Source organism: Culicoides brevitarsis, chromosome 1 (genome assembly GCF_036172545.1).
Source record: "Culicoides brevitarsis isolate CSIRO-B50_1 chromosome 1, AGI_CSIRO_Cbre_v1, whole genome shotgun sequence".
Taxonomy (NCBI): Eukaryota; Metazoa; Arthropoda; class Insecta; order Diptera; family Ceratopogonidae; genus Culicoides; species Culicoides brevitarsis.
In genome coordinates, this window is record NC_087085.1 from 6,045,084 (window position 1) to 6,117,172 (window position 72,089).

The following is a 72,089-nucleotide window of genomic DNA, read 5'->3' on the forward strand; positions in this document are numbered from 1 at the left end:
ATAACAATATGTGTTGATTGTGTGTACATTGCATAATGAATAAGCTAAATACGAATAATAACAATGACGGAATGAATTGGAGATAAACGTATTTTTTTTTCCTTTTGTAATGTTATTACACAACGATAAATCAGGAAAAATGATGAAAATGTGTCGTTTCCCGTGGCAAAGAGCGCGCTCGGATTGAAATTGAATCTACTTTCGGTATGTATTGTCGCTTCCATTATTAAGAGAACGCTGAATTCGAAAATGTTCACGCAATTTTGATCACATTACAATTTCAAGTATCCGCATGATACGTTGCGTGGCGATGAAAAATGTGCCGTCAGTAAATCATTTTTTGAATTGAAAACTGCGGTGAATAGCGTGTGATTAAGTGTCAAATTCCAACACGTGTCGATTGCTCTTTTTTTTCTTTGTTTTTTCATTGAATGGAAATTAACATTTTTTAAATTCATAAAATAATTTTCAGGATATGATTTTTTTTTGAGAAATTTTTTTATTGTTACAAAATATTTGAAAATGAATTTATATTAAGTTTTTATTTATTTATAGTTAAGAAATTCAGAATTTTTTTTTTTGCGAGAATTTAATTTTTAATTTTTTCGTTTTTGCGTTATTTATAATATTATAAAATTTTCATTTTAAATACAAAATGTTTTATAAAGATAATATTCGTAAATAATTTTTTAAGCTGTATTGATGAAAAACAAAATTTAAAAAAAAAATTAAATCTTTATTTTTTGAAATATTTTTTTTTTGTTCTTTGTCAATAAAAGCAAAAAAAATAAAAAATAAAAAATTTAAATTAAAAGAAAAATAAAAAAAAATTAAAAATAAATGAAACAAATAATTAAAGAATCTTGTAAAAATTAAAATTTAATTTTTTTTAATCATTTTTAATTTTTAAAATTTTAAAACTAAAACTATACCAAAGTTACCAAAGAAATTTAAATAATTTTTTAAGATAATTAATTTTTTAGTATAATTTAGTACAATTTTCATTTAACAAAATTTCTTATAACTAAAATATTCATGGATATTTTTTAGCCTGAATATTGAAAAATAAGAAATTATTATCATTTTTATGATATTTTTTATGTTATTCTATTTTAATAAAAAAAATAAAATGAATAATTAAAAATTAAATAACTATAATTATAATCAAAATTTAATTAAAAATTAAAATAATTAATTTAAAAATTAAATTAATTAAATTAAAAAATAAATTAATTAAATTAAATTAAAAATTAAAATTAATTATAATTTAAATAAAAATTTACTAAATCAACAAAAAATAAAAAAAAAAAAAAATAAATAATTTTAATTTTTATAAGTTAAAATAATTTTTAAAAATATTATTATATTAAATTTTTATTTAAAAAATTATTTTAAATGAATTTGAATAAAAAAAAAATAAATTAAAATTAATTATAAAAATTAAAAAAATGTGAAACAAATAGTTAAAAAATCTTCTAAATTATTTGTTTTAATTTTTTTTATCATTTTTGATTTCGAACAATTTTAAAAATAAAATACACAAAATTTTGTTCTTAAAATTTTCCTGAAAAAAATTAACTTATAAAATTTTTTTAATAAGTTAAATCTAATAAGCAACACGTTTTTGTTCATTTATTTAGAAAATCCAATGCAAAAAAAAATGTAATTACTCGTGTAAAACACATAAAACCCATTAGATTTGGTAATATTTGGAAATCCAGCAAATTAATTGTGTTTGCTCAGTCTAACGAGAAGTTATTTCCATTGGAATTCGCCGGAAAGTCCATTAATACGTGTTTTTGCTGCATGCTAATTAATGAGTCAATTCTCGGGAAAGAAACATAAATCACACACGTTTGTTCTTAAACGCTTCGATTTCGTTGACAATCGTCGGTGTGTCGGAATTTCCAATGCAAATAGAACAAAAAAAGGCAGAACCGATATTTAATGCATGATAATTTAATTTCCATGTATTGCAATTTACATTGTTTCCAATGCCGCCGTCAGGTGTGAATTTCCTCTCTTTCTCTTTCTCGACAAAAATTCACTTGACAATATTTTAGCTGGTGCCGTAGATCGTGCCGCGTGTGCAAGAGTATTGGTTAATGAAGCGTTTGTGTTGGTGTGCCGTTTGCCTGGCTGAAAGCGAACAGGTACTTTTTTGATGACGAAACCTCTCTTGTATTTCCTCTTGTGTTAGGTCCGTCACGAAATTCAGCGTACGACGACGACGACGAAAATCGGCAACAACCCCTGAGTACGTGCTCGATACGTGTGCGCAGGTCCTTTTTTCGCACACACACACACACAGCAGCTGTGCTCGGGACGAAGAACAAGAAACATATTCATGAATGAAAAACAAAAAAAAAGCAACCAGACATACTTTTGCAGCAGTTGAGCCTTGTCGCTGTGTGTTTGTGTGCGTTTGTGAGACACGACGACATCGAAATCGTGAGACGACGACGACGACAAGTTTAAATTTCAATGTGTTCCCAAGTTAGTTGGATTTTTGTGTTCATTCGCGTTTCATCCCCCTAACGAGACACATAGATTATAAAACGGAGTAGAAACCACGTCATGGCCAAATCGGCCTCTCAGGGTGGTAAAAGTGCACCCATGTATATGGTGTAGATTTGTTGAAAGAGTTACAAAAAAATAAATAAAAATTTAAAAGAAAAAATTTTCGAAAAAATTTCTATGTGAAAAAAATTCATTAAAAAACGACCTAAAATTGTTGATAAAAAAAAATAAAAAAATTAATTCCTTGTTAAAAGAAAAAAATTAAATAAAAAAAAATAACGAGTGAAATTCCGCTACTTTTATACTTCTGTAGTGCATCCCGAAAAACAAAACCAAATTGTAGCCTGAAGACACACAAATCTTCTGTTGTTGCACCTACACGGAAAAATATATCATTAGTCGCCTTCTCGAGTGGAAAATTCAAATAAAAAAATTACCCAACAAAGGAAAATTACTCAAAAAAATTTGTGAAAATTGTGTGGAAAATTTCCTGAAAAAAAAACTAAAAAAAAATTAACAAAAAACTGTGGAAAAAAAATTAAATCAAAAATAAAATTGGTTCTAATCGCTGGAAAATTTATAAATTAGCATAAATTTAATGGTAAGATTTTTTTTTTAAATTTTAATTAAAAAATTTTCATATTTTTTTCATATCCTGCTAATTTATAGTTTCATAACATGTTAAAAGTTGGTTATTAATACATTTTATATTTAATAATAAAATGAAAATTCAGCTAAAAATAAACTCCGTGTGTGTGTTGCGAGGTTATTTGTTTGTTTGTCGGTTAGTTAATTTAAAACTAAATACAACAAGCAAGAGGCGGCAACGCAACAAAAACTTCGTTCTATGGGGAGAACTTTTTTTTTATAAATATTCAAATTTAACCAAAATTTATGTGAATTTAGTGACGTCACATCGGCGGCACTCAGTTATGCATAAATAAAATATTTTCTGTCACAAAACACACACTAACCGATGCGATTACCGAAAATAAACTGTGTTACATCATCATAGTCGGCGGTGTCGATAACGCATGGAAGTTATCAATAAATAATTTTTTTCTTTAATTTTTAATTATTTTAGTAACTACTGATTTATTTTTTTGCGTGTCTGCGCAAATATTTACGGTCCGGGGTGCTTTCGTTGAGCAACAGGGTACTGAAAGAGAACAAAAAATTGATCCTTTGAGAACGGTTAGCGTGCAGGGAAATTTATTGTCTTGTTCTGAGATGTTTTTTTTGTTCGAAAACAGGCCTCAATAATTTTTTTTTACTTTTGCTTTTATCCTCGCAAAAGAAAAATAATAATTAAAAAAATATAAAAATTTTAATTAATTTTTTTTACAATTTAATAAATTAATTTATTTTTTTATTTTTTTTTTAAATAATAAAAAAAAAATATTCTGCTTTTATTTTTAAAAAAAAAAAAAAAAAAAAAAAAAAAAAAAAAAAAAAAAAAAAAAAAAAAAAAAATATTTTTCAAGAAAAAAGCTTGAATTTTATTTTTTAATAAATTATTTGTAATTTTATTTTTTAAAATAAATTTTAATTAATTTATTTTCTATTTTAAAATTTAAAAAATAAATTCAAAATATTTTTTTCTTAAAAAAAGGAAAAAAAATTATTTAAGATTCGATCAAAAGATTGAAAAACTACCTGTCGTTTCCATTTTCATCACATTGTCATGTCACCTACTCGTCAGATAATCTCTAAACGTTCATTTTGTCGCGCTTTCGAAATTAATGATAAAAATAATAATTGTTATCGCCCCAAAAAAATCATTTGTTGATGCACACACGCGTCATATTAAGGTAATGTTAGTTCTAATTAATTATGTACGAACGACGACGACGACGTACTTTACTTTTTTTTCATTATTATCATAAAAAAAACTTTTTTCCATCAAAGTATCCAATCAGATATTATAAACACGTACTCAAACGCAGCACTAACGACGAATTCTCCTGTGTTTCTGACATGCCATAATATATCATCAATTTCAATATAATCAATATTTGGCCTCTATTTATAGAGTATCAAGTAGCAGCAATTTATGAAATCATGTTTAATAGAAACATTTTTGTGTTGTTCGCGTTATTTTTAGATAGATTATCTATTTAAGGCATATTGTGTTTCCTCAGTAATAATTTAGATTTTTTTCTTGTACGCGACGCGACGTTAATTTTTTTTTCTTCCTATTATAGAAGTTTTTTTTATAGAAGAAGAAAAAAAACATGACAATTAAGTGTAATTAAGTGATTTTCTTCAAGTAGAAAAAAATAAACTTAAAAAGACGTTTATGAAATTTTAATGCGAGAGAACGCAGTTAATAGATGGAAACCACAAATGGATTGTCCTGATTATTAAAAAGTTATTTCGAGCTTCCTTTTTTTCACGAAGACAAGCAGATAAAGCGCAATCTGCTTGTTAATCCGTTCATTTCTTTCCTTTTTCCTCCCATTTCCACGTTTTTATGGTAATAGTTGATTTTTTTCGCATATCTCTGTCTGAACATTGCGGGAAATCTACGAAATAAATAAAAAAATTAAAAAAAATAAATTTATAAATTAAAATAAAAAATAAAGCTCAAAAAATAATAAAAAAAAAAAAAATTAATTAAAAATTAAAAATAAAATTTAAAAATAAAATTAAAAAAAATAAAAATTATTAAAAATAGATTTTAAATTTTTAAAAAAAATTATTTTAAATTATTATTTAATTTATTTTTTATTTAAACCTACAATTTCTATTTTTAAAAAATTAATTTTTTTTAAAATTTTTTTTTTATATATAATTAATTGAAAATAAAATTTATAACTTAAAAAAAAAATTATATAATAAAAAATAAATTTTATAAAATTATCTCAACAACGTTTTCAACTAAAATATAAAAAATATCAAAATTTTTATAATTTTAAATAAAAATAAATTTTTGTCTTTAATTTTTTAATTTAATTTAATTTTTTTCCATAATTATTTTTTTATTTTATTTTTAATTTTTATTAATTAATTTCAATTTTTTTTTATTATTTTTCATTTTAATTTAATTTTAAAAAATTTTTAAAAAATTATAAAAAAAATAATAAAATTAAAAAAAAAATTAAAAAAAAAAATTCGAAATTTAATGTAAAAAATTTAAATTTTTTAAAAATTTTTTCATTGTTAAAATTAAAAACTTAATATCAACTAATTTTTTCTCATATTTTTTTTATTCGCTTATTCCCGCAAGTCTTATATGTACTTAAACCTTCTCACACAAAAAATAATAGAAATAAAATCGCAACAGGTAGTTTTCATTTTTCCTTTTTCTGCTTTGATATTTCAGTTTTATACACTCGCTATCTTTTATTTTTATCGGTTTTCATTTACTTACTATACTTCTTTGTCGACGTTGCGTACGTTTTGTACATTAAAAGTATTTAGTTTGCTTTTTTTTTGTTTCGCTCGAACAAGTGGTAGGTTACTTTCGTTCATTTGCCGAACACAATACTCCTTTTTTTCCACATTTTACGTGACTATGAGTGTGACTACGGATAAACGTTTTAAAATTCGAAGCAGTTATTTGCCAATAAATGTAACAAAAGCGAGTCATAAAATCAATTTTTTATTTGTTTGACGTGAAATGCATGGCAGATTGCAAAGTAATTGAGTCTTTGTTTGCGATAACAGGTCACGTGACTCAATTTTTGCGAAAGGAGGAATTTTAGCAATTTTTTTTTGGTATTCAACAATCAAATCTGTTGAAAAGGAAGAAATTTTCTCTTTTATTCATCAAACATTCCAAAAAAATGAGAGATTTGTCCTTTGACCTTTTCAACTTGAATACCTCAGTCTGAACATTGAGGGAATCTACAAAAAAAAAATTAAAAAAAATTTAAATGAAAATAAAATGAAAAAATAAAGCTTAAAAAATTTAATTTTAAAAAATAAAAAATTTAAAAAATAATTAAAATAAAAACAAATAAAAATTAAATTTAAAAAAAAAAATTAAATCAAAAATTTAAATTAAAAAAAAAAAATAAATTTAAATTTTTAAATAAAAATTTATTTTTTAATAAAAATTTAAGAAATAATGTCAAATATTCGAAAATTCAGATTTTTGTAAAAATTTGTCCATTGTTAAATTAATTTTTCATTAATTTTCTCTTTTATTCATCAACTGAAAGAATTTCCTTCCAAACATTCCAAAAATGAGAGATTTGTCCTTTGACCTTTTCAACTTTTTACCTTCTCAAGAACATGTTACCAAGATACAAAATTTTATTGTCGCAAAAAGGATACACAAAAGACGTGCATCTCATCTAATTTAATTGCAATTTTGACAAAAGTTTCAAGTTTTAAAATTGCAAGACACGTAAATTTTTCACAAATTGCTCTCCTTATGCTTCGGTACGAGAGATAACCACAAAACTTGTCATAAAATATCCTTCAATGTTGCTAACACACAACAGATACATGATTTTGAAGCAAGTTCGCCACACAAAATCACGTCTCACATCGTTTAATTTAGACAATTTTTCGGATGCACACAACATCCGAACGAGAAACGAGACATTCAAATGTTCAAAAGACGTAAAATATTCAAACAAAATAATCCTTTTTGCATTTTTGTGTCTTGATTTTCAACATTTTTCGGCATAATTTTCCGGAGCAAGTAGTTTTGTGTTGTAGTACTTAGTTTATTAAAATATTCATGAGTCGCCCGACAAAAAGCAAAATTAAAATTCATCAACGAGAAAACGATCCATAACCATCGCAACTTGTGCAATGTTGTCTGTTCATGTCTTCTCGAGAAATGCCAAAAATTGCTTCATCCAAGGTGCGAAATATTTTTAATGTGAATTTTAATTTTTCTAATGGGAAAAGTTGGTAATGCCAAAAATTTCATACATGTTCCTCGTCATTGAGGTAGGACGAGAAATGCTCCAAGTAACGACAGAAAAAATCCAATTTTTATGCTGTCAACGAAAAAACAATGAATTGAAAAAAAACGATCACCCACGTAAGGAACATTAAATTTTTCACATAAAATGGGTCGTTTTAGCACCTTGTCGTATATTATTATTATTATTTTTTTTTATTTTTTATTCCCCAACGAGAAAAACACTTTTTTTTGTTATTTAATTACTGCGAGAAAAAACGAGAGGAGTTCCGACAACAACAAAATCTTATTTTTTTACACATTCTACAAGTTACAAGGGGACCCATAATGTAAAAGTAAATAGAAATTTATGTTTCTCGACGTTTTTTTCTACGTCTTTCTTCGCCGTCTTGTTATATACTTTTCTTCTCGCTCACTATAAATCCTTATTATTTACCCAGAAGCATTCACACTTTTTTTTTTCTTTTTTGTTCTTATTACTATAGACATCCTCAAACGTCATATACAGGTAGAAATTCAACACAAACGAGATTGAAAAGAATTTGTTTTGAATGAAATTCTCACTAAAAGCGTATTTTAGAACTTTTTTTTCGTACAAAAATTCAAATTTTCACATTTTTGTACTCCTCAGGTAAAAATTTTATATTTTTTATGTCTCAGAAAATTTTTGTATTATCTCATTTTTAAATTTTTAAAGTTCTAAAATAAAAAATCTTCATGTTTTTTTAAATAAAAAACAAAAATTCACACTTTAGTACTCCTCATTTTACAATTTCTTACTCCTCATGACTCAAAATTCAAATTTTCACATTTTTGTACTCCTCAGATAAAAATTTTAAATTTTTATGTCTTCTTATATTCCCTCATTTTTAAATTTTTGAAGTTCTAAAATAAAAAATCTTTATGATTTTTCCCATTAATAACGAAAATTCACAATTTAGTACTCCTCACATTTTTGTACTCCTCAAATTAAAATTTTATAATTTTATGTCTCACATAATTTTTGTATAGTCTCAAATTAAAGTTTTTGAAGTTCTAAAATAAAAAATCTTTATGATTTTTCCTATAAATAACAAAAATTCACAATTTAATACTCCTCATTTCACAATTTCTTACTCCTCATGAGCTAAAAAATCAAAAAAAGACAAATTTTCCTTCAAAAAAACATTTTTTTTATTATCAAAACGCAGAAACAAAACCCAACAAAAACGAAACAGACCTTGTTATAATGATCAAGGAACGTTGTAAAAGTTAAAAAGATACAAACATTCACCACACCATCAAAAATTGTTTGTACGAAACTGAGGACGACGTGTTGTTACCTTTTTATGGGCTTTCGTTTTACGGCACATTTTGTGTCTAAAAATAGAATGAAGCCATCTGTATTTTTTTTGTGTGTGTCTCGTTTCGTGCAGGTATCTCCGCTTGGGTGTGATTGTAACACTGTAACTTGACAAGTTTGAAAGAAAAAAAAAATTCTATTAAAATTCAAGTTGTGATTTTTTTTTGTTGGCGTAAAAACGAGCAAAAAAAATTATAATTACTCTCAAAAATTATGAATAAAAATCGTAATAATAATTATTGCGATACAAAAATAGACTTCCTTTTTTTTTTTTTTTTGAACATAATGAGGCGAAGGCACGTGCGTTGAAGCCAAATATATATAAAAGTCAAATATTTGAGTGCGTCATGTGTGTATCCGTACATGAAATAGTTTTACGTAACGAATTCCGGGAAAAGGAAAAAAATTACGACCACACCTTTGAAAAAAAAAAGTTTTTCGGTTATCTCTCTTTTATTTGCTCGGAAAGCACTTGTTGAGGGACGATATCTGTTATGAAAGGCATTAATGGGTAACCACACTTGATTTGACGACATTTGATGATGGGAGATAGTTAAACAAGTGAAACACACAAAAAAGGGGATAAAAGGTTAAGGCAATAATGAAAAGGGAGCAATTTTTGGAATGTTTGTCAAATTAACTTCCACGAAACGAATCGAATTTGTTTGAAGGTTTTCCCTTGAGGGAATTTTTTCGAGAAAGACGAGTTAAAAATAAGAAAATTCGCGAAATGTACTTCATTTCCTGTCACTTTTAACTCGAATTCATTCACAAAATATCCTTTTAACTCAAATTTACGTCAAAATTGAAAGAACAATGAAAAAAGTTATTTTTATTTTCCTTTTTTTATCTCTTTATGTAGTTTTCTTTGCTCAACGCTTAAAAGACATCCACGATGAGAGTAATAAATTTACGATAAAACCCGTGTTTCTTCGTAAATGCACAAAAAATGAGGATATTTTTAGCTAAACCTCCATCTTGTTGTTTACTCTTCTCCATTTTTCGTTCAATTTCATGTATCTTCCGTGTGTACATGTGAAACTTGTATCGCTTTTTAAACAACAAACAAACAATAATAAACCGCCGCAAAATATTGTGTGTTTACCTAAACCTTAACAAAATATAATAATAATATTATTTGCGATAAAAGCAAACTTATTTTTTTTCGTACCCACACGCAGCAGGCTCATATATATGGCAAAAGAGACGAGACTTGAGAAGGTTGTTGTGCCAAAGCGTGGTTGGCAAAAGTACATTCGGGCGAAAAGTTTGTTCATTGTCTCGTATCTAAAGTATCGGGAAAAAGAAGATGAAGCTCATGGCAAAGTGATTGAGACATTTTGTGTGAAAAATTTTTTTTTTTTGTGAAATTCAAATCTAAACGAAAACACATTATAACGCCCATACAGTTTTTGGAGCAATTTTTGCATGGAGAAAAGTTGAAATTCGATTCTTTGGAGCGAATTTTATTTTCGAATATCAAATTTAAGCAAAAAAAAATTAATATCTCATAAATAATTTTATATAAATAATTTTTGTATCTCAAATTTTGAAAAAAAAAAACATTTTGAAATTTTTAGTTGAGTATTTACATATTTTTCAATTTTCAAGCTTTACAACCATCAAAAAAATTTTTACGTATTTTTTTTTACGTATTTTCATATACATTAATTAATTTTTAAGCTTCAGAACTATCAAACAGAAATTCATGAAAATCATGCAGAATCTAAAATTTCACTCGATTCAATTGTTATTTTCTCTCCAGATGTCAAAATTAACAAAATAAAAAAAATTAAAAAAAAAATTAAAAAAATAAATAGAAAAATATAAAAAAATAAAATAAAAAAAAATTATTAAAAAAAATATAAAAAAAATTTTTTCCTTAAAATTGTGCGCTGACTCGAGTAGATAATTTTTCTTCATGAAACATATGCACGGAGACGCATCGTTCTCAAGTCATAAGGTCACAACAGATCTTGTAGGGCAAAATCAATATAAATTTTGAAAAAACTTACATTATTGCTGACAAAGGTTCCAAAATTAGAATTCTGAACTGAAAAACTAAAAAAAGTTATAAAAAATTTGTGAAAATGCGTGAAAAATCAAGAAAACTAAAGTAAATTTCATTGCATACTCAAAGGGGCAAAATTCTAAAAATTTAACAAAAATACGCTCAAATTGTAATTTTTCCAATAAAATTTTCCATTTTATGTTTTTTTTGTCAGTTTTGCAACACAACAATATCTCTTACTTCTTATCTTTATGTCTTCATCTTCAATTGTTTTCCGTTCCTTCTTCTCGACATTTTCCTATTTTGTCAAACTGAAACCCTTGTAAAATTGCATTTATATTTTCTAATACCTACTTGAGAGAGAAAAGAGAAGAGAAAGATGATACGAACAAGGAACAACTTATTTCAATTTGTCTATAAATTATATTTATATTTGTCTTTTGCGAAACATGTAAAGTTTGCGAGAATTGATTCTCGTCTCTTGTCTTGTATTTTATTAAATTTTCTCCATGCAACCCGAAAATGTGTCTGACTGCAAATTTTGTCGACAACGAAAATTTCAAACACGAAGAAGAAAACAGTAGAAATGATTCATAATAAAATAATATCTTACCACGTCTTACGTTCGCGTCGTGCCTCGTCTGCGTACAAAAAGTCATAAAAAGGGAAAGAAAAAATATTGTCATTTTTTTTCTTTTTTTTCCAATGAATTTAATTTTCAACCCAATTAACTTCTTGTCATTATTATTTTTTTTTTTATTGTTAATTCATTAGATAAGATTCGCTCAATCGGAATAATTTAATTATTGTGAGTAAAAGTTCAGGGTATGGATGAAAAGGCGACTTAATTATCTAAATTTTGCCTTTTTTGTCGTTAATTTCGCCTCAAGTTTTTATGTAAACAGCTTGTCAAAATTTTCATAAAATGAAGTCAACATCACACCTACACACGTCACATAACGAAGAAAAACAAAAACATGGTAACTTTCCTCCGAGACTATTTCACGAGAATTCATCCGCAAAACAACAAAAAAGGGATATCAATGCACGCGCTGAAGAATAAATTTATTGACAAGGTAAATCAATGCCATGCCATTGACAGGCATCAATTTTCCTTGGTTTTTGGGATTTTGTTTTCAGAGAAGTAATTAACTCGTGTGTGTATGAGTTTTTCGTTTCATTTCGCTTGATTCGGTATGATTGGCTGTCTTTTATTGTTGTTTGCTGTTGTGCTGAATATTAATAACCAACAAAAGTTGCGGATTTGTCCTTTTTTTCGAAGAATAATAGAAAAATAGTTGAAGTTTTGTGCTTGGTTTGAATTAATTGGAAGAGAATTAGTTACTTTATGGAGGCGCCTTGTATATGGAACCCTTCAAGTGATTATTTTGATCCCTCAAGAGATCAAAATGAATCCTTAGAGCTCAATTTGAAGTCAATTTTATCTCTTCAAGAGGTCAATTTGATCCTTCTAATATGTCAATTTGACCTCTTAAGGGATGATATTGATCTCTTAGGGATTCAAATTGACCCGTTTTTCGCCCATGAGGTTGATGGTCTTCACTCGTTCAATTGTTTCATCGTGTAAAATCAATTCGGTAGTATCGTTGTCTTTGTCTCCAAAAATCATAAACTTTGTTTTGCTGACATTCAATTTTAACTTAAACATATCCAGGAATTTCTTCACATTCATAAAATCAGTTTTGAGGTCATTGATTGCATTTGTCCATAGCAAAGTATCATCCGCAAAGAGGTTTATCTTGCATTTAGTCACAAATTTCACGATTTTATTAACATATAAACTTAACAATTGAGTACTTACCTTGATTTTAATTAATTTTTTTCCTTTTTCTCGTTTCAGGTGAAAATTGTGAGACTGTTATTATGATATTCTGTACATAAAACCGGATTGTCCTTAATATTGCTTAAAAGACTTCAAAAAGTAGATATCTACAAGTAGAGAAAAGAAAACACATAAAAAAAGTTAAAAGTGCATCAAGTAATGTATGAGGTCTCTCGTTAGATTAACAACAGGTCTGACAACTTTTCTCGCAGTAACTTTACTGAAAGTACTAAAACCAACCAAACAGCGAGCGTCGCTCATTTTCCTCGGGAACTTGGTCATTTATAGCCTCACATCTACCGTCGTAGTGCTAGAGGAAATGTTTCGTGAAACGTTACAAACGTTGGCATGCTTGAGTGTGCTTGCGGGCGCCTACTCGCTGCACATGTCGACCCGTGATCCCTACAGAAATCCACTAAACGGCATGAGTTTGGTGCACGACGCGCCGCAAATGGCGACACAAACGCGCGGCAACGACCTGACATCACAAAAATTGTCAACGCCGCCCAAAAATCCCGGCAAACAACAACAAAATATCCCATTGTTCGACGAAAATAACGAAATTCCAGATTATTTGATGAATCACGATCCAATTGGGCCTCTGATGCAACCGCCGCGCGGATTACAAGATTTGTTCGTGGGCGCAAACAAATACGACATTCGGTTACAGCAACAGCAAAAACAACAACAACCATCGTCGTCGCAGCAGCAACAACAGAGTAAAAGATCAGGTCCGGGAATTCCGCCATCAATGTCACACGGAATTGCGAGTCAACTTATGCTTCGGAGTCAACGTGGGCAACGACAGTACGATGTTCCTCAAATCGGTAAGTTTTCAACATTTTTCAAAAGGTTGTTGACCGTTTTCATATTAAAATTCCATTTTGTGTCATTTTCAATCAATTTCAATGAAAAAATGCCGACCGACACAATGCCAATTAATCAAATAAATCAAATTGCTGACAATTTTTATGGAAATAAGCTTGATTTATGTATTTTTTTTGTCATCATCGTTCTCGAGAAAAATTTGCCTCAAGGGAGTTGAATGTAATCGATGCTTGCTCTACTTATTAACAGTCGAGATTCCGAGAACTGTAGGAAAAATAATAAGAAATCATTTAAAATGTGCGTCGTATGGAGGTTGCGCTTCAAAGGCTGGCATGAACATTTAATTTCCGATTAACTTTATTTCTGCGAGTAAATAAATAAATAAGCACTCCTGCTATTACGCCTCTTCAGTCAAGTTAATAAGAGACAGTGATGAATGTGTTTTCCATTTTTTTTCTTTCTTTCGTCTCTTGAAGGTTTAAAATTGAGCTGAAAAATATTAGAACAAATGAAAAATTCGTATATGTCAATTCAAAAAATGACCGTTGAAAATTTGAAAATCGCTTTTTTGCTAATTCAAACAAAATTTTCTTTGAAAAGTTTAAAAACCCTTATTTTAAAATGTTAAAACGAGCTAAAATAATTAAAAAAAATTAAATAATTTAATAATTGATAATAAATTGATTTAAATAATTTTACTTCTTTAATTAATTCTCATATTTTTTCTTTAATTTATTTATTTTTTTTATAAATTAAAAGTTCAATTGAAAAAATTAATCGAAGTTTAAAAAATTTATTAAAGTAATAAAATTATATTTAAATTTTGTTATTAAATTATTTAATTTTTTTTTTTTAATTTTTCTTGATTTATTTTAAACTAAAAAAAATTAAAATAAATGAAAAATTCAATTTATTTTTTTTTAATTTTTCTTGATTTATTTTAAACTAAAATAAATAAAAAATTCGTAAATGTCAATTAAAAAAATGACCGTTGAAAATTTGAAAATCGCTTTTTCGCTAATTCAAACAAAATTATTATTGAAAAGTCTTTAGTTTTTACTTAACTTGAACCCGAAAGGCGTTTTTCATATAAAAAAACGAACGATGCAGAACAATTAAACCGGCAGATATTTTGCATCCTTGCTGCCTACATTACCATCGCATTAATTTTGCACAATAAACATTCGTAGAGCACACGCGCCTTAACTATCATTAGCATAAACTACAAGACACGAGTGCATTTCCATTGCATGCTGACATATATCGTGTCGCGCACGAGAGAAATGCACTTTTTTTCCTTTTCAAGTATTCACACTTGACTCTTGTTTTGAATTTTTAGTATTTGTGTCGTTCTGCTCTATTTTTAGAAATAATTTTTTTCCACTCGGAATTCATCAAAACTCTGCGGCACAAAAAAAAATATGAAATTTTAATAAAAAGGATTCCGAGTCAATTCAATACTCGTGCTTCAGAAACTATATCGCAGGTAAATTTATTCCGTTGTGATAACAGTTTTTGTTTGTTGTTCGGCGAATCTGCGCCCGTACAAAAACATTTCAAGCATAAATAAATTCATGGAGCTGCTGTTTGTTTGTGCACCAAAGTTATTTATTATGTACATACATTTAAACTTGAGCTCACATAGTAGACACGAAAAATTGAAGAAGAAGAAAATACGGGAAAAAAAGTTAGGAAGCTCGATGCCATGCATTTGCTACACGACGAACGACAAACAAACAGAGAAAAAATTATGTGAAAAAAGAGTAAAGGTTTATTGTACCCATTTCGTGTCTGTTTTTTTTTTGCATTATGCAGTTTTGATGTGTTTATAAAGAGAGGGATTAAATGTGTGGGAATTGAATTTGTTTCATTAAAAGAACTTTTCACGAAAATCCATTGTGTGAGTGACTGTAATGAGCTCCCAAATGAACATATGGATGTCCATTAACAACAATTTCGGGTCTTCTGAGAATCAACTTTATCATGGTATGTCGTTATCGTCGACTGTCAACGAAAAAACAGTGATGGATTTATTTTTTTTCGGGCATTCTTTAATAAAAAAAAATATATTAAAAAAATAATAAAAAATTATTTAAAAAAAAAAATTAAAAAAGTTTTTTTAAAAAATTATAAAAAAAAATTATTTAAAAATATATTAATTAAAAAAATTATTTAAAAAAAAATTAAAAAAATATTTAAAAAAATTATTTAAAAAATTATAAAAAAAAAATTATTTAAAAAAATATTTAAAAAAATTATTTAAAAAAATATTAATTAAAAAAATATTTAAAAACATATTTAAAAAAATTATTAAAAAAAATAAAAAAAAAATTAATATAAAAAAAATTATTAAAAAAAAAATTATTTAAAAAAATTATTAAAAAAAATTATTTGAAAATATATTAAATAAAAAATTTATTTAAAAATTATTTTAAAAAATTATTTGAAACAATATTAATTGAAAAAAATTTAAAAAATTATTAAAAAATAAAATTATTTAAAAAATTTATTAAAAAAAAATTATTTAAAAAAATATTAATTAAAAAAATTATTTAAAAAATATTAAAAAAAATTATTAAATAAAATTATGAAAAAAATTATTCAAAAAAAAATTAATAAAAAAATGTGTTCTTGTATAACAAATTTTTTTAATAAATTTTTTTGAAAAATTTTTTTTATAATTTTTTTTCTAATATTTTTTTGAATAATTTTTCCAAATAATTTTTTTTAATATTTTTTTTAAATAATTTTTTTTAAAAAAATCGAAATTCCTAATTTTTTTAAGAATTTTTGAAAGTCCAACACTGACAAGAGACACTAATTCAAAAGTACATTTATTTATTTATTTTTACAAAATAATATGGAGGAAAAAAGTAAGTTGGGTAACTGTGTGTGAGTGCAATAACAAACATAAATCTATTACAACTTTTTAAAAATGTATGCCAAAATGAAAATATTTTCAGTTCTGTTGTGACAAATTTTCTACTTTTGCATTAACTGTACGACTTTTATAGTAACTTTTTTTTTCTATTGCGAAAGAATCAAAAAGTTTTTGACTCGAGAGACTTTAAAAGTAAAAAAAAACCAGGCGTCTCCCCCGTGAAAGCAATTTTTGCGTCATTAAATGATGTTCTCGCTCCAAATTCAATTATCGCGCAAAACTTTCCTAATTAATTTGCGGTTGAAAAGCTCACCTTCGACATTTCCGACGAATTATTTACGGAACAAGAATTACGTTGAGCGATGTTTATTTACACTTTCCGCGAAGTTGTTTCTATTTTAACCTATCTGATAAGGCGAAAATATTTATAAAAAAAAACATGACGTTTCAAATTCAATTTCTCTCAATTTCCAAGAAAAATATAAAACCTGCATGACAGGCATCTTTATCAAAGTCGCAAGTGTTGAAGAAAAGCGCCTTTTTTGCCGAAGCAACGAACGAATGTCGCAACATTTTGCTATCCGCATGTCGGTTAATGCGCTAAAAAACTATAAATTACTCCATAATTCTGACGTACTTTGAGCACTTCATTTTCTGCGCTCGGCAAACATAAACACACAAGTCATCGTCGTCTTTGTCGACCTTCTTTTAACCGTTTTATGGCATGTCCTATATTTGTGTCAATAATAAGAATAATAAGCAAATAAATAAAATATAAATGAAAATTGAATTAAATTGCGATTCGGATACCTGTTTGTTATTTTTTTTTTTTTCGTTTCACATGAAAATCGACACCGAGAGTATTGAATTACTGCTGTTCGCTTACCATGTCAAAGGCAAACATGTGTGGCCAATTATTTTCACGCGTTGTCGTTAACAACGCGAAATTTGATAAAAATTCATGAAATTTATCTAGTTCTAGAGCTTTGTTCTGAGAATGACGTCTAAAATTAAACATTTGTCGCTTTGAACTTTTTTTTTCTGTTTGTTATTTTATGTTTTTTTACCTATGTGCAAACAATTCAATTTACTTTTTTTTCTTGTTTTATTTATCGCCAATATTGATATTTCCTCCCACTCATCAAGCAGCGCAAACAATCCCCATAAAAGGACGCAAAATTGTATACATTTTCCGCACTTTATTTGATGACTTTAGAGAATTGGGAGGATAAAGTTAGTTCGGAACACAAAAAAAAGTTTTGCTTTTTATGATGTAGATTACCTTCGTATGGGAAAGAGACACAGAATCCTCGTAACTTTTTTTTTTTGCGAATGGGTAATGCATTTCATTGGAAAAGCATTATTTTTTACATTTTTGATGTGTTACATTTTTATATATATTTTTTTATTATTTTTATCTTTTTTTCCGAGAAAGAGTTATTTAATTTTTTTCATAAAATTTCATTTTATTTAATTTTTTTTCATTTCTTTAAATATTATTTTGTTTATTTTATTCGAATGAAAAAAAAAATAAATATTGAAAATTAATATTTTCAACCATAATAAAGACATTCGGAAAAAATTCCGTATTTTTACGAATTTTTTTTACGTAAATATTTTATATTTATCAACTTTGGAGCTTGAATAGATTTAAACTTTTTCTTGTTAAAAATAATTTTTTTTTAAATTTAAAATTTAGAAAATTATTTTTTTTATTTATAATTATTCATCATAATTATTTTTTAATTTTTTTTTTCAAATATTTAAATTTTTTCAATTATTTTAAATTTTTATCCAGAGAAAGAATTATTTAATTTTTTTTTTCATTTACATTTTGAATTTTTTACATAGAATTTCATTTTATTTTATTTTTTTTTTTAATTTTATTTATTCTAAGATTAAAAAAAAAAATCATTTTATTAATTTTCAAGCTTAACAACCATCAAAATTTTAAAATTTGTATTTTTTACGTTTTTTCACGAATTTTTTTTACTTAAATTTTAATATTTTTCAATTTTGAAGCTTAAAATGACATTTATTTTTTTTTTGTTAAACATAAAAAAAAATTAAATTTAAAAAGAAAAAAAATTAAAAATAAAAATTTTTCTTATTCTTCTTATTTTTATTTTTAAATTTTTTTTTTTATTTTTTTTATTTTTTTTAATTTTTAACGGTAATTTTTTAAAAGCTTGAACAATTCAAATCTCGAAGTTTTCACATTAAAATTTCTATAATTAGAATTTTTTTCAGCAACACAATTAATTTTAATTCCCACTCATAAAATGCCGTAACCCGTTTCAAAAGATAAACTTGCCGTTTGTTTAATAAAATAAAATATGTTATCATTTTAAATTATTTTTGTTTGCGTTCTCATGTGGCATACATTTCAATTAAAAGTTTCGCGTCGCTGCAATTGTTCCTCTCATCTTTGCAAAACGAATGTCTCCCAAAGTGCCTGTAAATGTACAACTAATAAGAAAGATCCCTCATTACAATTTAATTCGTGTTAAAAGACAGCAAAGTTTTGCGTGTCGGAGGAAAAAGTTAACCTTCATCGCGAGATTGTCTTCCCTCCTTTTGCGTGCGAGATATTATTTTTAGAAATGTTTCTCGCTCTGTCGGAGACTCGCCGGCAGCGCATATTAAGCCGGAGAAGACGAAGGAAAAAAAGGAAGAAGGTTAATTTAGATTCAAATAACACAACTCCTAATATTATCTTTCATATCAATTCACGGAATTCACTCAAGTTATGAATCGTGCAGCGTGGAATACTGATGCGCGAAATCGCTCGAAGGTCTTTTCTTGTTCACTCCTTCTTTCTGTCGTGTTTGTTGTTGTTGCTGTGCCATTATTTTCCGAATATCTGACAAACGCACACACAACGAAAAAAAAAGAAACGAAAAAAATTCAATGAAAAAGGATTGTAATATAAAAAAAATATAAATTTTATAAAAAAAATAAAAATATTTAAAAAGATATTTAAAAAAATATTTAAAAAAGAAATGAAAAAAATATTTAAAAAAATATAAAAAAAATATTTAAAAAAAAATTAAAAAAAATATATTTAAAAAAATATATTTAAAAAAAATATTAAAAAATAAAAATATAAAAAAAATTAAAAAAAAAAAATTTTTTTTTCGCTAACATTGACTAACGTTAACTCGAGTAGATAATTTTTCTCCATGAAACATATGCTCGGAGACGCATCGTTCTCGAGTTATAAGGTCACTTGCAGATCTTTTAGGGCAAACGCAATATAAATTTTGTAACAACAACAACACAAAGTACCCGCATGTCTACCATTGAATAACACGACAATAACAGCACGACGACGCACACAAAATATTTGCAAAAATCTATCTAATCTACATCAACACACAATAATAACGATTGTACAACAACAAAGAAGAAGCTTTAGTGACGTCAATGGGAAAAGAATACCAGAAAAAAGAGAAAATTTGATTATAGTCATTTTTTGCTCGGCTTTTGTACGTCGTTCGTGGCATCCTTAATGGCAACTCCAATAGATACTTTGAATAAATTTGTCCATAAATTGAATGAATATCGCTTCGCTTTAACTTAACCCTTATTTGTGGTTGCTGTCATGCATAAGTTTAATGAATTAAACCACATTTCTCATTCATCGAACGATGTCGGAGCAAAAACTCGGAGAGAGACGACGCGAGAGAATTTTATTGATCCTCGCAAAAAAATTGTACATCGACAAACGTCATAAGTCATTCATAAAATTCGTTTCAAGGACATCCAATTGCAACTTTTCATGTGTGTGTGAGACCAAATTCGACGGAGGAGGAGGAGGAGGAGAAAAAAAGGAAGGAACCAAAAATAAACAAAACCAAAGTTATTTATGTGCGCCCAATTAAAACAATTATTGACCACACACACACACAAAATACACAAAAGCCCGAGACAAAAGGGTTTTTGGTCACGTTCAATTGAGCACACACACACAAGCTCTTTACGAAATTAATTTCCTTTGACATGTTTTATGAGGTCCTTAAATTACTTTCGTGTCGTGGGCGATTGTTGAGCTAAAACGAGCACGCTAAACATCAAATCAAATACCTCCTGCTTGAGTGATATGAATCGACAGTCAAATGTCATTAAACTGCTCAGATATCGTGTTTGATGTTTTTTTTTTTCTTCTTTTGTTTTTTCTTTGTATGGGACACTCATGTTACACACAGATTAGATTTTTTTTTGCTTGTGAATATTTTAGGAATTTTTGTCTGCCTTTGAGTTCAAAAAATTTTATAATGTGAAGATTTTGCGTTTTTCATTAAAATTAATATTAATTTTTGTTTTAAATTTTATGATATTTTTATTTTTTTTTAATTAATTTTTTTATATTTTCTATAAAAATAGCAAAAATTTTGAAGTTATAAAAAAATTATTTTTTTTAAATTTTTAATTATTGAAATTTATTTAATTAATATTTTCATAAAATTTTTATTCATAATTTTATTTTTTATAAATTTTTTAAAATATTAAATAACTTTAATTTATTACTAAATTATTTATTTTAATTTTTTTTAAATAATTTTTATTAACTTAATTTTATTTATTATAATTTTTGTAGTAGGTATATGTTCTTTTATTAATTTTACTAAAAATTAAATATTTTTAAAATTTTTAGAATTATTTTAAAAATTATTTTGAAACTTTATAAATAATTTTATTTATTGCTTTAGAAAAAATATAAAATTTTGAATAATTATGAAATTATAAAAGGTAATTAATTAAATATTTTTTTATTAAAAATTATCTAATTAATATTTTCACAAAAATTTTATTCATAATTTTTTCTCAAATGTATTTTTTTTAAGAAATCTGGAAATTTTGCGTTTTTCATTAATTTTTTTTTTAATTTTATTTCATTAATTTTTTTTTTCAATTTTATTTTTAAATTTTTTTTTAGTTAATAACATTAATTTGTTACTAAATGATTAATATTAATTTTTTAAATTAATTTTTATTATTTTCAATAAAAAAAAAAAACAAAAATTAAATAATTTGTTTATTCTATAAACTAATTTAGATAATTTAAATATTTTTTAATAATTTAATTAAAATTAATCAATTGAATTAAATTAATTAGAATTTTCATAAAAATTTTTATTATTCATAATTTTGACAAAAATATAATTTTTTATAAAATCTTAAATTTTTCGCATGATTTTGAAATAAAAATCCCATATTGAGCCCTTAACATGGGTAAAAAAAATCATAAATTCATTGAAATAAAACTTATTTTAATTTAACAAAACGTAAAATTTCCACAGAAATTGCTTAGCGGAGCAAATTTTATGACACAAACACAAATTTCGCATAACAAGCTTACAACGAATGAGTCTCACACACAAAAAAAGCCACGATGGCTAAATTTAGCTTTAGCATATTAATATATAATCTGTAAATTTTTATCATGTATTTTTCATGCCCTCGACTCTCGTTCTCTTGACGTCGCTGTTAAGGTGTGTATTTTGTGTGCGGCGGAACGGAACAGAAGGAAAAGGAATATTCACCTGATATGTGTGTGTGTGTGCCTCCATGTTAAACATTTTAATATATTGTAAGTCTGTGTAATTTCGCACCTGTTGCTTACATAACCTCTAGTCGTTTCTCCGTTTTCACAGCTTTGTGTGTTTTATAAATGAATGTGATATTTTCGTCCAACACACAAAAAAAAGCAATTTAGGTGAATGATATTAACGAACGAAAGGAAAATCGACATAAAAGGGTGATAAAATATAAATGAATGAACTTGTGTCGCTTGCTTGGCTTGTTCGATGTCGTGCGTTACATAAAATTACAACACACAGATTTCCTTCGTGCGATGTGCGATGTTTTATTATTCATTTTGATGTGCGCTATCTTCAATGCAGCCCAAAAGCATCGTAAGGCTCACGTCGCGCGCGATATGTGAAAATGTGTCTGTTTTTACATATCAGCCATAAATTATTACATTCATAGACATAAATTTATGGAGACACATTAGCTACTTGTATTGACGTCACACATCGTGTGTGCGACAAAGGAGAAATGTGAAAAAAGAGAGAGAAAAAGCGCGACAATAATTTGATAGATAGATAGCGAAAGGAAACGTAACGCGACCCGCATGATACATTCATTCATATTTTCTTGTGCTAAAAAATGTTGTACGAGTCTCTTGTTTGTCGTCGTCGTTGTCGCCATTGCTTTCATTTCGTTCTTTTCTTCTTTCTTTTTGGGTCGGTAGTTTTCCATGAAAATTATTTTTTCTTCAAATTATTAAAAATTACGTTGAAAACCTAAAAATTAATAAAATATAAATAAAATTAAAATAATAAAAAAATTCAAAACTAAAAAAACATTTTCAAATAAAATTTAAAAATAAATAATAATATTAAAAAAAATAAAATTTAAAAGTTTAACTAATTAAAACAATAAAAAAGAGATTAATAAAATTCAGAATATATTAAAAATTGAAAATATTTTAACAAAAATTCAAAAAATATTTAAAAGAGTAAACAATTTTTTTTTTAATAAAAAAAATATTTGAAAAAAATCAAAATTTCGAAATAAATAAGAAAAATCTCAAAAAAATAAAAAAAAAATAAATTTTAAAAAAATAAAATTTGAAATAAAATATTAAATTTTGAATTTTTTTTATGAAAAATTTTGTTTAAAAAAAGTTTCTTACGAAGGCGTTTGACAAAGAGATAATTTTTTTCCAAATTTCGAATTTTTTTTTTTGATGAAAAGAAAAATAATAAAAAAATATTTATTAATTTAAGGAAGAAATCACTGGAAAAAAATGGAAAATTATTTTATTTTTAAATGAAAAAATTAAAATTCGAAAATAAATAATAAAATTTTAAAATAAGAAAAATAGTAAAAAAAATAAAACATTTTCAAAGAAAACTTTAAAAAAAATAATTAAATTTAAAAAAAAAAATGAAATTTAAAGTAATAATTTTTTTAAATTAAGGAAATATTTAAAATTGAAAATATTTTAACAAAAATTCATAAAATTTTTGGAAACCTAAATAATTTTTTTTTTTTTTTGAAATATATAAAAAAAATGAAATTCTTAAAAATTATTTTAAAAAATTTAAAAATGCAAAATTTAATTTTTTTTAAATGAAAAATAATATTCAAAAAAATATATGAAGAATAAGTAAATTTTTTAATTTAAATCTAAGTTAAGAAACATTTACTTTTACATTTAAAGCTAAAATGCAAAAAAAAATCTTGAATATAAACAAAAAAAATTCTTGCATTGAATATTAAAAAAATTCATGAAACAGGACTCGAATTTTTCACTCTCCATTGACTTCTCAAATCGAGTGAATAGAGGAAGAAGTTGAATTTCACAATATTTTCGATGATTTCATCATATCCTTATCCATTTTTTGATGACGAAACGAAAAAAATGACTCATGACATTTCATGCTTTAAATAAATAGTTTCTCATTAACAAACAATCCCTTTAATAAGTACTTGACATCAATACAAAAAAATACTATACTTAATTGATTTGCTTACGTTATTGATGACCTTTTCGAATATTTAAAACGATTACATGTCAAATGAAGTCAACAATCAAACCAATACGTAATACTTAAGCACAGAATGAATTTTTAATGCAATAAATAGTTTGTTGAACTACATTTCTTTTTCTCCGTGAGGATTTTTCGAAGAAAAAAATGAATTTGGGATACAGAAGAAAAAAGTTATTGATTCTTCAAAAGTGTCTTCAAAACCGAAGAAACACCTACATTTTACCGACATGCCTCGCCACACAAGCAGCGCGACAGAAAAAAAGATGAAGGAGTTGATGTCGGGTGGCTACGTATGAAAAGTTCTTGGATTCATTTCAAAAAAATTTTTACCTCATTGCAATTTTTGGTGCTACCACACAAAAAATCTATAAACTTGTTTGTGACTTTTGTGTGTGGGTTGCTAAATACTTTTAACGGGATCAATGAAAAATTTCGAGTTAACGATTAAATTTCGAAAAATTTTGACCTAATTTTCTCGCCGGATTTGTTTTTTCGAATTTTCATGAGAGAAAAAAACGGGAGGAAATTCAACCTGTCCAAAAAGCTCTGATGTCCCAAAGATTTATCGACAGCAAAGTTGAACAAACACAAAAATGTCAAACACGGCGACGTACACGAACGAACGAACACGGAAAAGTAGGATGCATTGATGCAAGTTCCATGCAGTAGCGAGCATCGACAGACTTTGATAAACACACATTTCACAGATTATTACAACAACAGGAGAGAGAATCCACACACAAACGCAAAAAAAAAAGTAAAGCAGAACGGAGTGATATCAATATAAAACCACCCCCATATTGTCTGGACGAGCTGGCGCCTTTTTTAGTTTTCGTAAAATGTCGTACGGAAGCTCTGCTTTGTACTTTTTCGTACCCATCCAACGTGTGTTTGTATCAAAAATGATGATGATACTCGCCGTACGACGTCTTTCAATGGATTTGCTCTACTCCCATGAATTAAATGTGGCATGATGATGGTGTTGATATCGAAAGATGTGTCGAGGTATCGTAAAAAAAAACTTCTTTTATTTTTAAGAATGGAAGGCTGGAAAAAAAAATGCAAGAATGAGCGAGTAAGAATTTCATACAACAATAAAGTTTTAGAAGGAAATAAATATTGTCCGTACGATAGATAAATATCTGTGGATCAATAACACGACAGTTGATAAAAATAGCTCGGTGTGTGTGTGTGTGTTTGTTTGTGTGCAATTTGTGCAACGAGTAGTCATAATTCAATAACAATAAAAATTTAAGGATGCAAAATCTTCTATTTTTCTTTGCGATTTCTTTTATCTTTTTTTTTTGAGATTTTTTTTAATGCATTTTATAAAATTTCTATGAAAAGTGCTATTAAATAACGTCTTTCCTGAATTCGTAATAAAAAAATAACGAAAAAAAAATTTTTTTACCGTTTTGAATAATTTTTTTTTAATTTTAATTTATTTTTTTAAATTTTTCTTTAAAATTTATTTTTAATTTTTTTTTAGTTTTTTTTAAGAATTTTTTTTTGAGAATTTTTTTTCGAAAATTATTCTTTAAAAAATTTTTTTGAAAATATTTTTGTGATAAATTTTTTTGAGAAATTTTTTAAAAAATTTTTCTTTAAGAACTTTTCTTTGAAAATTTTTATTTGAGATTTTTTTTTAAAAATTTTTCTTTAAGAATTTTTCTTTGAAAATTTTTATTTGAGAATTTTTTTTAAAAATTTTTCTTTAAGAAATTTTCTTTGGAAATTTTTCTTTAAGAATTTTTCTTTGAAAATTTTTATTTGAGAATTTTTTTAAAAATTTTTCTTTAAGAAATTTTCTTTGGAAATTTTTCTTTGAAAATTTTTATTTGAGAAATTTGTTTAAAAATTTTTCTTTAAGAAATTTTCTGTGGAAATTTTTCTTTAAGAATTTTTCTTTAAGAAATTTTCTTTGGAAATTTTTCTTTAAGAAATTTTCTTTGGAAATTTTTCTTTAAGAATTTTTCTTTGAAAATTTTTATTTGAGAAATTTTTTTAAAAATATTTCTTTGAGATATTTTTTTGATTGTGAAAATGTTTTTTTTTTAAATTTCAGATTTAATTTTGTAAAAAATAAATAAATCAAAATGCACTTACGATTTTTCATTTTCCAAAAACTTTTCTCTTGTTCTGCCGTCGTCGTCGTCAATGTTCAATAAAAATGATAGAAATAACTGAGTTTAATGGTTCTATTTTGTCACAACGATTACGTAACATTGCACAATTTGTTCGAATTTTCACGTTCCAGATTTTTGCTTTAGCATCAACAACGACAAAAAACGGCTCATTAGACATTCATTTGCCGGAATAATCGTGGGCGATCATCCTAATGACAATTTCTCCGTAATCTCTCTCTGCCATGGCTTTACTCATTAATTTGATCTATTTAACTAAATTTCTTTCATTGTGTTTTTTTTTTGTTTTGTTTTAATTAATGATATTTTTTTGCTCATTTGTGTTAATTGAGCTCCTATTTCCAGATAGAGGCGCAACAATTCAACCTACGTTGAAAAAAAAATAAATAAAATAAAATTATTTTAACCTAGTTACTTCGAGAATTTTATTCAAAAGTACTTTTTGTTCGAACGTACAACGCGGAAACGTACATTTTTAATATTTATTGTGTTGTTCGAATTTCGATTCAGAAGCATTTAGCGAATACACAGAGGAAAAAGTTATTGCATAAATTTATAACTATTTTATTTTTGAGTTAAGTGAACTAAAATGAAAACCAAACAATGTCTGTCGTGTGAGAAACAAAAAAAGTTTAGCGGAATGTTTGTGATGGCACTCCGTATCCTAATAATAAACATACATATTAAAAATATATTTAAAAAAAAAGTTTTAAAAAAAGTTTATTTTCGTCGACCATATTTGATGCAAACAAAAAACAAAAATTACACAGGCAAGTTAACAACAAAATGGGAACAAAACTTGTATAAATGCATAAAATTATTGTTGTAACGTGGAAGGGAAACGAGGCAAAAGAGGAAGCAAAAACAATAAGAAAACAACCCACTAGTTGACATTTGTACGGAGAAAACGACGGGCAGTCAAGTAACTAAAAGATTCGGACCATGTTTGTTCGGAGTCGTGTCATCACTTGACAACACAGAAAAAAGTAGTTCACAGTTGTAAATTTTTGTCCTCCCTTTAAAAAACTTATATTTTACTTTACTTTATGCATATTTTACTTGTACACTTATGTATGTAGTAACAGCAAAATATTACGTAAAAAAAAGGAAAAAAAACATTAAGAAAATTTGCCCGCTAACCCTCCCTTTATTACACACAGAGACAATGCAAAGGCATGCAAAGACAGAGATGTAATTTTGTTTGAACGAATTGTTAAAATAATTTTTAAAAAATTAAATTTTTAATATTTTGACGTTAGATGGCGCTTTATATAAAAGTTAATTCAAGTATTTCGATCAAAAAATTAACAAAAAAAAATTCAACTCACATAACATAACTTTTTATAAAATTTGAAGAAATTTTTGACAAAAATGCTTAATTAATTTTTTTTGACGTTAGATGGCGCTTTATAAAAAAGTTAATTTTAGTATTTCGATCAAAAAATTAACAAATAATTATTCAAGTTATTTAATATTTTGAGTTAAAGTAAGCTTTTTATAAAATTTTAAGAAATTTTAAACAATATATTAATTTTTATACGTTAGATGGCGCTTTATATAAAAGTTAATTCAAGTATTTCGATCAAAAAATTAACAAAAAAAAAAATAATTCAACTCACATAACATAACTTTTTATAAAATTTGAAGAAATTTTTGACAAAAATGCTCAATTAATTTTTTTGAAGTTAGATGGCGCTTTAAAAAAAATTATAAATAAGAAAAATAAAAAATTAAATTAAATAACATGAAAATTGATAATATTTTGCATTCTGACTGAAATTTTGACTTTGAACGAATTGTAAGAAAATCGAAAAAAAAAATAAATTTTTGAAATTTTGACATTAGATGGCGCTTTATTAAAATTTTCATAAAAATAAAAATTCAATTGAATAATATGAAAATTGATCAATTTCGTTCATTTTAAATAAATTTTATTAAAGTTAAATTGAGTTTTTATATCTAAGAAACGCAAATATCAAAAATTTTTTGTATTCTACATCCCTGCATCATACAAAAGGAGCGCGCTGATGGCAATAACTTACCGACAAACAACAGATATATATATATATTTATTTGAGTAAATTGCTGTGGGTCAACAAATAAATGGAACGTAAACACAATTAACGCCCACTCGAAACATTTCAAGTGAATTGTTGGGCTCCTCATGTGAACAATACATATGTGGCATGAAAGGAAAACCCGAAACAAGGAAGAAAACTCACTTTCGCCTGTGATACGATGACACACAATTAAAACGACACAAATACAATTAAGATCATCGACAGTACGGATTTGATTGTTTTCAATGGAAAATTATTGCATTACGCGCCTTTGTGGTTTCCGCTTCGGAAAATGAACGGGGCGCGCGATTGCTGATTGCATGCGGTAATTATATTTGTTTTACAAAATAAATTTATGGTACTTTTGTGAGTTATAACGCGTTCCAAACAAATAATGTTGCTCATAGAACTAGTTAATATTTTATAAAGGCAACGCGCATAAAAGTAACCTTGATGGCTAACAAAACAATTTTTAACCTCGGGAAATGAGTGACGACTTTTTACTAAAATAAAAAAAAAATAAACGAGGGTAATAATTAAAAGTCTGATTTTTTTTTTGTTCTGTTTCAAAACATTCAATTTTTAGGATCTAAAAATATCGCGTTATTTGTTTATCATTAATGTTGCCGAAGAAACTTTTAATTTGAAATTAATCCAAGTTTTCATTATTTTCGAATTACGCTCGAAGCATTCAGTAATGAGAAAAAAATTAATTTCTCGGAATTTCTTTCTTTAAAAAGATGTCCATTAATTAAAAAAAAAACCTTTTTTTGTCATTAAAAAAACAATAAAAAAAAATTGTTTGAATAGGAATCGATCGTTAGTCATGGTAAGGCAACAGGTGACAACAAAGTATGAAAATCCAGCAACATGTACTCTTTACTTTCGATTAAATATTAATACAGAGCACAAGTACATTGCCTCGCTACTTAGAAAAAAAATGTAATAAAGAATGTGAGTTAATGCGACAAAAACTACTTCATTTCTTCTGTGCTGCTTCGGAACAATGTTATTTTTATCACTAATCTACTGCTGCGTGTAAAAAGAAAAGAAAATTTTCCACTAATGTCTCTAAATTAAGTTTCTTTTTTGTTTTATAGAAGGATGATGCGATGAGAAAATTTGTTTCGTGTTTCATCTTTAATTTTGAATTGATCTGATTTTATCTAAAGCGCCATCTGTTGTTGAGTTATTTAAAATTTTTATCATTTTTGTATCTTTTTAGTATAAATTTCTTTTAAATTTGATTTGAAGTTGAATATTTTCTGAAAAAATAATAAAATTTGCTCAAAATGCTTTTTTAGACAATTTTATGCTGATTTGTAAAAAAAATAAAACGCCATCTAACGGTAATTTTTTGAATTATTGTTAGGTAAAAAAAAATTTATTAAATTAAAAAAAAGGAATTAAAATTTAAATTATTAAAATAATGAAAATTATTAAAATTATTAAAATTATTAAAATTATTAAAATTATTAAATTTATTAAAAAATTAAAATTATTAAAATTAAAATTTTTAAAATTATTTAAAAATTATTAAAATTGTTAAAATTATTAAAATTATTAAAATTATTAAAAATATTAAAATTATTAAAATAATTTAAATTATCAAAGTTATTAAAATAATTAAAATTATTAAAAATATGAAAATTATTAAAATTATTAAAATAATTAAAATTATTAAAATTATTTATTAAAATTTTAAAATAATTAAAATTAAAATTATTTTAATTTTAATTTTAATTTAGTAAAAAAGCTAAAAAAAAATTACCAATCTTATCATCCTCATATTGAAATAAAGTAAAAAAAAAACTTTTTTGTCTTCATGGAAAATTTCGATGCACTTAATTATTTTCTTTTTTTTTATATTTGACCTTTATAATTTTTTTTGTTGTGTTGGTTTACGGTTAAATCTCGACCATTGCTCGCCTGCCTTCACATGTTAAAAATAAAATAGAAAATAAATTTAAATATAACTGAATTCCAACACATTTTATTAGAAGTTATTTTTATGTAGGCTTTTTTATATTATTAAATTTATGTGACAAGAATGCAGACATGCTAACACAAGATTTCATTTTATTTTATGTTTTTCCAACACACACACAATCTCGACGAATGCAAAGGAATGGAAAGAACGAGTAACTGCCTCCAAGCAAAAAAAAAACGTTCTATTCTAGATAAATACTCGGCAGCAAGCATTAAACAGCTATTTTTATAAATAAAGCAAGGAAATGTGAGAAAAAATAAATCAATGTTGTGTGTGAAATTATTCTAATGGCTTTCATGCTGCATGTTGTTGTTGATGATGATGATGATGACGACGACAACTACGCTTTTTTCATTTTCAAACGTACTTCAGAGACTAATGATGCCATGGTCTTTGTTTAGCTCCTGATGATAATTGGCTCTTGTGTGGCATTTCAAAGGATTTTTTTTCTACTAATTTCCAATTAGGCACGTCAAAGGCTTGAATGACTTCTAAACAAAGAGAAAAAAAATGAGTTTTGATGAAAAGTATTCAATAAAAAATTTTTCTTTTTTTTTGCAGAATGCCCGCCAGCGATTGATGGCATGGAACGATTTGCATGTCCCTCACCCGATAGACAGGGACGATATCGATGTATAGACGATCATGTTCTGTGTGATGGATTTATAGACTGTCCGGGTAGAGAAGACGAGGATAGGCAAGCGTGTATGTTTTATAAAACGGTAAGTTGGCAATAAATTGCATGTCCTCCGAACACTTTTTCGTCGTCGTCGTCGTTGTCGTATTTGTTGTGCACTGAATTGATTGACACTTTTAATTAATGTAATTAACCTGGATAGCATCAAGTTGCGCCATTTGTTATTGTGGTTCGCGTTGACCTTGTTAAATTGAATTAGCGTCTATTTTTTCATCAAAAAAAAAATATAAAATGAAAAAAAATATTAAAAAATAGATAAGAAAAAGTGTTAAAAAAAACTAAAAATAAAACATTTAAAAAACGAACTAAAAAGTATAACATAAGGGCTTAAAGGAGTTTTTAATTAATAATATCGCTGATCAAAGGGACTTGGCTAACAAAAGACCCTTATTTCATCATTTTTAGTGCGTTTTTTTAAGGCTCTTATTTTATACTTTTTAGTTCGTTTTTTAAATGTTTTAATTTTTTTAACTTTTTTTTTCATCTATTTTTAATATTTTTTTAAAAAATATTTTTTTTTTTAATATTTTATTTTAATATTTTTTAAAAATATTTATAATATTTTTTTAACCAAATTTATATATTTTTTTTAATATTTTTCTTAAATATTTTTTTAAATTTTTTTTTTGATATTTTTTTAAAATATTTTTTTTATTTTTAAATTTTTAGTGTTGGGTTACAAAGCAAACATTGAAAATTTTTGATGAGATTTTACAAAATGCATGAAAGTTGAAAATCTAATGATGACTATACCTTGGCTGAAAAATTTCATTATGTTTTGACCCTACTTTGAGCCCTCTATCTCTTAAAATAAAAAATTTGGGCTGGGACGGACAAAAATTACGGTAGTAAATGTATATAAAACATGCAAAAAAAAAATTGTAAAAATTTTCCAACTACTCTAAAAAAAAAAGTAACAGCAAAAATGACAAGCGAATCCCATAACAGCATTAAAAGTGCTTTTTCTGCTTATACATAGTATATGGTTTTATGTGACAAAGTTGATCATCTGTTGAATGGGTTGTCACATTTTTTGTTTTAAACTTGGACTCATGTGATATAAAAGTCCATTTAACTGTTGTCTCGAACATAATATGTTACATCATAAACTTTTTTTTATTTAATTTCAGACAAAAGCCCATTTAGATGTGTTAGCAGATGCCCTTCTGAGATGGGCAAGAGGACGTTAGATATTATAGTTATAATAAATTTAATGAATATATTATTATTTTAATGTAAATTGTATCATATATAAATATTATTAAATTATTATTATTATTATACGTAACACAAAAATTATATTACACCTACTATAAAAAAATATACATTATGATTATGATTGAAAAAAAAAATATTAAAACAAAAAAAAAGAAATTGAAAAAAATCAAAGCCTATATAAATATATTTATATTATCATAAATAAAAAAGGAAAACAGAGAAATAATATATAAAAATAATGCAAAACTTACTTTTAACTTAATTATTATGTTTAATGTACATTAAAACTTTTAATATTTTAATGTTATAATTACTCTTTCTATTCCAAATAATAATTTAAAAGACAGAAAGACGTATGTTTAAGAAAAACATTGCAAGGTACTAACTTAAAATTTAATTTTAAATTATTTTTTAGAATTATATAAAAAAAAATCAATTACTTGCTGTATGTATAAAAAAGCTTTATAATATTATTATTTAATTATATTAAATAGTTAGTTTTTATCGTATATAAACTTAAATATAATAGCATCCGGTATGTTAATTTTTTAATTAAAAAAAATGCTGAGCAGACAACAACATCACAAAAACTAAAAAAAAATCAGTAGACGAGCAAAGTAACAACACACTCACAAAAAAATCGTAAGTACACATTTTTATATATTATTATTAATTATATATTAATAATTATTAATTAAGGGGAAAATGTTTAGTTTACAAAAAAACCTTTTTTATACGTCATATTAACAAAAATACTAACAAAACATGTTCCAATTGGCGGCCTAATAGTTACCAATTTATTAGTCTAGATAGCTCTATATGAAAAAAAAAGTAGAATAGCAAATACAACACTTAATAGTTGTTTTATTTTCATTTACAAAAAAAAATTATAAATATAAACAATGATTATTGGGCACTTATTGGGACATTTTTAACATATAGTTTTTATTAAATATAACATTTTTTTAGAATATTGTGCCATTTTTTAAGTTTAAGTTGTATTGACAGTATAACCACCGATTTTTTAAATCAATTTTTTTTTTATTTTTTAATAAATAAATAAAAAAAGTCTTTTTCAAAAAATCACGCATGTGACAAATCCAAGTTCAATATTATAATTATGTAAAAAAAAAGATACAAAAGAAAAATAACAATCAATGTTCAAATCTTTCAAGATATATATTTCAATCATTCAATATTCTTACAAAAAAAAAATGTTAAACACACACAATAAACGCTGTCTTTTAAAGAAACACACAAATAATGTCACTTCTTGTCCTTCCCTCAAAAATAAAAAAAAATATAAAACAATAAAAAACGAAAATTCTTTTAATATAAAATTAAAAAAAAAGTTGTTATGATGAACTGAGAAAGACAAAGAGAAATGAAAAAAAAATATATTTTTGAGCCTATTTTTATACAGCGAAATTATTATTACTGTCTCTTATAACAAACACACAACATAACAATATCTCTGAAAGAATATTAAAAAAAAACAGTAAACAAAAAATAAGGAAAAATTATTTCTATTCTTGTAATATTAAATTAAAATATAAAACAAAAAAATATATATATGAAAAAAAGAGAGTTCAGAGAACAACCAATGAAGCAAAAAAAAAGTAAATAAATAAAAATAACAAATTTATTCATGTTATACTTGTTGTTGGCACACCTTTTCTCCTCTTTTCACCTTATTAAATAAAAAAAAATTTCTAACTTTATGATAAAAAAAAAATAATAATTGTTTGTTTGTACATAAACCAAAAAAATTATACAGCATTGTAATATAAAAATAAAATAATTACCAATGATAAATATATAAAAAATACACAGAATACTATTAACAATCTAAAAATAACGCACTCCAACTCCCGGTCACCTGATGCTATATACATAATAATATGAAGAATATTAAGTATGATTACTGTCTGAAAAAGAAGATATTTTAATGATTAACACGAGCAAGCAGGTTAATTTATTCAAACACGTGTCAAAAGACTTTTTTTTTCTTTCTTTATTTTATCAACACACAATCACTTCCCTTTTTTTTTGTTATCGTTACAAATTTCTTGCTGATTGGACATTTGATATCTTGTACCGAAGAGAAATTCCATTAATTCTTCTCTGTTTTCGTCACTGCCCATCACTTTCACAATATCACAGAGAAGTGTAGGTGTTGTTTATTTCTACAATTTCATTATTTTTCCATTTATTTTTTTATTTAACATGAAATAAAAAATATAATTTTAAACTACACTTTTTTGCTTAAAAAGGCACTAAAACATGCAGATGAATTACTGAGAGTAAAAAGACTAATAAATAAATAAAATTAAAAAAAAAATAGATAAATGTTATAGTTAAACAAAAATTAAGTTAAAATTAGGCCGCTCCAATTTTTTTTTAATTTTTTGTCACAAGAATTTTTTTTTGTAAAATGGGACAAAAAAAATAAAAAAAAATTTGAACAGGGTTGAAAAAACTTTCAGTCAGAAAAAAAATTAAAGTTTTTCTTGAAGTAAAAGTCACAATTAATTTATCTTTTAAATAAAAGTTTTTGAATTTCCAACAATTTTTCATGAAAAAATTGAAATTTTTTGAAAAATTAACTTTTAATTTGACTTAATTGATTTAAGCTTTTACTTAAGTAAAAGTCAATAAACTTAAGAAGCTTTTACTTTTGTGAATTGTGACTTTTACTTAAGCAAAAGCTTTAAGTTTTTTTTTTAACTGAAAGTTTTTTTGACCCTGGTTCTGAAATACTTTTTCATACAAAATGACAAAATTTTAAACAATTTGTTTTTATGGTAAAAATATTGAGATTTGATAATTTAAAATCGATATTAATTAAAAAATAAAACAAAAAAATTTTCATATAAATAAGTGTCGAAAAATTTTGAAAAATATTTTTTTTGAAAAAATTTTTAAAGAAAAAAACTCATGTTAAATTTCGTTTTTCAATAAAATTTTTCTTAAAAATTAAAAAAAAAAAAAATTGAAAATTTCTTGAAAAATGTGAAATATTTTTTTTTTTTTGATCCATTCGACTTTTGAGATGGGGCATGAGACAAAAATTTAAAAAAAAATTAGAGCGGCCTTATTAAAAAAACACACACATTCAATTCCGAAAAAAATCTGTCTTCAAATAATGTACATATTTAGGACCATTTAAAGTAATAATGTTTTTCTCGCAAAATATTTACATAGCATCGTTACCAAAACAACGAGTTTTGTTTTTCTTATTTTGGAATTTTTAAGAAATTTATTTCTCACGAAAAAAGTCTGTGACCATATTTCTCAGGTTTTGTCTCTCTTTGGGACTTATCAGGATATTAAATTCCCTTATTTATTATTGTTTTGATTATTGTTGTCTTGAAATGTTTACTTTTTATGATTGTTACGCATGACATTTTCTTCTTCTGGGACACTGAGTAAATAAAAAATAACAATATTAGTTACTTTTTTTTCTCAAATAAATAAATAAAATAAATATATTTGAAAAATAAATAATTAAGCGAAAAAAAAATTTTTATCCGTTTTCTTTTAAAACACGATAAATCTGCTTGTTAGACATATTTTCAGTGTCGTTACGCAAGAACATTATTTTATACGACATAAAATTAGCAAAATAATCACATATAAAATTTTCACATCATTTGACTTTTATTACTATTTCATAATAATGATAATGTAATAAAAATGTTCGTCTGGCATTATTTCCATTGAATTTTAAGGGAAAACACACGAGAGTGTCAAAGTATTAAATAACTAAACGACTGACGACGCACTTTATCGAGCAAAAATGCCTTCGACACAATTTTGCAGTGATTGAGTAAAAATCAAATTTATCAAGAGTGTGTGTCGTGATTGAAGACATGCAGAGATTTGAGTTTCACAGTGGGTTGGCAAATCAATTATCTCGTTGTTCGGAAATTTCTCTCGGGTATGTTCACTTTAAATTAGAAAGGCAATGCTTCTAAATTGATTGATTGCGTTTTTTACCTATTTTTTTTTTTATATTTTGCAATTTTTCCGAGAATTTTCTTTGCTTTAAGGGATCCCGAAAAAAAAATTTATTATTTATGATTTATGGTAGATAAGAAATTATCCTCGACAAAAATTTAGAAGACCTTTTTATTTTATTTTTTATTTTTTTAGATCTTCGAAGGTATGACGCACCTTTCCGTAAATTCGGTAAAAATGTCTCCTCCGGCGCAAATGATTGTCATTTAACACTAAAAAGAAAGCAAGAAAAAATTGACATGATCTCATAAAAGTTTTCAAAAGGGACTTTCAAACTTTTTCTACATTATATATCGAGCAAAAAAAAAAAGTAATGATGATGCTGAAGCTATCACACACACACACGAGCAAAGGGGATGAATATAGAAAAGACGATGTTATAGACTATCTTTGAAAGTTTGAGAAAATGGAGAAAAAATTGTGTATATGAGTGTGTGTGTGGAAAAGGAAAGGTCAAAGGAGCACGGAGACCCGAGCCATGCAATGAGAAGATATACACAACAAGTTAACGTTAATTTCATTTTGTTTTTGGAATTAACTTTTATCCGTTTATGTCTTACCTTTATCCGATGAACCTTAACTGTGTGTACTCTCTTTATCTATTTTTAGGAGTAAATTGACTTAAAAAATATCTCAGAAATCCATTTATGGTCCCTTCTATTTGCAAAAACCAACAAAAACACTCACAAAATATGATTTGTTGTCAAGATGATCAACAAGAGCGCATTTGTGACACACAATGAATGAACATGAATGATATTAATCAAATTAGAATTTCAACGCGATTTTGTATGAAAAATATTAAAATTTGCTTGGTTTGAATTAATTGGAAGTAATTTTTGCCTGAAAAAATATAAATTATATAATAATATTAATATTATATATTATAATATAATATAACAATAATATGAAATATTAATAATATTATTATATTATATATTATTGTTTTAATATATTATGCGGAAAAAATAATTTTTTTCTATATTATATGTTTATTATATGAATATATTATATTATATAATGTATTATTATATTAATGTATATTATATATTATATAATATGTATTTTATATTGTATATTATATATTAAAATATACCTATAAAAATTATGCATATAAATTTTTTAATACTAAATATCAAAAATTATACCATAAATCGATGAAAAATAACTCAATAAGAGTGTTTTTGTATAAGTTATACAATTCAAACTTCGATTAATGCTAAAATTTTTGATATTTAGTATGAAATAAATATATTAAAATTATAAACATATTAATATAAAATACATATATACAAAAATTAATTTTTCCGCAGCTTTAGTATTTATTAATATTATATTATATATATATTTTATTATAGATTATATATACATATATATATATTATAATAATATAATATATGTAATTAAATTAAATTAAAAAGGACAGACACAAAAGTTAGTTTTAAAAGAAAATACAAATGCACTAAAAAGTATTAAAATTTTATCATTCCCAAGTGAATCCTATTTTTAAATTTTAATCTCGTTGTCCCTCGTATCTCTCTCATATTATTTATTAATATTTTATTTATAAATCATATCCTTGACCTTCTTCTAGATTTTACTAAATATTTTAATCGCATTTGTGTCACTATACCAACAAAAGTCATAATATGAAGACACAGCAGCAGTATCAAATTTACCTAACACACATTCGCATCACATGCATAAATAACTAAAGGCATTATAATAACAATAATAATAAAATGCTACAGAGAAATATTTTATTATGTCCTTTTATATCATCATATACTGTTATTGTTAGTTTTCAGTTATTCTCTGTGCCTTTTGTGCTTCATATATCATCATCTTATCACGTAAAGTCTCCAGTTAAGTCAGAAGATTTGCATATTCAGTTACTGCTCCCTATTTACTTGCGTTTGGCATTGCACTCTCGGCAGCGAGAGCGACAAAGTTCGTTCAAAATGCCGGGGAAATCACACAAAATCTACATAATGATAATATGAATGAATAACGAGTAAAAAGAGCGCATTTACATTTTGACGTCATTCATACAACACCTCAAAATTTGTGACAACCTTATAAAATTATGCTAATTTTTCGGATAAACATAATAAGTTTGTCGGTTGATGCCATGTCTTAATTTTTTTTTCTCTTATTTTTTTCGAAGAAAATACGCCTGGTTATTCGGAATAAAAAAAAATAAAATGAATGAATAATTTTATTCGTTAATTAAGGATTTGAAGCGAATTTTCAAAAAATAATGACAAAAACGAACATCTAGCGGTTAATTGTATTACGCGCTATAAACAACGTCATCATCAAAAACCCATCAACTGGATGGAAAATTTTATTTATCATCATCAACTTGTGTATATGTGTGAAATATGAACATATAAAAGTACCAAAAATTCATGATCATTTTTGTGTAAAAAATAAAAAAAAAAGAAAAAAATTTGTGGGAGCGTTTGGACTCCTTCATGCAAATAAAAATTAAATATAATCATCATAATTGGATTTGATGTATGTATGTCTACATTAATAATGAAAAAATATTTATATATATAATTACATAAAAAAAAGTAAATAAATAACCCTAAAGTTAAAAAAAAATGAATGTTGGAGTGAGTAAAAAAAAAGTGAATGATACAAAATATATATATTATGAATATTCAATAAAAATCTGCATTTTTTAACGTAAAAACATCTACGTGCGTAAATTTAATTAATTAAATCATTGCTAAAAATAAAATGTAGCCATAAATATATTAAATAATGAAATTTTAGAAAATATAACTTAACTTGTGTTGGTGTTTCATAATAATAGTAATGATAATAATTACTTATATTACAACGATCATGATTTAATTTTAATTAAATTATTTATGCTTCATTCAATTTTCGAGCGTTTAAACATGATACATGATGTTTGTACACCAACACAGAAATTATTACAAAATATATATATTTTGATGTTCTAACGATAAAACATTAGAAATAATAATAACAATAACGTAGTTTGTGCGCTGAGAGAACAACAAAAGCGATAAGTTTTCGAAAATAAAATAAATTGAGTTCATCTGGAGTAAAATAATAATAATGATAAGAAAACTTAGAATACGTAGGTTTTTGTAAACTTGAAGATGAAGGAATGTAATAAATACACGTACAATCTTAATTAATTTTCAGATGCAACAAGAATTTCGCTCTGAAACAAACAAGCATGACAACATTAAAAATATTATGATAATAATAAAAAAATACATATATATTTATAAAGTTTGTAACTTTTGACAGTACATTTCATCATAAAAAATAAAACACTCACCCCATAAAAAAGTTTTGAAAAAAATGAGAAATTTCATCAAACATCATTGTAGAAAATGTTTAATTATTACAAAAGTGTAATGTATAACATAATTAATTAATTACTTGGAAAAATAAACAAACACACGGAAGATCGCTTTTAACGGAGGCTGGACCTAAATTAAAATGGATGTAAAAATAAACAGTCGCAAACGTTCTTTAATTTGTAACGTCGTTTAAATTGGATTTGACAGAGGGACCGAATTGCTGCATCACGTAATGTAATAAATTAAGCACGAGTTCTCATGTGAGATATATTTTTTTTCCGCAAAGTTCAAACGAAATATCTCTCGATATGGTGCCGGGTGATAATTGTTTTCTCTAATATTTAATTACAAAATATAATCTTGTGTGGGTTTGCCATCTACCTAAACTATCTATAAATTTAAAAGGAAAAAAAGGAGTAAAATTGATGTTTAGTAGCTTAAACGTAGCTCATCCCCTAATTTAATTAAATTTCTTTTGTTTTCAATATGTTGAAATAAATACGCCTCGTCGCAGAATTAATTATAATAATATTTATTAAAATTCAATATATATAATAAAAATATTTATAATAAACAAAGAAAATATATATTATTAATTATTATTATACATATATAATATCAAGTTATATTATTATAACAAAAAATGCTAAAACAATATAAACGTATATATTATATATAAAACATGTATAGAACAATTATCCGGAGCCACCGACACTGTGTTAGAGAGATTTTTGCCGCCGTAAGCAGAAATTGTTTTAAATTTTTATTAACAAGTCCGTAAATATAAAATGTAAAGAAAAAGAGAGAAAAGTCACATGGGAGTATTCGCTTTATTTTATTGGAGTTCTATGATGATATACAAACATATTTTATTCCCCAACAAACTTTTATGTTTGTATTTTAAAAGCATTGACATATTTTAATAATAAATAAAGAAGACTCTGTCGCTACTTTTTCTGACGTCACTCTGTTTGTGACAAGGCCAGCTTATCGTTCATATTGGTTCATAATCGGAAATAATCTTACTTTTTTAAAAGCTTTAATTTTTAGTAGTTAACTTTTAAAGACAAAAATGATGATTTTTTTTCCTAAAGTTTTTTTCTTTTAAAAAACAGGTATTTATTTCTTTTAAAAGTACAAAAATCAGTCAGTGTTTTTTCCATAAGTCTCGTTCAGAGGGTTTTATAGACCTAGAAAATTTAAAAAAATTTAAAAAAAACTTATGAAAATTATTTTTTATGAAATTTTAACTTCTTTTTTAAATTTTCTTTTATGGTAGATTCTATATATGTGAGTTTTCTGACGATGTTTTTAAGGATCTGCTGTCATGTAAATTATCATACGTTAGTTAGCTTCTCGTATAATTTTTTTTGGGTAGAATCCTTTGGGCATAGCTTAAGAACTGAAAATATATCTGTCTGATAAAAATTGTATAATTGCAAATAAATACTGCGGGATGAATTTGTAGCTTCTGTAAGAAAAATCCTTGAAAATAAAAAATAAATTAATTTTATGATTTTCTGTTAAAATTAAGAAATAGAATTTTATTAATTAAAATTTGAATTCAAATTATAAAAATTTATAAATTATATCTAATGCGAATATGAACGTGTTCTTTACCAAGGTAATATGAATTCATGAGTAATTTTCGGTATTCATAATTTTTATGAGCCGGCCTGTTTTTCTGATCAAATTATAGATATTTTGGGACTTTTAAATCATTTTAACGATATAAATACTGACAAGAGTCTCGTTGCCATAATTCACACATGGAAATGTTTATCGCGATTTTGTGTCACGTTTTGTCTGAAACTCCCTCTCGACGAAATTTGTGTCAAAACGTCATTGTGACTTCATTAGCGAATTTTCAGATCTTCGTGAAAAATTAAATATCTAGCTATAGAAGAGATATTTATGTTATTGTTATTGATTATGGGCAATAAATTTTTGCTTTAATGTCATTCCTCACTCACATACACAATCGTGTATTTACCAAAAGAAGAAGAAGAAGAAATATCCAGACATGGATTTATATAACACACACAAACATCTCGCATGCAGAACCGAGTGAGTATATTAAAGATAATAAAAATGGTCTCTGTCTAGAAGGAAACATTATTTTTATGTTCTCATACACATCGAATTGGTCTCTGTAGGGACTGGCAAATATGATGAACAATCTTCGCTTTTTTCCTCCTATTTTTTATATTTTATTTTTAAAGGAAAAATTATGTTTAAAAAGATATGGCGCTTATTCCCGTATAAATTTCCCATATAGGGAAAGCCATATAAATGTTAAAAATCATCATATGTGTCATGAAGTCAGAAGATATTGTCTCCATGTAGCAACTATATATAGTTTTGCCACTCAGTTAAACTTTTGAAACGAGACTCTGCGACAATAATCCGCAATTTAGGTCCATGTTAAAATCGTGTCATATCGTGTGTGTCGACGACGTCGACTTTTTTTCGCAAAAAAAATATAATAATAATAATAAATATATATGATATGAAAAGTATTTATCTCTTGTAGTTACAAAAATATCAATAGACCAATATTTTTATAAAAGTTTTTTGATAAGAAACGATGATGATGATGACTTGGAATAAAAAAATTCGAGGAAGTACATTGAACTTTCTTCGAAAAAAAAAAAAATCACGTAAAAAAAGGGCATGGCATTAATTTAATATAATCAAACTTGCTGCATTAAGGTAAATTTAAAAAGTTTTCAAACAAACTTTCAATTAAAATTATCGTTCTCTTGCAGCGAAACCGCACGTTTCACAAAACTTTGGAATTAAAACGGCCAAATCATTCATCGCTAATTATGTCTCGAGAACGGCAAAAAAAAAGAACAATAGAGGAAGTTACTTGTGTGCGGCGAACTAAATTGCTTTGAAATGGCAAAAAGCACAAGTTCGTCGGAAATATTTCAAGGTGTGCGTGTTGCACACAAATTATACACAAGAGAACAACCAAAATTTACGTCATTCCAACACACACACTCACTTGTAGACGAGTGTTTCTATTTTTAGCACGAACTTTCATGAACAGCAAAATGTGAGAAAAGGCGCTCATGTCCTTCAATTTTCAACGAAATTATTTGTTTAAAGTGAAATCTTTAAGAATATTTGCTTGGTTTGAATTAATTGGAAATTGAAGTTTCATTGTTAAGACGAAAATTAATACTTACCTGTTGAGACGAATCCCACGTTGATATCATTCGTCAAGTTTCACGAAGGATGATCTTCACAAGTAACACGCGCTTATAATTTTCGAAGATGGTTTAGGACCGGATATAAATGTCTAAATTATTCATTATGTCCCTTGTTTTTGTTTCAAGTACCTTTTGGTACATGAGAAAAGATAGAGAGACATAAAAATAGAATACCTGAGACAAAGAGCAATTCAACTCTGCCTCAAGGCACAAGAAATTACAATATCGAAGGAGAGACTGAGAAAATTTATGACTTTTGTCTTCTTGTTGTTGGTCACTCTCCGCTTGGCAGATACTTGGATGAGTTTTGGACCTTGCAAGGATGACAACTGTTCGGGTTACGTTTTCAATTTTTAAATGGAATTCTGTATGTAAAGGCTTTTCCCCCTGCTCAATTAATTGAAGTTTTTGAGCTAAAAATGACGTTAAAAGTGAAAACGAAAAATCATTGAGTTATTAAAGTTGAAAGAAAACTTCTCAATTCAATTAAATATTTACCTGAAGAATGGATGAAGAGAGAAAAAATTGATAATCGCTTTCAATTATCGTGATTTTTCTCATGATTTTTTCCTTCGTAACGTAACAAAAGTAGCTTTTAATTAAATCTTTATAATCTCACGTTGATTTGATTTTAATTAAGGCACATACATTACTTTTGCCCTCGTCTTGTCGTAAATTGTTTGCTCTTTTCACGATGATGCCGTAAAATGTCATCAAGTACCATGGTATAATTTAACGATTAGGTACTTGACATAAAAATGCTCGTTACTTGCTCTATGGACAAAAACGGGTCAGATTGATCCCTTAAATGTTACGAGGCAGAGATATCACTTTTGTGATATCTAATAAATAAAGCGATTGTTTAATTAATTGATTGAGTTTTCATAGTCATTGGGGTTACATTTGACCCCTTAGGAGACAAATTGATACCTTATGGGATCAATTTGTTCCATTAAGGATTCAATTTGAACCCTTAAGAGATCAACCTGATCCCTTTTCGAGTTTGTCATCCGCAAACCCAATAAATTGATCCCTTCAAGATCATCCTGATCCTTTAAGTAGAGGTCAACATGAACCCTTAAGAGGATCAAATTGACCTCTTCTGGGTTTATTTTGATCTGTTAAGAGCTCAGAATGATCTCTTAAAGGATTCAATTTTTAGGTCTGCGGATGACAAACTCGAAAAGGAGATCAGATTGAACCCTTAACGGAACAAATTGATCCCTTTAATTATCAAAAAATTCTTTTAAGGTATCAATTTGACTCCTGAAATTTGAATATTTTCCAAGATATAGCCGGAAAACTAAATTTTTGGTGAAAAATGGCCTAAAAATCATATTTGGTAAGGGTCAACCCGATCCTTTAAAGGATGACTCTAACCCGTTTTTCGCCCATTGCGTGCTTTCTTTAGTTAATCATAAATACTACAAAAAAAGTAGAAGAATGAAATACGGAAATAGATATTATTGGAGATAGATCCATAAAACAATAATTTTTTTTTTGTTACAATTCCCTGCCTTTTGTCACGTACGCCAGACAAGATCATTTGCATTAACGACAGCGACGATGATGATGATGTTGAAACACAAAAAGGACGAAAACCGAGAGAATGAAGAAATTGATAAAAACCACATTTAAATGTCGTGACACCGCCGGGTTAAAAGTTCCTATTTTGTGGTATGTTTGTTTTGACGTCAGTCAAGTTAGAAAAAAATAATTGCATTTAACTTTATTTGTAACAATTTTGATGCCAGCTCAGGTATTTCTTTGTGTTCAAGTGCGAGAAAAAGGGGCACGAAAGTAAGTCTTACGCCAAAAAAAAAAAAATGAACAAAACTAATAATAAACGACATTGGGTCATGAAATGAAAGAAAGAAAGTACGACAATGACACTATTCTTGCTACCTTTGTGTTGTATCCTTATGATATTTATTACTACACTTTAATTCTCGCAACTCGAATTTATTTCTAAAAATACACATTTAAAACAACTGTATACAATACAATAATAACACTATAGTTGATATTTTAATGAAAGGGCATGCGATACAACTTGTTGATTGGATATACTTTTTTGGGTGAATTTTGTGTGTGCCGGATATACGAAAATTAGAGTTGATGTGAAAATTTAGAGCTTTCAACGCCGCAAAAAAATAAATATTCATTTTTTATTGTGATTTGATGGATAAACGGTGACAGGCATGATTTTTAGCGACTTTTGACGGAAACGGTAATTATTATTTATATTCGCTCATTAACTTTTATTTCCAAAATTATTTTAAAAAATTCGCAAAATTTCAACTTTTGACATTTAAAAGAAAAATATTTTTTTAAAAAAAATTTTTATTACTATAATAAAAAAAAAAGTTGCCCAAAAAATAAACTAATGTTGGTTATAATAAAAAATGGGGTTGTGTTGTCGTCGCTGTATTTATTATAGAGTGACGCACACATTAAAAAATAACAAGAACGGTGTCAGCACGATACAATCGTTTCCGTTTGTTATTTTTTTTCTGCTTTATTTTATTCATGAACCAATTATAAACGTACTTCGCGTATATCAAATAAATAACAAGGCAATGACTATGAGAAACTGGTCACAGATTTATTTTTACTCATATTGATTTAAATTTCAAAAAATCGATTAAAAAGTAAAAATTTAAAAAAAAAATTAAAAATTTATGAAAGTAATTAAATGAAAAAAAGGAAAAAAATCTTTTTCATTAAAAATGACAGAAAATGGAGACGCCTGGTTAATTTCTATTAATTAACAAAAAAAAAATAAAAATATCAAGTTGCTTTTTAATATGTACATTATTCGAACCTTCCTGAACCTTTTTTTACTTGTCTGTGTTTTTTATTGTGTATTTTTCATCGAAAATTTAACTTAATGATCCCGAAAACAAAGAAAAAATAAAAAAAAAGAAACAATCAATGATGAAATATAAACGAGAAAGATCATTTAATGAACTTTTTAACAATGCATACGATTCAAAAAGCAATGCACGAATAATGCAATATGTTATAAATATTTAAATGTATAACATTCTAATGAATGATTTTAAACTAAAAAAAAACTAAATAAATGTCTGCAATTATTTTTTTTTCAACTTAAATATTTTTTTAAATAAAAAAAATTATAATTAAAAAAAATCAAAATAATGTATATGATATATGATGTATAAAACATATATTTTGTTATAAATTATTAATTAATTATTATTATTATATAATAGAAGTTAGAATATAAGCACCCTTGACATGCACCAAAATTTTGCACATTAAAAGCACAATTCAAATGCACTTATAAATGTCAAAAAGCAAATAATATTTTTGCAAGCAAGCCCCGTTTTATAAATTAAATGCACGACATAACATATATTATATAACATATAAAATGCTACAAATACATATTTAACATTGATATTTTACACATGTTGTTGTTGTTTTAATAATCATTGTTAATGTGTAGTAGTGTCCCATTATGAAAATTATTATAATAAAAATTTGTTGCTGTTTTTTGCACCACTTTGCCTCGTATAAAACATAAAAATGCATTAAAATTTCCATTTTTTTTTAGCCTGGAGGTCAAAAACCTCAAAAGACCATCCATGACGTGTTTGTGATATAAAAAAAAGGAAATTCGATCGAATTTACTCACATTATTCATTCAAGTGTTCTAAATTATCTTTTTTTTTTGTCTCTTCAATAATCAAGTAAAATTTATCGCCCGCAGTCCCTGCACCTTAATGATTCGCATCATTATCATTTGTGTGCTAACGATGTTTTTGAGCACATCAAGTCTCTCTATTTGAATAGGAATCTGCCCACATTGTTAGTTTATTTATTTGTTTGGCATTGTTTAGTATAATTTTCGGTGCGCGCCGTTAGCTGTGTGACACAAAAACAATTTTCACGTCGCTCACACGTGTGCAAACTACTCGTTCCTCATGAAGCCACATTTTATTAATGACACTCTGTCGATAAATCCGAAAATACCCCGAATAAATTGACGGAGTAAATTATTTTTACTCAATCTGGAAATAGACGAGAATTTATTTTTGGATGTCTTCATTAATCTTTGATCTGATATAAAATATACACACATAAAAAGTTTCATAAGAATTTCTATTTAATGAATTTTCAAGTACTTGAATTTTAAAATTTTAAACTTTTGCCCGTAACTTGATAAATAAATATTTATGTAAATGACTCCGAGGAACAAAATGATGTGATGCGTTAATTTATATTAAACTTTTCTAAAATAATAATAATGATTAACATTAAAAAACAATTAAATGAACTTTGATCTTTATAATGTTTTTTTTATAAACTCACTACCTTAATTTTTCGCTGTCCCCATCAATTTTGTTATTTTCAAGGGTAGAGAGCTCAAATTTGGGTCAAAACTTAATGAAATTTTTCGCCAATGGTCCCCTACTGATCAGATTTTCAATTGAAGTTCTCTATCTGAGACCTCCCATATAAGGCCTTATTTTATACTTTTTAGTTCGTTTTTTAAAATGTTTTATTTTCATCTTTTTTTAATATTTTTTTAAATTTATTTATTAATTAATTAATTTTATTAATATAATATATTATTTTTTTTAAATATTCTTTTAATATTAAATAATAATAATATTTTAATAATATAAAATTTATATTTTTTTTTAAATATTTTTTTTAAAAATATATATATTTTTTTAAATATTTTTTTTAAAAATATATATTTTTTTTTAATATTTTTTTTTCTCTCATAAACAATGTTTTAAAGTATCTGAATTCCTGAAAAATGTATAGGATTTCAAAAATGCCAAAGTTCAGTTAAACAAAAGATGTTAGCATGAACGAACACAATTGTTGTCGACAAAACTTCTTGAAATTATATCACAAACAACTTCATAAAAAAATATACCAAACAACTTTCTTTTTCGCTTGAAGTAATTAATAATAAAACCAAGTGGTTTTCAGTCACAAGTACCTTTCTCTTAAAAAATATTAAAAATTTTATAGCACCAACACAAACCGTTCCATTGATTTTTTTCCTTAAAAAGAGGATCAAACGTGTATTTTGATACTTTTAACTTTAGAAGTATAAAGAAATTTAAAAAAAAACTATTTCTCAATGTAAATTTAATTTTTTTTTATTGTAAAAAAAGGAAATTTTTAAAATTTATATTGAAAAATAACTTTAAAAAAATATTTTTCAATGAAATTTTTTTTTTTTATTTTATTTTTTTTGTAAAAAAAGGAAATTTTTAAAATTTTTATTGAAAAATTATTTTAAAAAAATTTTTTCAATATAAATTTTAATTTTTTTGTAAAAAAAGAAAATTATTAAAATTTTTATTAAAAAATAAATAAATAAAAAATATTTTTCAATTTAATTTTTTTTTTGTAAAATATTAAAATATTTTTTTTAAATAATTTTTCAATGTAAATTTAATTTTTTTTTGTACAATAAGGAAATTTTTAAAATTTTTATTAAAAAATAATTTAAAAAAAAATGTTTTTCAATGTAAATTTTATTATTTTTTTTTTGTATAAAAACAGTTTAAAGTTAAAAATATAAAAAACACGTTCTCTCTGTAACTTGCTTACGCTTACGTTCAAACATCAAAGAGACATTTGTCAATTATTATTAATTACTATATTAAATAAATCAACAAACTGATTTCAAAGAAATACGTCGCAAAACCTCCGTTCGTATCCTTATAATTATCATGAATGTTTCCTAAAGCAATATAAACCGTCCCTCATCATCATCCGACACACTAAAAATATTTACTTACTCAACTCGTGTGGTGCGAAACACCCAATTAAAACACCTTCTCTAATTTAATTTCTTTCACGACGAGACAAGAAGAGCTTTTATACCTGCAATTTCGTTTAACATCCAGGCAAACTTCATACACACTAAATATACATGTATAAATGCACTTATAAGATGAAAAAAAAATCAAAAGTAGAAACATGAATGTCCTTATATTAAAATTAATAAAAAAAAATTGTTAAAAAAATATTTATATGAATGCACAATTTTCCTTATTATATAAGCACCAATTTTGACGAATTATTGTTACTTATATATAAATATATTGACGTATTATTATTAATTATTATTGTAAGTAAGGCACGTAGCAAAAAAAAATTAAACCACATGAAATCATATATTCTAATTAATATGCACCTTATTATTAAATTAAAAAAAAACACTTATTAATATTAAAGTATAAGCACATTATTGAAGCACCAATATTTACCATTTATATGCACACCATAAAGCACCTTATAACTTATGATTATGATTCTTATTAATTATAATTATTATTAAATATATAAATTCTAGATGATAAAATATTTTGTACAAATGTAAAAAAAAAATATATTTTTAAGAAATTCCGTTAATTAATTAATTATAATAAATGTATAAAATACAAAAAGTCTCGCAGAGGAAAAATTCCTCTAAAAAAACACTTTGACTTGATTAATAATAATAAACTATGTGTATAAACAAAGTAATAACATAAAAATTAAACAGCTTTTTTGAATTGAAATTTATGCAAGGCATGTAAATATAAAAATTGAAAAAAACGTAAAAAATTCTTCAAAAAAAAAATAAATAAAATAAGCTTTATGACATTTATTTATATTTATGTAACTTGAAAATGTTATATAATGAATTTGTAATATTTCAAGCTATCAAAAACATTTTTTTTTATTTTTCAACCCACTCGCAAATAAAAGAAATTTTTTGTTACATAAGATATATTTTCTTTTTACGTCAAAGATCCGTTGCGATTTTCTTGAGTTCTGAAAAAAATTTACACATCACGAAAACAATCACTTTCTACTACATACAATGTACATATTAAAGAAAAAAACCTTCAAAATAATTATAATTATTATTTAACACACACAGAATATAATAAAAAAGTATAGTTATAAAAAAAGAAGATAATTGCAGGACTGTTATAAGAAATGATGATAAATGTGTTGTCTGTTAAAAGAAAAAAAAAAGAAAATTACTAAAAAGGTATAGATTTATATATAAAAATAATAATAAAAAATGATAATATAAATGTATATGTAAAGGTGTCTCATTTTATAAATATTAAAAAAAAAGAAAAAAATATGATGATTCAAAAAAAAAAACAGAATGGAAAATTAAAAGTGGAAAAAAATATATGTTAACATAAAAAAAAATGATATTCCTCTATAAATATAAAAATATATTTATGTGTAGTAATAACATACATATACACATACAACATTATTATTATGAGAAATGAACATAATATATATAAATATATATAAAGCAGTTAAATTTAAGTGACAAAAAAAAAATGACTGAATATTATACATGTATAATTTTATTATTGATAGTTGATAAAAAAAAAAAATCATCAGCATCGTTTTTTATTATTATGTTAAAAAAATGCAACTGGTTAACACACTCAATCAATTGCAAAATAATTTAAAAAATCATGCTATATATCATGTGTCACACAAACAGTCAATCATTTTTGAATAATAACACATAAATTTATAATAATTATAAAAAAAAAATGAATTGATGAGAACCGGAATTGTTATCAGTATTAATTAAATAATTTTTTGAACATCCTTAACACTTGTTTTCATCATTATACTATCATTTTAATGGAATATATATATATAAATATATGTTGCCACACACAAACATATATATATATTTTTATAAATGAATATTTTTCTCTATAGTAAAATAAACATATATAATGTATTATACAATTTAGATAGTTACTTATATACATGATAACAAGAAAAAAAGAGTTGTTGTAAATAACCGGCTGGATCGTTTAACTATTATATGATATTATATTAATTAACGTTAAAGTAATGAATGAAAACAAGTTAAAGATGTTTAAATTAATTTTTAATATTTATTTTTATTTAATAATATATATTATTAATGAATTTTTTAAATTAATTTATTTAAAATTAATATTTATTTTTTATAATTTATTCGAGATTGAGTGAAAAATCAGTTTAAATATTATTATTAATAAAAATTATTAAAAAAAAGAAACAAGAAAGAAAAATATACCACCAAAATTTAAAAAAAAACATTAATATTATTATTATATTGCATTATATTAATAATAATAAAAATAACAACATTATAAAAAAATGTATTTTCTTGTACAATGTAAAATAATATGCATCAGTAATTCAATTAAAATTAATACAATAATTATGTTTTCAATACTTTTAATTTTTTTTATTTATTTTTAGTTGTTTAAATAAAATACGATAGTATATTCAATTATATCATTTTAATATATTTATAATAGATACGATTAAATTGTGATATAAAAATTATACAGTTAAGTATGTAAATTACACTTTCCATTCGTTTTAAATTTAATTTTTCATAAAAAAAAATGTATATTAATTTCAATTTATTATAAATACTTACTACTATAATTAATAAGTATATACATTATATATAAAAAAAAATATTAACACAACAAAAATACGGCACTGATAAAAAATGATATTATACACTCCAAATTTACTCTTATAAATAAATATGAATTTAAACTGAATTATTATGAACATACGTCTTAATAAAACAAAACAAAAAAAAATATATTAAAAAAATATAAAAAAAAACTAATAAAAAAGGAAAATAAAAGTGTGAATGTGTTACAAAAAAAAATTCATTACTACTGAACAAATTGACAAAAAAAAATTATTAATAACAAAAAAATCATTATTATTACCATGATGATGATGAAAGAAAAAAATACTAATTTATGATTATGATCACTATTATATACATTACTATATATGTAAAAATAAATGCCTCAGTCAGTATATAAATAAAAAAAATTCTTTCTCTTACTCCTTTATCTTCATATCAAGTCTGATTGGTAAGTAATATTGTAACTCTTGACCTTTCAAACAAAATAAAAAATTATCATAATGTATTAACTTTTTTTTTTTTGTTTTTGTCTCCATTCGATATTTACAAATCAAATGTTACTTAACTCGACATTTATCAAAATCTCCGAAAAATATGGAATTGGTCAAGGCCCAATTAAAAAGTCGTTTAATCCTTAAATTATTTAAAAACGTACCTGTATAAATATGCTAATTCGTGTGTTTTTCCTCCTTTTTTTAAAATTGAAATTAAAGCGCATCCCACACATAATCCCATTTAGTGAATTTTTTTATCGCACACACAGTAAATCCCGGAATGGACGGTTGTCTTAATTAAAACAAACAAAATAATGAACTTTGATTATAAAAATATACTCGACCGTGATTCAAAACCTCACCTACCATCTGCTGCTGCAAAAACGAGCTCGGTGCTCATATCTCGGTGTAAAATTGCGTTTATTTGTTTTATTTAAAATGTTTTATCACCATTTTGCCATTTTTTTGCCTCACGTTTGGATGAAAAAAAAGGTAAAAAGTCTGTCTGAAGAAATTTTGAATTGTGAGTTGGGTGAAAAATAAAAAATGTGCATTGGGTTGAAAATTTAAAATGTTCATAAGGAGTTTTTTAAAATGTACATTCGAAAGAGGAACACAAAATTTACTTTTTAAGCCAAATTTTAAATTGTTATTAAAGAAAAAATTAGAATTTTTCTTTAGGTAAAAATTTTTAAATGTGCATTGGGATAAAATGTGAAATTCGCATTGGGTCAAAAAATAAAAATTTGTATTGGGTTGAAAATTTTAAAATGTGCATTGGGATAAAATGTGAAATTCGCATTGGGTCAAAAAATAAAAATTTGTATTGGGTTGAAAATTTAAAATGTTTTTTTAGAAATAATTTAAAATTTTCCTTTAGATAAAAATTTGCATTGGGATAAAATTAAAAATTGGCATTGGGTCAAAAAAAAAATTTCTATTGGGCAAAAAAAAATGTCGAATGCATTAAAATCTTCTGCTAACGGCAACTTTCAATATTTTTTTGTTCTCTTTTGCTCGCATACATGACACGAATTGTTTGTTGAAAATTTTTTTTTGTCGTGTGGATGCAATTTCACCTTTGACCTGAACTGTGCATCGTATGGTATGTCATTCAATTTTATGTGCGTATTAAGGCTTTTATGATAACTCGCTTGCTTTATCATTTTTCATTAAACATACACCTTTTGCTCGACGCTCTTTCCATTTTACACCCGCAACACAACAAGGACGACGAAGGATTGCAAACATGCCATAAAATACCTGATGAAATTCTTGGAATTGCATCGTTTGACATTTTTTAATGTGTGCATTTCGGTTGGTTTCCGTGATGTTTTAATTGAATTTGTGACAAGAACTCCCCCGAAAAGTAGCGTATGTGGCATTTTAATGAAAAACCAAAGAAAAATTTCATTATGATAGCGTGAAAAATTAATTTTGTAACCTTTGACAATAGAAAAGTTAATTAAATTAAGTACATTAGACCGCTCCAAAAATTTTTTTGAACTTTTTGTCCCATGCTTATTTCAAAAGTCGAAAATTTAATGGGGGCAAAATAAAAAAAAAGTTGAAAATTTCATCAAAATTGAACGTTTTTTTCAATTTTTCAAGAAATTAAAAAAAAAAACAAATTAAAGAATTTTTAATTTTTATGAAATTTCGTACTGAAAATTATTTTTAGAAGAATTTTCTTCTATAAAAATAATTTTTCGAAAATTATTAAACTTATGTTTTCAAAATTAAAAAAAATTATAAAAAAATTATTTTTGAAATTTTTAATTTTATTAATTTAATTTTTTATTAATTAATTTTATTTTTTAATTTAATTTTAAATTTAAAAACAAATTTTTATTAAAAATTATTTTTTAATTTTTTTTTTCTTAATTTTTAATTTAAAAAAAAATATGAAAAAAATATGAAAAAATTATTTTTTAATTTTTTAGTTGAATTTTGTATAAAAAGTATTTTAAAAAATTTTGAAAAAAAAGTTTTTGGAACAAAAAGTTAAAAAAAAAAAAATTTGGAGCAGCCTTACTCCCAATTTTAACACGAACCGTAAATTACACGAGTTTATGTTGATTATCTCTAAAATATATTAAATAATAGTTTATTTACATATAATTTTAATTCAATTAGCGATATGGATGCGATTTTTCGGGAATTGCCGCTTTTCATGATCCCTGAAAATTGTTTTTCACATTAATTATAGTGTGTAGGCATTGTTTTGTCTATTCATTAATTAGATTCCAGTATGTAAGTATAACTCTTTTTTATTGTATTTTAAATGGCTAAAGGTCAAATTTCGTCATTACACGTTAAAATTGAACTTTACACGTGAAATTCCTCATATTGAACTGCGCGTGTAACCAAAAAGGACATTTTTCCAACGGATTTCATGAAAAAACGAATTTTGAAAAAAAAATTTCTGAGGAGTATCAAAACGTGTAAAATTTGGAAACATGCTAATTCGCAATTGAGACGTTCGAAAGTGAAAAATCAATAAATCTCGGCCATTTTGTGCATCAAAATAAAGGAATTTCGTTCCGAAATTGAGAAATTACTCCTTTTAATTACAGAAAAAGTGACAAAAACGACAAAAGACAATAATATTCATTCATTAAATATCAGGAAATGTGTTGAAAAGTCAAAATTTACATAAAAATTTAGAAAAACAAATTTGGTCCATTGAGAAGAGAAGAGCAGCTGCATCCATCCGAGATAATAATAAATCATCAAACAAACCGTGAAATCTAAACAATTGTAAACAATGTCTGTGGCAACGGATGAACGAGCAATTTACGCCAAACTCGAGGCAATGAAAGATATTCGAGCAAAAACGGTTCAACTCGAGAAAATCAAGCTCCGTATTGTACGTGAAGTTGAAAATGGGGATGCTGAGGAAAAGTGCCTTGCCGAATATCGACGCGAATTGGAGCTTTTGATGCAGGAAAAAATGAGTCATGTCGAAGAATTGCGACAAATTCACGCCGATATCAATGCTGTAAGTGATTTTTCATGAAAAAAATTAAAAAATTTCAAAAATTTTTTTTTTAGATGGAAACTGTCATAAAACAAGCAGAAGAAAGTCGCCAACGCAGCATTCAAATGGCTCAACGTTATCACGAAGACTTTGCTCCGCTGAAAATGGAAGTTGACACGATGCGTCGTGATTATTTGGGTCTCGATCGTCTTCCGGATTTGCATGAAGAAGAGGGTTCTATCATTGCGCCAGAGTAAGAATTTCTTTTTTTCTCGAAATGACATGAAAAATTTAATTTTTTTATGTTTTTTTAGTCGCTTTCAGAATTATTATTCGTCAAAGTCGTCAACAATTCCGTCTTCAAGTTATTCTCGACCTCCGTTAACTTCGCATCCGATCGCTTCAAATCAAGAAAATCCCGTTCAACTTCCGCCATCAAATGCAGGATCAGGATTTTTGCCTCCTCCGGGACCAATGAGATTGAATAAGCCGCCGGAAATTAACAGATTGTCGACTCAACCGCCCTCGATTGGAATGGCTCATCCTACGTTCAGGTCTGATTTTAATGTCAATTTGAGGTGATTTTTTGTTTTATTTTTTTTATTATTTTTTTAAGTTGCTTTATGAATTTTTGTGTGTTTTTTGTTATTTTTGATAATAGAATTTTTAATTAATTTTAAATAATTAATTTAATAATTTAATTTTTTTAAATTTAATTTTTACAAATAAAATTATCAATTTAATTAAATTAATTAATTAATTAAAAAAATTAAAATTATTTAAAAAAATTAAATTAAATTAAATAAATAAATTTTAATTAATGAATTTAATAATTTAATTTTTTAAAAATAATTTTAATTAAAATAATTAATTAATAATTTAAAAAAATTAATATTATTTTTAAAAAATTAAATTAAGTAATTCATTTTTTTTAATAATTTAATTTTTTTTAATAATTTTAATTTTTTTACGTTAAATTCTTTTTTAAATTCATTTTTAAAATAATAAAAAATAACTTTTTTTTAATTAAATTCACAGACAACAACCCCCGCCGATGAAATCTTGCTTGTCTTGCCATCAACAAATCCATCGTAATGCTCCAATTTGTCCCTTGTGTAAAGCCAAAAGTCGTTCTCGCAACCCGAAAAAGCCAAAAAAGAAGGAACATTAAACGAGAATTGACTGAAAAACGAACGCATGAACGAAAAATGGACAGAAAACGATCAAACTTAGTACTAATTTTTTTATTCAACCTACTTTTAAGATATATAACCCCCGTAGAATTTAGAAAATTAGCTTTTAGGAAAAAAAATGTCTCAATTTTGAATTTTTCAGTATTTTATCCCACAATTTTAGTACTTAAGATTTTTTTAAATCATTTTTTTTTATGTCAGAAGCGAGTCTTCTGTTTTATTTTTAACAATTATGTAACTTTTTGATGTACGAAAAATATAAAAAATATTTAGAAATTAAATTTAATTTTTTTTCCAACTTCTTTATTCTCTCAGAGAAATTTTTCTACAATTTTCTACCTTTCTTTATACATTAAATTCTAAATTCTTAACGAAAATAATTAGAAAATACTGCGAAATTACATTTCGGGATAACGACAATAAGAAGACAACTCGATGTCATCATTAGGAATCCAATCTTCTCTCAACGAGATTTTGTGTTTAGCGTTATCGACCTAAAATTTTCAAATTTTTATGAAATTTCATGAAAAAAATTAAAAATATTCAACTTACATCTCTCAGCACACGAACAATATTGCCTCCAACGAGCTTTTTAATCGCAATATTGCCCCAAAGTCGATCTCGAGCAAGTTCTGCGAGCAACATTGGATAAATTTTCGGAGCGCTACTCAGTCCAACATGATCTATTCCGGCGATTGCTCTCACATAGTTGATCATGTGAATGGCTTCCTTCACTGTCAAAAGTTTATCGCCGCATTTTTCGACATTTAACATCATGATGCCTCCGTTTTGGGACATGGCGCTCATTATGTGATCGGGAATGGAAGCTGTGGCATTGCAAACACCCTGCGGCGAGGCGTTTGAGAGCAATAAGGGAGCTTTAGCAGTGTTTAGAGCAACCATCATCGCTGGTTCGGACAAACGGGAGATTTCAGCAACCATTCCAAGACGATTCATCTCGTGCAGCATCGTTTCTCCGAACTCTGTGAGACTCGTGGGAGCTGATTCTTCGACGAAATGATCGGAATTTGCCTAAAAAATTAAAAAGAAAGTTGAAAATTTCATCAAAAATGAACGTTTTTTTGTCTATTTTCATAATTTTTAAAAAAATTAAAATTTTATTTTTTTTTATTTTTAATATTTTTTAAGCTTATGAATTAAAAATGTTATTTTTAAAAGAATTTTCTTCTAAAATGTTTTTTTTTTTTAATTTTTAATATTAATTAAACTTTTTTTATTGAAAATGATATTTTGACAAGAATTTTCTTCTAAAAAAATATTTTTTTTAAATTTTTAATATTTTTTAAACTTTTGTATTGAAAATGATATTTTTACAAGAATTTTCTTCTAAAAAATTTTTTTTTTTAAATTTTTAATATTTTCAAGAATTTTCTTCTAAAAAAATATTTTTTTTTAAATTTTTAATATTTTTTAAACTTTTGTATTGAAAATGATATTTTTACAAGAATTTTCTTCTAAAATTTTTTTTTTTTAATTTTTAATATTTTTATTTTTTTAATAATAGATTTTTATTATTTTTTGAAAAAAGTTTTTGGGACAAAAAGTTCGAACAAATTATTTTTTTAAAAAAAAGTTAATTTTTCTACTTACAAATGCACTTCCAGCCCATGGAGTTGTACACGAAAGAGCTGTCAACGAAGCAAATCGCGCGCCAAGCGAATAAAATGACCGTAAAACGCCCAAAGAGCTTCCCAACGAATGTCCTTCGAGTCCCAAAAGTACAGAAACCATTCCATCAGCATGTGCGACATCCATTTCGTCCGCACTTTCGACAATTCTCATGCCAAAGTTATTACTCACAGTACGTCGTGCCAAATCGATGCCTTCAAGCGCTAATTGCACCGCATCCAAATGTTGGGCGCCACACGGCACTTTAATAGGCCACAAAATCGCTCCAACCATATTTTCCTTAACCTCCTCGTAACTTTGTGTGAAATTTCCCTCCATATTGGGATTCCAATAACCTTCGACGAGCGGCGCTTCGTTCAAAAGTCTCCGAATAAACGCGAGTCTCGCTTCCAACAACGACGACGTTCGCAGCTGAAGCGTCAATGGAATTATCGCAATTACGACAAGCAGTAACATCAACACGCCAAAAATGGCGATAATCTTTCGGGTGCGAGATTTGCGTTCGGGCGGCACCGGAGTATCACATTTCTTGCTCTGAAACGAGTGCAGCGAATGGACACTGCCATTTTTCATCTTTTCAATGGGAAATTTTGTGATTTCGGGCAGATCCAGTTCCGAGATGTCTGTAAATACGAAACATTGTTGTTTGCAGTGCGCCTGATGCAAGTAATTCTCCTTCATTTCGAGAAATTCGTGATTTGGCACGGAATTCATGATTGTTGCGTGCTACAAAGAAGCTGAAGGTCGATGAAAAAGTCGAGAAAATGCAAAAATTCGAACGTTTTTCGGGATTTTAGTGATTTTTCACTTGCACAAAGGGAAACTTGTTGTTCATTATCCTGTTTTTACGAACTTACTGACAAAACTTTATCGATTTTTCACGAAAGCTGTGTACGTTTCTATACCATATATACGCTCGTACGTGAAAAAAGCTTTTCCTTTCCTGTTTTTCAAAGACAAAAATCGTTGGCATTAAAATTTCATCAATTCAAGTAAAAAAAATGCATTTTTTATACTTTTAAGCACTCACTTTGATTTTATTTGCATTTTATATCTCTTAAAGAGTATTTTTCATAACTTAGTTATTGTTTAGTTTTCTTTAGTGACGTTCGTTTTTATATCATAGAAAACATTTTGAAACACATTCTAATTGAAATTTAACCGAAACAGCTCAAAAAATCTACAAGGCGAGCAAATTTATCTAGCATAGAGTAAGTTTTGTATAGTTTAGCGTTTTTATCAAGAGGCAGTTCATATCGTATCAATAGCATTCTAACATAACTTTCCTTAATTTAATTAAAAATTATTTTTTTTTTATTTTTAAAAAGCTTGATTCACAAATCAACAAGTGCTTAACTTTTCTTAAAAATAGTTTCAAAATTCATAAGATTTTCAATTTAAAATAAAATATTTTTTTTATGCAAAAATTAGATTTTTAACATAAAATTTAGACATTTGAAGCAATTAGGAAAAATGTTTCAAATTTCTTTCAAATTATTTTAACAAATTTTATTTCTGAAAAAAATAAAAAAATGAAAATTAAGAATTACCGATTAAAACCGTAAAAATTTGAAAATCGCCTTTTTGCTAATTCAGATCACAAAAGTCAGTTTTTAATAAAAAAAAAAAATAATAATTTTAATTTTAAAAATTTAATTTTTAAAAAATTTTTTTTTTTTTGACAAATTTTAATACAGAAAAAATTCAAAAATTCTTTTAAAAATTAAAAATTACCGATTAAAACCGTAAAAATTTGTAAATCGCCTCTTTGCTAATTCAAATCAGAAAATAAAATTCATGAAGAAAAAAATATTTAAAAATTTAATGAAACATTTTTCCACAAAGCTTCAGCTTAATTCCATTAAAATTTCACATTTTCAATATTTTACAAGTACTTTCAATATTTCTTGTATTCTATTATAAATATTTGTTTTTATATTTAACGAATATCGATGAGTATGAAAAAAAATTTAAACCTAACTTTTTTACTTGATTGCTTATATTTTTTTTTTCGAATTTTTTCAAAGTCTCTTCACATTCTAGTTTTTTTCTTCAGGCTTTCTAAATTGGGCTAAGATATGTATCAAAACTACTTCTTCTCAACAATTTTGTATTTATTTATTTATATGGACGACCCTTTTTCCTTTTCTTCATGATTTTTTTCAAACTCATCGATATTCGTTCAAATTTTTAATTCCATTCAATAAATACTTTTGTGGCTTAATATATTTTATTTTTTAATATTTGATTTTTTTTTCTGCAAATTAAATTTTCATAACGAACTAATTTAACTTTCGATTAAATTTGTTACGAACATTTACATTTTTTTATAGAACATCAAATTTTAATGCTAAATATATGTTTTGTTCTTTTCCTCAGTGTTTTTTTCTTTGGTTTATTTTTTATTTAGTGCTTACATTTATTTTTGTATATTTTCATATTTAATATAATTCATTGTCAGTTTTTTTTTTTATTTTTAGTCAAAATTTTGGAATAACTTCTTTTTGTTTAGTCGACAGCCAATGGACAAATTTCATCATCTAAATGCCCAACACACTCGATCGATGGATGATGTCCCGTTTCCCACATTCCTGGACCGCAGCGTTTGCACAAATTCGATAATGTACACGGAATTTTCGGAAATTGTCGAAATTGGTACAATAGGCCTCTTGCTTTTCGGAGAATCAGTTGTCCATCCATGTACATCGCTAAAAGAAAAAAAAATTTTTTTAAATAATTTTTAAAATTTTTTTTATTTTATTTTTTTTTTGTTTTTTAATTTTTTTATTTTAATTTTTTTTATTTTAATTTTTTTTTATTTAAATTTTTTTTTTTTTTATTTAAATTTTTTTTTTGAGATTTTTTTTGAAAAATTAAAAAAAATCTGTTACCTAATGAACTAAAATGCAGCAACATTTCATCCGTTCGTAAATCTTGAGCGATTACATCGTCGGCGTATACTGCAATAATGGCGAGACACAAAAACAGATGGAAATAGTCCGTGAGATAATTCGACCAACATGCTTCCCACATACGAATTGCAACAGCTTCGGTGAATTCTCGTTTGAAACATCTAAAAAATTGATGAATTACGTTAAATTTTTCATCTTTTAATACAAAAAAAAATCCTTACAATAAAATCCATCGATGGCAGAAAAGTAATTCCATTGCGTCATTATGTTTTTCCATATGTGCATAAAATTTGGGAACCATCAATCTTATTAATTCTCTCAAATATCGCTGTAAAATACAAAAAAACTCATCAATTTCAAAAATTCAACTAAAAAATCGAAGACTTACGAGATTTTTGTCGATATCATTGTCCGTTGGAGTACACACAAAAATTGCTTTTCGCATTAAGCCAAAGAAGCACCAAAATGCTTCGGATTCATTTTTGATTTCGCACAACACGGGAGCAAGGAGATCACTCATGCCTTGTGTATATCTGAAAAAAGTGAAAATTTCAAATATTTTTATTCAAAAAATGTTTTTTGATACTCACGCCATTCCGGGATTGTAAAAAGCGTAATTTAGCAAAATATTTTTCATTGTCTCGATGTTTGGGTTGTCATCGCCTGCAAAGAAGGGATTGCCTCGATCTGTTCGAACGACGTCTTTTTCGATGACACACTCGACAGTTCGCCAAAAATGAGCTCTTTCCTCCGGAGACATTGAATATAAACGACGACGGTTTATTTCTTCGTATTCCTAAAAAATTAAAAAAAAAATTTAGAAAATTTTTAATTTTTTTTACAAAATTGTAAATTTTTATAAAAAAAATTTTTTGAGAAAACTTTTAATTTTTTTTAGAAAATTTTTACCTAATTTAAATTTTTTTTAGCAAATTTATTTTTTTTAGAAAATTTTTATTTTTTTTTAGAAATTTTTTAATTTTTTTTTTTAGAAAATTTTTAATTTTTTTTACAAAATTGTAAATTTGTATAAAAAAAATTTTTAATTTTTTTAGCAAAATTTTTTTTTTTTAATTTTTAATTTTTTATTTAGAAATTTTTTTTTTTTAATTTTAATTTTTTTTTAGAAAATTTTTATTTTTTTTTAGAAAATTTTAATTTTTTTTTTAGAAAATTTTTAATTTTTTTAAAAATTTTTTAATTTTTTCAGATAAAATTTCTTACATTTTTTCTTATATCCGCAAGAGCAACTCGTTCATCAAAGGTAGAATTCGTCGAATAACAATGCAACAAAAACGGCCAAACAGTTTTTCTCAATCCTTTTTCCAAACCGCCGAAGAAAACGCATTTCCTTAACAACAAATCGTCTTCAATTTGCCCTTTGTCGTTCAATAATGTCCCATAAAAGTAATCTGTCGTGATTTTACTGACTTCTCCTTCATCCGGATGCATTTCGGACTTTTTCACTTCGGGACGACACACCATAAATTGTCGATACGGCAAATTTGCTTCGTCTGTTCCGGGTGCGAGTTTGATATTGTGCAACGTACAATGCCATTGATGCAAAACTTGTGCCAAATGATCCAATCCGCCATAATGGAAATGCAAAATTTTGTATTGCGACTCACGTGACGCGATAACCAATTGTCCCGATGTGCAACTGTCATCGTTGAAAAACAACCGCAATGCTCGCATTTGACTCAAATCAACGGAAAATCGTCGACATTTGGTTGGAACTTTTTTCGTAAAGACAGGAGACCCGGATGTACTATCGGGAAATGCGAGATTATGTTTGTAGGCGAGCAATTCGGGTGACATCCACGTTGGATCGTCAATTGTTGCCGTTGAATCGAGCGATAATGAACGTACAAATTTTTCTCCGTTGGTTGAAACGACGCCGGGCATTGAATCGGTATTCTGAATCGTTGGATTCGCAATTGTAATGTTGACAGTAACGGAATTTTGTTGAATTAATTTTGGGCATTTTTCATCGCCGTTCGATAAAAGAGGTTGAAGTTCATTTTTCAACTCTTTTTCTTCGGGAGATTCAATTACGGGAACATTTGGCTCATTAGCGATGATAATTCCTTCGTCAACGTCTTCCATATCAACATTATCCGAAGCAACGCCAATATCTTCTCGACTCATATCGTTACTCGTACTTGCCCGATCGCTATTCGAGCCGATACTGATGGTTTCCGAATAATCAGAAAAGTTTACGGATTTTGAATCTGACAGCTGTTCCGACTTTAGTTGTTCGTTATACGCTTCGATGAAGGGATTTGTGCTATTCGGCGAGATATATTGCCCGATAATGTGACATCCCGTTGTTGAACTCGTCGAATCTTCGCTTATCGTACTAATTGTCGAACTATTTTTCAGGAGATTTCGTTCCTCGTTTGTGGCTTTCGACCATCCGCCGTTACTTTCAACGGATTTGCGGAGCGTCGAATTTGGGATCCAGGTGAGTAAAAGTGTGGGGCGCTTGGCATTGTTGTATTGGTCAATGAAAGTTTTCGTCGTTACCGTCAAATAGCCCGGATAATGCAAGATATCGCTGTCTTGTCGAACAATTGTCGGAGGATGAACGCAAACGTTGTTTTTGCTGAAGAGCATCTCATTGTCCTCGTACATCATGTCGCTTTGATTTTCCGTTTCGTCATAGCCCAAGATGTAACTGGATGCCCGTTTGAACATATTTACAAGTTGAGGCATTTTTGTTGTTGCTCTTTGAGACTTTTACCTGAAAGAAAAAGAAAAAAATATTATTTATGACGCAATTTAAAGTTTTTTCTTTGATGTTAGGAAAACAATTGACTCATATTTCAACTGAAACTTTTTCTTTTGAACTTTGATAACAATTTACCTCTGAATTTATTCAATTTTTGCAATAAAAGCCCATTTAATGTCGTTTCTCGAACAATTTCTCAAGTATTTTTTGACAACAAACAATCAAAACACAAAACAGCTGATTCATTCAAATACGAGACATATCCCCTCTCTTTTTTTTTGTACATCATTCATGCTCTCTATTTTATATTTTATTTATATTTTTAAATTTTTCCGGAAATTTTAAGCTCTTTAATTAATTTATAAAGTTTTTTCTAAAAAAAAAATATTTTAAAAATAATTTAAATATTTTTAATTTTTTTTCAAAAATTTTCCCCTTTTCTAAATATTGAAATCGATGAAAATTTCACAAACAAAAAGCAAATGAAGAATTAATATAAAAAAATTTTAAATGAAATTATTTAGTCGAGTTTAATACCGTATTTTTATGCATACCTATAAAAATACAAATTTTTGCATGGTGAGTTTTGCGTTTTGGGAATGCAATTGACTTACCATTAATTTTTCAAAAAAAAAAATAAAAAATAAAAAAAATGAAATTTTTGATGGAAAATTACATGAAAAACCCTTTTCCGAATTTTCTCCTTCAAGATTTTCATTTTTCACAAACGAAAAATGCATCTTAAAGCTGAAAGGCATTCATAAAAGTCCTTATCAGCTCAGCATATAACCGCATTTTATTCATAATCATGTTCTGTTTATGAGAAATTTTTAAAAGGTGAGTTTTGCGATATTGGGATCGTAACAGACTCGCCAAATATTGAAAAAAAATTTTTTTTAAAGTAAAAAAAAAAAAAAAAAAATAAATAAAAATTCTTATCATATGTTAGTCACATGTGAATTGAATCGATAGAAATTTCCCCTTCGTTTTTGTATTCGTATCATTCACTAATATAATGTTGTTGAATGAAATGTATATACATTACGAAAAAATCATTCAAATACAGCATAATACCGTATTTTTTTATAGACCTATAAAAATACAAATTTTTTACAGGTGAGTCTTACGGTAGAGGGATCGTAACAGGCTTACCAAATTAAATTAAATTAATTAAAAAAATTATTAAAAAAATTAATTAATAAAATTAAAATAATTATTTAAATAAATTAAATTCATAATGAAATGAACAAAATATGAAATTCTATATTAAAAATTTTTCAATAAATTTTTTATTTGAAAATTAAATAAAAATTTTTATATTAAAAAACTTAATTTTCTAAAGCTAAATTCAAGCTTTTCCTGAAAAGGCTTTTCCCCTATTTGGTAATACAGAAAATTTCACAAATACAAAAAATGTTAAAAAGAATAGATATTCAATAAAATTTAGTATATGTTACAATACTAAAAAGTCAAATAATTATAAACTTTTTTATAAACATTTTCCTACTATTTTTGTAAGGGAAAATCTGGCTAGATTTTCTCTAAAATTTCAAAAGAAATTTTTTCATGATATAATTCAATGATAACAATTTCCCCTCCTTACTCATTCCAAAAAATTTCGCAAATATATACAATGTTGAAAACAAGAAATATTCGCTTTGAATTAGTATAAGGTACAACACTAAAAATTAATAAATATAGATCCTTTATATTTAAATATTTTTGTAAGAGTTAATCAAGACGGATTACCTCTGATTAAGAAATTTTTTTTGTAGAAAAAAATGTATTTAGTTTTCAGTAAAATTCAATACCAATTTTCTCCTCTCTCACAAAATTTCACAAACACAAATCGTATGTGAATAAAATAAAATGTTCAATGAGAAATGTAACATTTTATGAAAATCAATATAAATTTGTAAAAATCAAATTTTTTTTATTTCATACTTTTTAGTGTAATTTTTGAATGGAGCAGCTTCGGATAAGTTGCTCTTATATATCACGTTGAAAGAAAAGAATCAATTGCTCATATAAGAGAAGTCTGTAAAGTTTGTTTAACGTTTCATGGAACGTGTAAAGAATACTCAAAGTTTGGTTTTGTATGAATTCTTTCGCACTCATTGAATGGGGATTTAATGGAAAACTTTCTTCGATGGATTTGTTTTAGAGAGGAAAGTTTGAGATTAAGATTTAATGGTTTGGGATGAGATTTGTGGTTAGTTTTGTAAGAGTTTGAGAATAAAGGCTTAAGATTTTAACTTTTTTTTATAAAAATTTGTTATCATTTGTCATTACTTTATTTTTTGCCATTCGAGTGACTCAAAATCGTTGAAGGAATTGACAAAGAAGGAATTAAATTAATTTCAGAATCTATTCATTGAAGGCAAGCATTTCCCCATTACTACATATTTACATTGAAAACGTCGAGCTATCACGAATTTTCCTGTAATCAACATATTTCGAATGCTTAAAGACAGCAAACCATACACATGATGCACTTAGATACCTCGAAGGGCTTGGTTTTCGCTTCGTTGATCATAAATTTGATATTTAGCAAATTTTCTTTAAGTTATGTTTCTTCAAATCTTCTTCTTTCTTCACAATGCAGATTGTACAGGGCCTAAAATCACATTCATCTCTCATTTTCGATTCAGAAGAATCATGAGGTTGGTGTTGCATACGATCTCAATTTTTTCTTGTATAGTTGCCTTTCATGGATCTCCTCGGTTGTAATTCCATATTTTTCTTGTTTGCTTTTCATTTGGCGGATCCATGTGTTATGAGCCTATGTTTGTTAAAGTCCCTTCAAAAGTTTATAAAATTTTGTTTGTAACTCAAGTAAAGTCAATTCATGTAAATTATTTCGTTGGAATAAACCATTTTTTGCATTAAAATCCGTCTTTAATTCCGTCTCGCGAGCTCAATTTCCTTGAAACGTCAATTTAGTTAAGCTTTTAATGTTACCTTTCTCATCTATCTTTTCTTTTGTAAATACTTAATGCTATGAGTCAACACAGATAAGATAAGCGAAAATTCACGTCTTTCTAATAAATTGAAAAAACATTCAATTAAGCTTGTTCTGTTTTACTTTTTTTCGTATATGCGAGTTTAATAAGCGGAAACTCATTCCGAAGTCACATATTGAATTCATAAAATTCCATTCAACACAAGAGAATAATAAAAAGCAAGAACAAAAAACTACTGATGATAATAATAATGAGAGAGAATACTTTTCTATCTATATATTGGTACATCATCAACACAGCAGCAGCACGAACGGATGAATGAAGATGAAATGGAATAACACGGGAATCGTGTTTTATTTTGTTTTTTGTTTCCTCGAGTACATTTATATTGCGAGCTAGCTAACTTAATCAAAGCTAAAACAGGTTTAAAAAACTTTTCCGGAATACTTCGTATATTTCGTCAATACGATGTTCATCGATCGCGTATGAAATGTCGATCGCGCCTCGATCCATTCAGATATTTTTAAATTATTTTGTGTACAACTATCATGAATAGTTTATTTTTGCATAGCCTTTACCTATGATTTGCCCTTTTTTCGATTTTTTCGGGAAAAAGCATAAGGTTGAGGGCCAAAAGTCTCTTCTAACTTTTAGGTAAATCAGTATTGGCTTAAAAAAAGTTTTTTTTTGTGCACAAACTTTTACGAACTTTGACATTAATCAGAAATTCACATCAAATTATTGCCAAAAACCATCTAAAAGGTTGTCATGTCGTGTTAAATTAAATATGTTTCATACAGCGTGGCCAGTTTTGTGTTTAAGGTATCCTGAAGAAAATTTGAAACCGTTGGAGCACCATCAAAATATTGAACAATCCAAAAATTGATGGAATTTTTTCTGTTATTTTTTTAAAGACATGTTGACGAACGAACAAAAAATTTGAAAAAATTTTGAATTTTTTTTTTTAAATATTTTTTTTTGCTGTTTTGTTACATTTTTATTTGCAAAACTTTTTCGTAAAAGCGAAATCTAATTTTTTTTTTGATAATTTTTTTTTTCGAAATATTTTCACTCATTTCACGAAGATTCTCTTTCACGTTTCCACAAGATAACTGTATGCGAAGAAAATGACAAAACAATTGACAAAAAAAAATCGATATTTTAATTGAATGTGGAAATTTTTGCTTTTAATGATAAATTTATGAGTTATTGTTTTCCCTCTTGACCTTTTTGGCGTGTTTCTATTCAATTTTTCGTACGTACCTTCGAAATGTTTACACTAATTTTACTTTTTTTTTTTGGTTCTCAAATTTTTTTTCAATTAATTTTTCTCGTGCTACTTTTTTGTTATTTCATTCTCTTCGATTTCTTCATATCTTTACACTTTTTTCGAGGATTTTTTGATTTTTTAGCACATTTGGTTGCGATTTTATCGTTTTAATTTTAATTATCACGTTGGGAGAATGCAAAATTTGATGGAATACTATGAGGCGATTGAAAGTTGTGAAAAATTTTTTACATCTGACATTTCAATTTGGTATTTTTGGTGAGTTTTCCATCAAAAAATGGTGAACTTGCGTTGTAAAGCGATACTTTGACGTTACGGGCGATTGCGTAGAAGGAAGTAAACAATGCTCGATTCCATAGCAACAGGTGTCTTGATTGTATTATCATATGTAGTAATGTTGACCATGACATTATCTACAAAGAAAATGTAAATTTTTAGAATTTTTATCAAAAATTAATTAAAAATTGCGATTTTTAGCCTTCTTTTCGCGTGTTATTTTACGAAATCCCTGATTATTTGTCATCAAAATGTCTGAACTACATTTTATTTTTAAATATAACTAATACGAGTAGGTAAAAAATACAAACTGATGTACTATAACTAAGTCTTGTCCATTGACCGGAGACAAAAAGAGTGAGTCAAATTTTGGTAGAATCAATTCTAACGTATGTAGGAGTAAGAAAAAAAAATTAAATTATAAAATAAAGTAAGCGTAAAATTATTTCTTTCCGAATTGGTTGCGTTCGGCATAATCCATGATCATATTGAGGTTTTGTTGCAATATTTTAATGTGTTCGAGCGTATTTTCGTCGAGTTTCTTGATGAGTTTCGGATCGACAGAATTCATTTCTGTTGGTCGAATCGACAAAACTCCATCTGGCACGGGGATATTCACGTTGGCAATTTCCTCAGAAGCTCTGTAATTAAAAAATTTCAATAAAAATTGAAAAATTTTAGAAAAAAAATGACTTACGAAGAAGAAATTACGGGACTTCCGGTAACTGAGAACACGGGTTCTCCCATTTTAGGTCTTCGGAGAATCGCTAATGGCATATTTGGTTGTACTTTTGGCGTGATGAGACCAATCATGCGATCGACACTGACAGTTTGGGGTCTTGGTTGTAGCGGAGTGCGATATTTGCTTCTGTGAAATAAAAAAATTAATTATTTTTTTATCATTTTAGGTCGATCCAAATGAAACTCTAAAATTTTTGAAATTAAAATGGGAGGGCAAAAAAAAAAATAAATAAAAAATTTTAAAAAAAATTTCGAAAAATTATTTTTCGAGAAAAAATTCTTGTAAAAATATTATTTTCAGTAATTGTAATTTTTTTTAATTTTTTAAAATTTTTTTGAAATTTTTTTTGAAATTTTTTTGAATTTTTTTTTTTAATTTTTTTGGAATTTTTTTTTAAATTTTTTTGAAATGTTTTTAAAAATTTTTTTTGAAATTTTTTTAAAAATTTTTATGAAATTTTTTTAAATTTTTTTTTGAAATTTTTTTAAAATTTTTTTTAAAATTTAAAATTTTTTTTTCTAATTTTCGACTTTTGAACTATTGAGTTTCATTTGAATCGACCTTATTTAGAAAAAAAATCAAATTTACCGTGACATGTGTTGCGATTGTGTTTGTTTCAAGGGAGTCGCGCGTTGTTTTGCCTTATTGCTCATCAGCATGGAATTGCCCATCATTGAATTTCCATGATTTCCGATCATTGGAGTACGTGCCACGGGAGGATCAGCCGAACGACTTGCTCGTCGAGCTTTTGCCACAGCCGATGCTAAAGGTCCCATGGGGCGTCCCGCAGCAACAGCACTTCCCGGAACAATCGCCGCTGGATCTGCACTCGAACGATTGCTGTTTGTGCCATCCTCTGTAAGGTATCCTTTTGAGATGACGTTTTTGGTTCGGAGAAAAGAGCGGAAGAAAGCACGAAAAGAAAGAAACATGCAAAACAGACACAATTTAGACCATCTCCAATGTTAGTTAAGTGTTAAATTGGTGCAAAAAGCGTAATATTGTGAAATATTAGAACACAAAACATTAAAAGAGACTTACCTTCATCATGACTTCTTCCTCCGGCACGTTTACTTTTGCGCATTTCTTCGACAATTACACTCAAAGATGCCAAAGTCGACCCCGAACTTCCATTTGCACCCGTTTTATTAAGTCCTGTTTTGTTCAGGTCGGCAAAAGTTCGTGCCTCAGCTTCCCGCAATTCTCCCAATTTCATTTGAAGGATGTTTTGAGGCGTTTTTGTGCGCAAACCCATCATAATTGTCTCAATTTCGCTCAAAGCTGTCAAGTATTCCGACTCGCAATCGTTCAAAAAGGCATCAACTACGGAAAAAATCATTATTTAACCGCGAAAAAAGCTAAAAACATGAAAAAACTTACCAAGCTCATCATATTCCCGAAGCTTGGCTTCCAATTTTTCCTCTGCTGTGCTCATGCGATTGCGTTTCGCCATTCCCTTTCGACTAACTTTGGTTCGTGGCATCGTGAATTGCTATTTGGAAGCTTTTATTCCAATTAAAAGTCAAGATTTCAGATATTTTTCGCTTAAACACTCGATTTTTTGTCTCTTCAATGGATGACGGTTGGAAATCTGGCGGATTTTCTTGAATTAGCGTGGCAATTTATCATTTTCATTCGTCTCAAATTGACGTGAAATGTCAAAACAAAACTGACATTTGACGCCATTGATTAAAAAAATTTAAGTTGCACTCATTTTAACCAATTTTTGTCCCTTTCTGTGTTTTAGAATAGTTCAAAGTGTGCTAAAAATACTCACGGATGTTAGATCCATAACGAAACGTAGGAGATTAATCCCGAACGCCATTGGAGATCAACTTATCCGAAGAAAAAAAATATCAGGTGAGAACTTTACGAGATTCTGATTTAATTTTAATCATTTTTCAAGATTTTGTGACGTCGTCGTGTGAATTTTAATGTGTGCACAATCACTTATAATTGTCGTACAATGACCTCTAATTAGCAAAAGTCGATTTTTCTGAACATTTTTGCGGAAAACGGAGATTTTTCTCTTCATGCTTCACAGAATTGGAATCAAAACAAAGACAAAGAAGGAGTAATGGTGAAATTACATCGTAACCGACTTCTTTAACGGATCTTATCTCGTTGTATGGGCGACACATGCATATGACTCAGTTTTGGTCAATTTCGGTTATCACAGAGAAAAAATGGCCTTGAACGCGGTCAATGATGTGTTTCGACGTGTTTGATGTTTTGGTTTTTGTTTATACGATGTGTCGTTGAACGAGCGTTGAATGTGAATGCCGACTAAATATTTGCTAAATTTATATTCAGGTATGTAAATTGTTGTACATGGGTCGATTCGTTCAGCGAGCTGCAGCTGATTATTGCATTACTCACCTGTTTTGTCGTATCTACGGGAGGTGTGTCTGCTTTTCGCGCGTTACGTTCATGCGGAATCTCTTTGTTATCATCGCGTAATGTGTTCAATGTGCGGAAATATTTGCTACCTGCAAGGATTGTGAATAAACAAAGAAATTTTTTCTACCTGATGAGTCATTCTTGAAGTTTTTCAATGGAATTAATTTTTTTAATGCGTTTCATTATTTAAATTGAAAAAACTTTTAAAAAGACGAAAAAGATTTTTCAAAAAAAAAATTTTAAATTTTTTTTTTAATTTTTTCCGTTTATTTTAAGTTTTCTTTTTTCAGTTTAAATATTTCAACGCTTAAAAAAATTTATTAATTCCATTGAAAAATTTCAAGGATGTCTTTTATTCAAAAAAAAAAAAAAAATTGTCAATTTTCATTAAAAATTTTTAAATAATTTTTCGAGCAAAATATTAATTTAAAAAAAAAATGTCAAAAAAGCTTTTCAAAAAAAAAATTTGAAAGTTGAATTTTTTTAAAAAATTGCTCAAAAAAAGTAAAAAAAAAAATATTTTTTGAAAATTTTATTTAAGTTGAAAATTTTTAAATAGGGTTTTGTTAGTTTTTAATATTATTATTTTTTTTTAAATTTTTACAAAATTTTCATTAAATTGCTTTTATACAAACACAAAATCAAAAAAAAAATTTTTTTTTGAAAATTTCATTTTTAATTCTAATTTTTTTTTTTGAAAATTTCATTTTTAATTCAAAATTTTCAAATTAGGTATTTATTTTTTAAATTAAATAATTAAAATTTTTATGTTTTTTTAAATTTAAAAAAAAAAATTTGTGGGTAAATTTTCATTAAAAAATTTTAATTTTTCTCACAAAATATTGACAAAAATTTTTTTTATAATTTTTTTAAAATTGAAAATTTTCAAATAATTTTTTGTTAATTTTAAAATTTTAATTTTTGATGATTTTTTTCAATTTTACAAAATTTTTTTTAGGTAAATTTTTATTAAAAAATTTTAATTTTTCATACAAAATTTTAAGTTAAAAAAAAATTAGCAAAAAAAAAATTTTTAAAAGGAGTTCTTGAAAATGTTTCTTTTAAAAGTGAATTTTTATGAAAAATTGCTTTTGAACACAAAGTGAAATTTTTTTAAATAAATTTCATTAATATTGAAATTTTTTAAATTTTTTTTAGTTTGAAAAGTTAATTTTTTATGATTTTTTTTCAATTTAAAAAAAAATATTTTTCAATTTAAAAAAAATTTTTGTTTCAATTTTTTTTTTAATAAAATTTCGTTTTTTTTTCATTTCAGATATTAACAAACAATGCCTACTTACACATTAGACGAGCTGTTATGGCGTCACAAAGATCTCTTCCTCGAAGACTTTGACTACCGTGATATCCGCTACGATCGCAGCAATCCTTTTTGTCACACGGAATCCGAGACAATTTTACGT

The 72,089-nt window shown here is 26.1% G+C and overlaps 6 protein-coding genes across 10 annotated transcripts in view; 3 read left to right on the forward strand and 3 right to left on the reverse strand.

The window, feature by feature from the left end:
- Positions 1-2,519: 2,519 nt before the first annotated feature.
- Positions 2,520-32,180, forward strand: LOC134826937 (uncharacterized). The gene is made up of 4 exons (XM_063839448.1): positions 2,520-3,121; positions 12,617-13,425; positions 30,628-30,788; positions 31,894-32,180. The coding sequence occupies exons 2-4, from the start codon at positions 12,762-12,764 to the stop codon at positions 31,951-31,953; spliced, it is 885 nt and encodes a 294-aa protein (XP_063695518.1). The 5' UTR covers positions 2,520-3,121; positions 12,617-12,761; the 3' UTR covers positions 31,954-32,180.
- A 21,864-nt stretch (positions 32,181-54,044) lies between these two features.
- LOC134836842 (zinc finger C4H2 domain-containing protein) lies at positions 54,045-55,952 on the forward strand. 2 transcript variants are annotated; one of them, XM_063852084.1, is made up of 4 exons: positions 54,045-54,534; positions 54,588-54,766; positions 54,828-55,091; positions 55,552-55,952. In XM_063852084.1, the coding sequence occupies exons 1-4, from the start codon at positions 54,301-54,303 to the stop codon at positions 55,682-55,684; spliced, it is 810 nt and encodes a 269-aa protein (XP_063708154.1). In that variant the 5' UTR covers positions 54,045-54,300; the 3' UTR covers positions 55,685-55,952. The 2 variants fall into 2 exon arrangements, with proteins under 2 accessions (XP_063708154.1, XP_063708156.1); XM_063852086.1 differs by having other exon boundaries at positions 54,828-55,067.
- A 54-nt stretch (positions 55,953-56,006) lies between these two features.
- On the reverse strand, positions 56,007-58,197 carry LOC134838235 (dipeptidase 3). Its single transcript, XM_063853722.1, has 3 exons — positions 57,318-58,197; positions 56,259-56,738; positions 56,007-56,200 (listed from the first exon to the last, which is right to left on the reverse strand). Exons 1-3 carry the CDS (start codon positions 58,068-58,070, stop codon positions 56,105-56,107), a joined length of 1,329 nt encoding a protein of 442 aa, XP_063709792.1. The 5' UTR covers positions 58,071-58,197; the 3' UTR covers positions 56,007-56,104.
- Positions 58,198-59,786: 1,589 nt separating this feature from the next.
- LOC134835682 (TBC1 domain family member 16) lies at positions 59,787-67,334 on the reverse strand. 2 transcript variants are annotated; one of them, XM_063850605.1, is made up of 7 exons: positions 67,226-67,334; positions 61,493-63,011; positions 60,859-61,064; positions 60,657-60,801; positions 60,490-60,596; positions 60,248-60,429; positions 59,787-60,064 (listed from the first exon to the last, which is right to left on the reverse strand). In XM_063850605.1, exons 2-7 carry the CDS (start codon positions 62,981-62,983, stop codon positions 59,865-59,867), a joined length of 2,331 nt encoding a protein of 776 aa, XP_063706675.1. In that variant the 5' UTR covers positions 62,984-63,011; positions 67,226-67,334; the 3' UTR covers positions 59,787-59,864. The 2 variants fall into 2 exon arrangements, with proteins under 2 accessions (XP_063706675.1, XP_063706683.1); XM_063850613.1 differs by lacking the exon at positions 67,226-67,334 and adding an exon at positions 63,135-63,197.
- Positions 67,335-67,768: 434 nt separating this feature from the next.
- On the reverse strand, positions 67,769-69,844 carry LOC134838396 (borealin-like). Of its 2 annotated transcripts, none has more exons than XM_063853918.1 (5): positions 69,649-69,844; positions 69,310-69,591; positions 68,857-69,124; positions 68,224-68,394; positions 67,769-68,167 (listed from the first exon to the last, which is right to left on the reverse strand). In XM_063853918.1, the coding sequence occupies exons 1-5, from the start codon at positions 69,749-69,751 to the stop codon at positions 67,969-67,971; spliced, it is 1,023 nt and encodes a 340-aa protein (XP_063709988.1). In that variant the 5' UTR covers positions 69,752-69,844; the 3' UTR covers positions 67,769-67,968. The 2 variants fall into 2 exon arrangements, with proteins under 2 accessions (XP_063709988.1, XP_063709987.1); XM_063853917.1 differs by having other exon boundaries at positions 68,857-69,136.
- A 105-nt stretch (positions 69,845-69,949) lies between these two features.
- Positions 69,950-72,089, forward strand: part of LOC134838265 (uncharacterized) — a 7,938-nt gene continuing 5,798 nt past the window's right edge. For both annotated transcript variants that reach the window (XR_010162349.1, XM_063853758.1), the window contains exons 1-2: positions 69,950-70,128; positions 71,945-72,089. The exon at positions 71,945-72,089 is cut by the window's right edge and continues 3,327 nt beyond it. Coding sequence is in view for 1 of the 2 variants with exons in the window: in XM_063853758.1 (XP_063709828.1) it covers positions 71,958-72,089 (132 nt within the window). In the remaining variant the exon portion in view is untranslated. The remainder of the gene's footprint in view (positions 70,129-71,944) is intronic.

Excerpts from the sequence above, each read along its gene's own strand:
- LOC134835682 (XM_063850605.1), bottom strand. The coding sequence starts at position 62,983 with ATGCCTCAACTTGTAAATATGTTCAAACGGGCATCCAGTTACATCTTG. Across the intron at positions 60,802-60,858 it reads TTTTACAATCCCGGAATGGC|ATATACACAAGGCATGAGTG; the intron begins GTGAGTATCAAA and ends CACTTTTTTCAG. Across the intron at positions 60,597-60,656 it reads ATGATATCGACAAAAATCTC|CGATATTTGAGAGAATTAAT; the intron begins GTAAGTCTTCGA and ends TGTATTTTACAG.
- LOC134836842 (XM_063852084.1), top strand. The coding sequence starts at position 54,301 with ATGTCTGTGGCAACGGATGAACGAGCAATTTACGCCAAACTCGAGGCA. Across the intron at positions 54,535-54,587 it reads TTCACGCCGATATCAATGCT|ATGGAAACTGTCATAAAACA; the intron begins GTAAGTGATTTT and ends TTTTTTTTTTAG. Across the intron at positions 54,767-54,827 it reads GGTTCTATCATTGCGCCAGA|TCGCTTTCAGAATTATTATT; the intron begins GTAAGAATTTCT and ends ATGTTTTTTTAG.
- LOC134826937 (XM_063839448.1), top strand. The coding sequence starts at position 12,762 with ATGAGGTCTCTCGTTAGATTAACAACAGGTCTGACAACTTTTCTCGCA. Across the intron at positions 13,426-30,627 it reads GTACGATGTTCCTCAAATCG|AATGCCCGCCAGCGATTGAT; the intron begins GTAAGTTTTCAA and ends TTTTTTTTGCAG. Across the intron at positions 30,789-31,893 it reads CGTGTATGTTTTATAAAACG|ACAAAAGCCCATTTAGATGT; the intron begins GTAAGTTGGCAA and ends ATTTAATTTCAG.
- LOC134838235 (XM_063853722.1), bottom strand. The coding sequence starts at position 58,070 with ATGAATTCCGTGCCAAATCACGAATTTCTCGAAATGAAGGAGAATTAC. Across the intron at positions 56,739-57,317 it reads CATGGGCTGGAAGTGCATTT|GCAAATTCCGATCATTTCGT; the intron begins GTAAGTAGAAAA and ends TTAATTTTTTAG. Across the intron at positions 56,201-56,258 it reads TTGTTCGTGTGCTGAGAGAT|GTCGATAACGCTAAACACAA; the intron begins GTAAGTTGAATA and ends TGAAAATTTTAG.
- LOC134838396 (XM_063853917.1), bottom strand. The coding sequence starts at position 69,751 with ATGCCACGAACCAAAGTTAGTCGAAAGGGAATGGCGAAACGCAATCGC. Across the intron at positions 69,592-69,648 it reads TCGGGAATATGATGAGCTTG|TTGATGCCTTTTTGAACGAT; the intron begins GTAAGTTTTTTC and ends TTTTTTCCGTAG. Across the intron at positions 68,168-68,223 it reads AGTCCCGTAATTTCTTCTTC|AGCTTCTGAGGAAATTGCCA; the intron begins GTAAGTCATTTT and ends TTTTAATTACAG.